At 43.4% G+C, this 55,223-nt stretch overlaps 2 protein-coding genes and 1 pseudogene across 3 annotated transcripts; 2 read left to right on the forward strand and 1 right to left on the reverse strand.

Moving 5' to 3' along the window:
* Positions 1–22,531: 22,531 nt before the first annotated feature.
* On the forward strand, positions 22,532–46,330 carry GCLM (glutamate-cysteine ligase modifier subunit). The gene is made up of 7 exons (XM_079776023.1): positions 22,532–23,050; positions 27,712–27,777; positions 28,926–29,010; positions 31,359–31,418; positions 33,945–34,147; positions 35,416–35,530; positions 41,699–46,330. Exons 1-7 carry the CDS (start codon positions 22,925–22,927, stop codon positions 41,866–41,868), a joined length of 825 nt encoding a protein of 274 aa, XP_079632149.1. The 5' UTR covers positions 22,532–22,924; the 3' UTR covers positions 41,869–46,330.
* On the reverse strand, positions 31,790–33,931 carry LOC307102456 (ubiquitin-conjugating enzyme E2 C-like; annotated as a pseudogene). Its single transcript has one exon. The product of its transcript is annotated as a ubiquitin-conjugating enzyme E2 C-like (transcript).
* Positions 46,331–52,690: 6,360 nt separating the features above from the next.
* Positions 52,691–54,932, forward strand: LOC307103623 (long-chain-fatty-acid--CoA ligase 1-like; the record flags this gene model as incomplete). Its single annotated transcript, XM_079778046.1, has 1 exon — positions 52,691–54,932. The coding sequence occupies one exon, from the start codon at positions 52,691–52,693 to the stop codon at positions 54,785–54,787; it is 2,097 nt and encodes a 698-aa protein (XP_079634172.1). The 3' UTR covers positions 54,788–54,932.
* Between the last annotated feature and the right edge of the window lie 291 nt (positions 54,933–55,223).

The following is a 55,223-nucleotide window of genomic DNA, read 5'->3' on the forward strand; positions in this document are numbered from 1 at the left end:
AGAGGACTTCTGAGTCTTCCCCAGACCTCTCTGACTTTGGGCAAATCCCTTCACCTCTCAGGCCGTCTGTCCCCGGGCCTGTGAAGTCAAGAGCTGGGTCAGGTGCTGGCTAAGATCCTGAGGCGGCAGATAGGAGAGGAGCTGACCAATCTGAAAAGCACTTCTGTTGGGCTCTACCCAACCTTGACCTCAGCCCTGGATACGGCCCAACCCAAGTCCTCCCGCCTAAAGCAAACTCTGCAGCAAACATTCACAGTCTGGGTCACAGGGCAAAAATCTCACCAAGGCCGTTGCAATTGGCGCTTTATACAAACAAGTAAATCTAAACTTTCCTTTGAGAGTCCTCACACCCCATTTCCCACAGAACGAGTTTTGCTCAGACCTTATTTCTGCCAACACCAGGCAGTACCCGCCCCATGGTGCTGGCTGTGTCACCCGCCTAAGCCTCCCTCCCTGAGGCAACTCTGGAGGCACATTCACACCCCTTTTCCAAGGTGTTGGAGTTAGGCGACTATGTTACCTGGAAAAGGGAAGTACTTCTATTCCCACCGATTTCACTGAGCTTGGGGGAAAGCAGAGAATTTGTTGATGTTTTTCCTCTGTTCTACTGAATGCACAGGCTTGGGCATCGATCAGACTTGGGTTCAAGTCTCAATTCTCTGACATTCTAATTATTTGACTCTATGCCAGTTTCCAACCTCTCTGCATCTCAGTTTTGAATCTGTAGAGTGGGGATATGATGCCTCCCTTGAAGGGCTGTTAATGAGGGTTACATGAAACAACACCTGTCAAACACACAGCAAAGTAGTAATGCTTAGCAAATGTTAGCAACAGCCTGGAAATGTCTGGCACAGAGCAATAGGGTTTGTTTTTAAAAGAATTTCTCCATGAATCATGGTCAGGGCCAAATGTTGAACTCACAGCTCAGAATTCAGGTCTCTCCAGGCCACCCACTCACCACCCCATAGTTCCAGCTAATTTGGATTAAACAACTGAGAACTTAGAATTGCAAAAATGAAAAACCCCATGCAGAGACTGGCCTATTCCTGTCCACAGTGGCAGACCCCAAACCCAGGGATCCAGGACGCAGATCTATGGCTTCTCTCTGCCCTGGCAGCACACTGTGAGATCAGGCCTCCCAAATTCAAGTTACCGACTTGGAGCCTGAAGCGCCTCTGCCCCAGTGAGCTTTTGCTTACTCATAGTGAGACCTTCAGAATAGTTATTCTTTAATCCACAAAAAATCCCTGCAGCCGGCTCTGTGGGGGAGTAAGTTCCAGGAAGTTGGAGCCCCGGCAGGATGCGTAGAGGGGTGGGTCCCCAGGTGGCTCTGCCAGCTCTGGGCCGTTAAACCTTTTTGGTCTATTTGGGTTGACTTCAGTATCTTGTCCTATCTAATTAAAGGGTAATGTGCAAATTAACCATCACTCCATCACAAAGATGGCGGCACCCATAGCCACAAGATGGCAGTGCCCGGTCCCCTCAGCCTCGCCAGAGTCCCCCAGTCCTGGGGGGGCTGCCGCTAAGAGCAGGCAGCGTGAGCGGCCTGGTGGAATGCTTGCTTCATCGCCGCGGCAATGGAGGGCCTCTGGGCAGCAAGCACAGAGCGGCTGGGGCGGGACGCTTGCTTCATCGCCACGGTGACACCCCAGCCGGGGAGGGCCTCTAGGGATGGGGGGCTGGCCCGCAGCCTCCATGGCCGAGCGCAGGCCCAGAGAGAAGATGGCAGGCCCACCTCTCACGGAAGCAGTGTGGGTCCCTCCCAGCTCCCATGGAAGCAGCGTGGCTCCCGGTGGTGCACTGCGGTTCCCGCCGGCTCCCGCATGGCCTACTGCACGCAATATTGTGTGATGGGCTACTAGTATGTAAATAAAATCAAAGGATCAAGATGAACCTTGTGGATGATCTATCTAGGCAATCCTATCTAATAAAAGAGTAATATGCAAATTGACTGTCACTCCAACACAAGATGGCTGCCCCCAGGTGGACACAAGATGGCCGCCACAAGATGGCCAGCAGGGGTTGGCAGTTGGGGACAATCAAGCCTGCAGGGGAGGGCAGTTAGGGGTGACCAGGCCAGCAGAGGAGGGAAGTTGGGGGCGACTGGGCCTGCAGGAAAGGGCAGTTGGGGGAGGACCCAGGCCTACAGGGGAGAGCAGTTGGGGGGGACCAGGCCTGCAGGCGAGGGCAGTTGGGGGGGACCAAGCCTGCAGGGGAGGGCAGTTAGGGGTGACCAGGCCTGCAGGGGAGGGCAGTTAGGGGCAATCAGGCTGGCAGGGGAGCAGTTAGGCATCAATCAGGCTGGCAGGGGAGTGGTTAGGGGGTGATCAGGCTGTCAGGCAGAAGCAGTTAGGGGCAATCAGGAAGGCAGGCAGGCGAGCAGTTGGGAGCCAGCAGTCCTGGATTGTGAGAGGGATGTCCAACTGCCCCAAGGGGTCCCAGATTGGAAAGGGTGCAGGCTGGGCTGAGGGACACCCCCCCTCCCCCATGCACGAATTTCATGCACTGGGCCTCTAGTCTTCTATGTATATAAAAGCCTAAGCGACCGTTACAACCAAATGACTGGAACAACCTGTTGACCAGTCACTATGATGTGCACTGACCACCAGGGCACAGACTCTCAATGCAGGAGCTGCTTCCTGGTGGTCAGTTTGCTCCCACAGCCAGCCAACCTTCCCCGATCCCTCTCCACAGCCAGCCAACCTCCCACGGTTCCCCAGCCGGCCAACCTCTGGTAGTCCCTCCCTTCTATTCCTCCCCCTGGCCAGCAGGCCCCGATTGGCCTGGCCCCTATTGGCCCGGTCCCTCAGCCCTGATCGCCCATCAGGCCTAGGGACCCCACCCGTTCACGAATTCGTGCACCAGTCCTCTAGTAGAGTGAATAAGGACTAATGCTCCCAATGATAGTTAGGATCTTCAGCTAAACTCTCCCTGACTTAGTTAACAAATAAGCCAGCAATTAAGCTGCTCTAACATATTCTATTCTGTAGATGAGAAGGGTTTCTTCCCATCACGAGGGACATAGACACTGGATGAGTAGTTTTAGTCCCTGCCCCACTCCCCTGTGTCTGTGTCTACTACATGTGGTGTGTAACAAGACCATCTCCAACCCCAAAGTCACTTCTGGGACACCACCAGAGAGGACTCGAAGACAAAAGGAGGCTCCTGGGGCCCTGTTGTAGGGGATTGGCCTATGAGGATGTGGTCTGTGCTTGGCACTGTGCCAGCCACATTACATGAATCTTCTCAGTTAATCCCCATAATAATTCCATTCACAGGAACTGTTATTATTGTGAAGGCTCAGAGAGGTTAAGTGGCATGCCAAAGAAATTGGCAGGAGCAGGTCTTAAACCCCACAACTTGATGTGGGAGAGAATCGTATTATACTGCCTTTACCATTTTACTACAAATTACAAATGTTGTCGTATTCCCCAAAATGGGGGGATGAGTGAGCAGTGGAGTTCTTTGGAAGGGCTCAGTGGAAAGGGGGAAGGACTTGGAGGGGCCCAGAGGAGCGGAAGGGGCAAGAAACCCACATGCTTCGAAAGAATCTGGCATGTTTGTAGGCAGGGGCAAGACCAAGCACAGCCTTTGTTACCAAAAGATTTTCTCACATTCCTGCTGAAAAGTATCAACTCTGTAAATTAAAGCCTACCTGACCATGCATGAATGAGTGCTGTAAAAACACCTGTTAATTTTCCCAACTCTTGTAAATGCCGCCCCCCTAACTCTCCAAATGAATGAGCTGCAGGGCAGGCAGGATGTGTCCTCCCTCACAACTGTCCTCAGCCCACCTCTGCCCATACCTGGGGCATTGCAAACTGGGCCGGCTCATGACAGCTTCTTCTACACAAGCTCTTTAGCCTCAAAATCCTTTTAAAAAGAAAGTTGCTCTTTCTTTGAGCTTTGGAAATTCTACTGTACAGATGGTTCTGTGCAACTTTAATTTCTTCACTCTTTGGCACTGAAAGAAATTTTTGTTTTCGTTTTCAATAGACTTCTCCAAGCAAACACATAATATTTCTCTTAAAATTAAGGTCATCTGCGTAACTAGTTCAAGATTCACAACAAAACACATTTCAGGTTGTCCTGACACAATCAGAGAGGCAGGTAGTTCTCTGGCTGAGACCCAAGTTCCTGTGGGAGAATGTTGAGCCCACACATCAGCCCCCACCTCCCAGATAGCATGAGTCTCTCCCTGCCCCTCAGGCCCTCAGCCCTGGGTCTGACCTCATATTATAGCTCTGTGACTAGGCCCCAGGCAGGAAATTCCTGGAGGTGAGGATGATGCTTCATCCACTCTTCCAACAAGTATGTCTTAATGCCTTCTAATGGCCAAGCAAGTTGCTGGCCACTGAGTTATACCTGGTAGCAAGACTGTCCTGGTAGTGGAAAGCATCATGCTTAACAGTATAGACTCTGGAGCTAGACTGCCTGGATTAGAATCTCAGCTAGCTAGTATGTGACCCAGGCAACTCACTTGACCTTGTATATCTTAGTTCCCCATGTATACAATGGTAAAGATAACAGTACCTACCTCATAGCATGGAGAAGACTAAGTGCATTCATATATATGTTGTATGTTTATGGTTAGTGCCCAGTAAGTCCTATATATAAGTTATGATGAAACGGACAATAAAACACAAGTGCTCTCTATAGCAAGCATAAGTGCAAGATGTTTTAGGACACAAGATGGGTGCATAACCCAGACTGAGGAGAAATTCCCAAAGGACATCATGCTCTAAACAGAGACTCGGAGTATCAGTTAGTCATAGTAATAAGATGTAAGGACAGGAAGAAGAATGTTCTAGGGTGACGAAACAGCACGTGAAAAGGCATGGAGGCAAAAGTCCATGCTTTCTTTGGCAAGTTTGCTTCATTTTAAAAAACAGTAACTCAGTCACTAAGTAACAGTTATTACAGAATTTGTAGTGTGCCTTCTGTCCATTGAACCATTCATGTCCAAACGGCAAAGAATTCAGAATCAGATCGCAAAGAGCAAGTCTGAACTAAATTCATCTGTAAAGGTTAGACCAACGAAGTCAAAATGGCTCACAAGGACTCCTTTTACTTTCAATAGGAAACAAACATTTATGAATCTCAAATTTTAGGTTAATGGAATCATTCTCGGAAGATTTCTGATCTCTAGAAGCCCTAAGACATAACATGGTGCAGTCTTGGTTTTTACTACCCTACCCCTCCCACCACCACCACCAACCCCCAGCACAGAACCTTGCACGTGGTAGCTACCCAACAAGGGCCTGTGTTGTTTTTTTCCTTTTATATTCAAATACACCGAATTTTAGTTTGCATCTTAATTTTTTTTTTTAACAAATGCTTTTTCAATGGTGAGTGTTAAAATGAAAGCTGCAATGCCCACTGGTTCTCTATCCACTCAGCTTATAGAAAGCAAGTCTGAGCCTGCCTCTGAGCTCTCCGAGTGGCACGCTAATCTCCGGGATGACCTCACTGCGGAGCTGTTTTATAATCAGCCAGCAAACCTCAGCATGAACTAAGAGCAGAAGTTGGAAAGACAATAAAAATACGAGCAAGCCAAGATTGTACAAGTCAGTCCAGAGAACCAGTGAACCTATGATTAGATTTCAATTTTAAAAAGACTAAATGGAGAAATTGCCCCAGGAGTTAAAAAGGGCAAAAAAAAAAAAATCCTTTTCAGAAGACCAGCTAAGCCTATTCTGATTAATAAGATTGTTAATTGTGGTTCCTGAGATAATAAAAGGTACGAGGGATTTTAAAATTCATCTAGTCAGGGATTTTAAAACAGATTTTGACTGAGGAACCTTTGCTCAAATGAAATATTACCAAGGTGTGTAAACAAAACACACCAGGACAGAGCTGCTCTGGCTGAGGCCAGGTCTGGGCCCCAATGACAACTGTTGCACCTCTACCTCTTAGAATTTCTAAAACCACTCATTTTAGTCTAACCCACTGCCGCTGCCATTTTACAAAAGAAAAACCTGAGGTTAAGAAGGAAAAAAAAAATACTTATCTTGTTCAGGACCACACAGCTAGTTGCTAGCAGAGGTAAATGAGTTCCTAGGTCTACTCACTCCAAACTCAGTGACCCTTCCACTAAACCACGCTTACCGACATGGAGAGGGTGGCTGATGAGAAGTAGATGGCACTCAAGAGGAAGAGGATTGTACAGTCAAATTCACAGAGGGACAGGGCAGGACAAAGTCATGCAGTGGCTACTAGCTGCTGGGGAGCTTAAAGATGCCTACTTAAAAGGGAAGATAGCTTATTTCATCTCTCTGGGGATCACCAGCCTGCGATGGTTGATTTGCACAATCAAGTCAACAGACATGAACTGAGCATCTGCTATTAGGTGCTGGGCAGTGTGCTGGGTCCAGCAATACAAAAGTGAGTGAGCCACGGTGCTCGCAGTCCAGTACTGACATCCATGCAGGGTTTCCAGGAATGAAAACAGGAGAGGCAAACAGGAGAGGAGTATCATTTCGTTGGGAGACAGCAGAAACAGAGGCAAAGGCGCTTATTTGCAGTTTAGAAAGACCACCAGGTGGCGCTGTGAAAATCCACAGCAGGAAGAGGCTTCCACAATGGTTGAACAGAGGGGGCTAAAGGTAGCGATGAAAGCAATGGTGGTTTTCATTAGGAAAACCAGTATGGGGAGTGGCAGCAATAAAGGAGGGAGGGCAGCCGGGGGGGCTCTGCTGGCTTCCACGGTTCCTGGGAACTGCTGGAGGTGGTGCCGCCGAGTGAGATAAAGAACATGTGAGGAGGGGAAACAAGGAGCCAGCATTAGCTGTCAAGAGTTCAAGGTGCTGGTGGGTCCTCCAAATGGAGATGTCCAGCAGGGAGATGGGTGTAGGGGTCTGATGGTGTACACAGCACAGGGCTGGGTCAGGCCTCAGCTTACCTAAGGGGAAAGGCACTGCCTGTTTCCCCTGTGGGTACAGAGCTGGAGGGCCTTTAATAAACCGAGTTTACTGAAATTGGGCATTGGATGTTTTCTTTTCCCTAAGTTATCTAACAGAATCCAAACCCTATCAACTTTTACCACAAGTTAGCTGGGGAATGCAGCCACGCCCCGGAGAAACTGGCTTCCTCTCAATTAAGAAGCAAATTTATTTTAAGCGATAATAAAAATATATGACATTGGAAAGTATAGAGCATCTGTTCAATTTAACTTTGTCCCATTCTTTTATGGGATAAAATCATCACCATTCTGCAAGTGAGAAAAGTAAGAGATGAAGAAGTTAAAGGTGCAGTTGCCTAAGCCAGGGAACCCTGAACTTACTCAGAATTGAATTAGGTACACGGGTAGTCATTCAACCAACATGTCTTCACTAGGTAGCCTATGGCACTGAGACACAACACTCAAAGCCATGGGAGATAGTAAAACAGAAGTCTAAGAAATAGCACACCACCTCCAAGAACTGGTCATTCAATTGGCTGGAGAAGCAAATACAAAAAGGAGAATTTAAGGACATTTGTGACCAATGTGAGTAGAAATTAAATGTCACAAAAGTTCAGAGGTAGGAAATAGAAGGTTTAACCAGAGTAATGAGGAAAGGTTCCATGGAGAAGAGGTGCCATCTAAACATAGTGCACAAGGACGAGCTGGGTTTCCACACACAAAGGAGAGGGCAGGTAGGGTGTGGGGAGAGAATGGACTGGAGGTGTGCCTGGGTACCGCCGAGTGCTTCAGACACAGAGAAGAGGAGATTCTGCTTGGAGCAGAGGGTTCACACGTGGGAGTGACCTGAAACAGGACTGAAGGGGTCTGCTGGCCTTAACCCCTGCCGGGGCTCATCATGGAGGTCACGGGCAATCCCAGAAGGCGCTCTGAGCAAAATGGACATAGGGCACTGGAGGGGTGGGAGGGGGAAGTGGGGGGAGAAAACCAGACAAGGCTGCTAACTGGTCATATCCACGGGAGAAAAAAATGGGGGCATGTGAGGAGTGGGGCAGAACCGAGGTGAAGGTGCTTCATGAAGAGAGCATGTGAGGCCTTGAAGAGAGGACTGTTAGGGATGTTGAGGTGGGAGAACAAAAGAAGGCTGGAAGGTTGTTCAGAAAGGAAAGGCACAAAGTTCAGCTGCCCTGAATGCAGGGCTTGTGTACAAAGTCAAAGGCATGAGGCCAAAGGCAGACCGGAGCCAGGGAGCTAGCCTGCAGAGAATTTGGACTTTACCCAACAGACAGTGGGACGCCTTGAAAGTGGATGATAAGTGGACTTACAGAGCAGAAGTGTGTGAAGAATACTTGGCAATGATAGCTCCACTGTTGAGACTTGGTGATCTTCACAGCGTTTCAAACAGGTAGTAAGGATGGTCGAGACAGACCAGAGAAAGCTGCTGAGGCTGGGCAAAGGGGGAAGGAGCAGGCACAGGCTCTGCCCACCTGAATTGGAGGTGGGCATTCAGCAACGCGGCAAGAAGGACCGAGAAGGAAGGGCCTGACCTGGAAGTCTGAATGTCTAATGGAAGAGGAGGTGTGGAGGTTGTGAGCAACCACCCTCAGAGATCTTCCACTTTCATGAACTGTGAACCAGGCCGGTGTAACGTCTATATTGACAGCACGGAACCTTCCCAAGTGTAAGGATCCACCCCTCTGGCTATTTGTAAAATCCTCTTTACAGACTCTGTGTATAGTAAGAACTTCTAAAAACATTCTTAAATTGTGAGAAATTGTCTTTATAGAGAAAGTGAGTAAAACATATTGGTGCTGTTTAAAGAATTATTATAAAGGTGAACCCCTGTGTGACCTCCCTCAGGTCAGGAAATAAAATGTTGGCAGCACCCCAGAAGCCAGCTGTGTGCACCTCAAATTCACAACCCCACCCTCACTCTCAGAAGTGACCACTCTCCTGAATTTTGTGACTACCATTTTCTTCCTTTACTTTCTACTTTTAATACCTGCATATGCATCCTCAAATGGTATAGCATCATTTTATCAATGTAAATAAAATCATACCATGAGATTAAAATAAATGAATAAAACAGCACAATAATGTGCTACTGGATACAAGACAGAACAATGTAAGAGAATTGAAAGACTAGAAACAGCCCCAAGTATGTATACAAATTAGATAACACCTATTTCATATCCTTTATAAAAATAAATTCCAAATGGAGTCATTTTTTGTGTAAAAAAATGGAAATAATAAAAGTACTAAAAGAAATAGAGATACACTATCTTTAAGTGGAAAGGCATTTCTAAGCAAAACACCAAAGGCTGAAGCCATGAGGACAAGTGTCAGATTTATCCATAAAGAAATAAAAAGCTTCTGTAAATCAATAAACACAGTAACCAAAAATAAAACACTAAAAAGGAGAAATTTTATGTGACATAAGACCAACAAGCAGCTCCGTTGGTTGGAGCATTGTCCCATACACCAGAAGGTTTCGGGTTCAGTTCCTGATCAGGGCACATACCTAGGTTGCAGGTTCAATCCCCGGTCTAGGCATGTGTGGGAGGTAACCAATAGATCTCTCTCTCAAAAAAACAAAAAAACACAAACAACAACAAAAAGCATATACCATCGGGTGAAAATTGAAAAAGATAAAAAAGACTAACAAGGCAATTATGTCTTTAGTTCTTACAAATCAGCAAGGAAGAAAAAACACTGAAGTGGAAAAGTGGCTGGGGGTTATATCAGTTTGCTATTTCCACAAATGATTAATAATAAACAGCCCCAGAATTTAATGGCGTAAAGCAACATTCATTCTCACTTACGACATGCAGGTCAACTAAGGAACTAGGTATTTTGGGCATTGGGCTCAGCTGGGCTTGTCAGAAGCTGGAGGTTGGGTCCAGGTCTGCTTCATGTTTCTCATCCTTTAAGCCATCAGGATGCCAGGCATGTATATCTCACAGTGATGGCAGAAAACCAACAGCTCACTCCTCCATCCACTCAATATCTTCTAATGAGAACACATTTCTCATTATATCTTTAAATATTACAATACTGTTCCTTCGTTTATCTCTGAATCTCAATCTTTATAATAAACCTTTGCTTTCTCAGTTGCCAGTTATTCAGAAAAGTCCTCTTTTTTTGACAAATGGGTTAGTCATTGGGAAATAACATCCTCTAATTCAGTTCCTTTACTTCACAAATGAGATTCTGACACGAGAGAAAGTTACCAGCTTTCCTGAGTTCCCTTCATTGCTTATCACTTGAGCCCCTACCCCTGCGCTCAGCAGCGAGGGTGAGGGATTTCCAACCCCTTCTGTTTTTTTAATGGCAATTCTTCATTTAACAGCAAACACGCTATCCTGACTTTAGTCTGTGTTCATCTTGGGATGGGGTCATCATTATCAGGGACAGTTAAGACAAGGTTACCACATTCCACTGTGCACTGAAGTTTAGACTTGGTCCTAAAGTCCACGGGTACCCAAACCACATCTGGAAAGTTCATGAAAACCCAAAGTTGGCTCATCACTAGTCAGATTTAAAACATAACTTGTACGGAATAGCAAGTATTAGCAAGCTCTGAATACATTTCTTTCATCATCAAGTATTTCCTCAGGGATTTTGGATGAATCTCTGAAGAAAGCAGCCAACATACCATAAATTATGTAAAACTAGAGGCCCGGTGCACGAAACTTGTGCACTCGGCGGGGGGAGGAGGGGGTGTCCCTCAGCCCAGCCCGCACCTTCTCGCAGTCCAGGAGCCCTCGGAGGATGTCCGACTGCCATGGAGGTGGGAGAGGCGCTCACCAGCCATGAGCCTGGCTCAGGGCTTCTGGCTGAGCGGTGGTACCCCTGTGGGAGCGCACTGACCACCAGGGGGCAGCTCCTGCATTGAGCGTCTGCCCCCTGGTGGTCAGTGCACATTATAGCGACCAGTCGTTCTCCCATTCGGTCAATTTGCATATTAGCCTTTTATTATATAGGAAAATTTACAGAACTAGCTAAAATTAGAAACCAATAAGTATAGTCTCCTTGCCAGAAAGTTTTAATAGTCCTAAAAGTCTTATGCTTTTAGAGTAAATCATGCAAAATAATTTAATATATCTGTATATATCTGTTCCTATGACAGCTAACATTTATTGAGCTATATGTGTCATATACTATGCTAAGAATTTTACATATGTTATCTTGTTTGCCTAATAACTATATGAGTTGAGTGCTAGGATTACCCTCAATTTATAAGAAAACCCAGGCTTAGAAAGAATAAAAAATTACCCAAAAACATGCTGCTGGCAAGTGTTGGAGCCAGGATTTGAAGTTGTCTGATGCAATGATCTTGCTTTCCCAACAATTCTACTACAATGCTTCTGTCACCTATCATTTATCTATCTATGACTATGATTCTCAAAAATGCATATCAGAATTATGAGTTTCCCCCTATTTTTAATCTTCCTAGAACTTAATATTTTTATATAAAAGTAAGTTTTAAATATGTGTATCATAATTATGGGTACAGCCAAAACCGGTTTGGCTCAGTGGATAGAGCATCGGCCTGCGGACTGAAAGGTCCCAGGTTCGATTCCGGTCAAGGGCATGTACCTTGGTTGCGGGCACATCCCCGGTGGGGGTTGTGCAGGAGGCAGCTGATCGATGTTTCTCTCTCATCGATGTTTCTAACTCTCTATCCCTCTCCCTTCCTCTCTGTAAAAAATCAATAAAATATAAAATAAATAAATAAATAAATAAAAATAATAATTATGGGTACTCTTTTATGTATGTAATTGCAAACTCTAGTTAACACTTTGCCAAAATGTCTGAACACTTGTATCCATATATATATAAAAATTATAGAGTGATTTTGTCAGAGATGAAAAAAAAATTTATTACATTTTCAGTATAGTAGTACCTTTCAAATGTGGTTATAAGAACAGAAATGGCATTAGTCAGGGTTCAATTGCAGGAAACAGCCACCACTCTATTTTAAGCAGAGGGTATTTAATATAGGGAGTTAAGTGCTCACAAAATTGAAGGTTGGAAAAACAAGCTTTGGACTGGGCCTCCAGAAATAACTCCCAGAATGACACTGCTCAACTGTCCTTCCAGGAGAGCTGCTCTTGTGCCACAATAAGAAGGGTGGGCAATCCGGAGGCTGCCATTGAACCTGCTGAGTTTCAGAGCTTATTGCCATCACTGTGATCCAGGGATCAGAAAGTGGCCATAACTGCTCCCTGATGCCTGTGTTACAGAATTTACCAGGCGACTGAAAAATACGCAGGAGTACTGGAGACACAGGAAAACCCCATTTATTTTCAGATGTTCCACATGTACTAGTACAGTGACTCAGGGGAGACTGTTACTCTCCAAATCCTGAGCAAACCAATATGGAGGAAGCTCTCCATTTATACCCTTTGGTTTCTTTGTCCCCCAAATATGGATGGACTTCCGGACCTTTCACTGGCTTTGCAAAAAGCCCTGTGTTTTGGGATGGGGGCCGTGAGACCACACCTAAAGGCGTGGCCTGGCGCCAGCGCTGACAACCCCCTCTGGGGGTTGTGTATTGTTCATGGTTATGGCCTCTGTGAAATGGGAGTTCTTAGGTAAACAGGTCTTGCAAGACAAGATAATTAAGGAAGGGGCAGTGACTAGACTATAGGCCAGTGATGGGCAACCTTTTGAGCTTGGTGTGTCAAACTTCGCCAAAAAACTGAGCATAACTCGGGTAGTGTGTCACTTTGAGGAAAAAACATTATTTCACAAATGTTTCATCCTCAGGAGCAGCAAATGTTTTATCCTCGGCATGCGGCCGCGTGTCATCAGAAATGGCTACGCATGTCAGTGCTGACACGCGTGTCATAGGTTCGCCATCACTGCTATAGGCTAACAGGAATGTGCATTCAGGCTGCTAGCACAGATTCAGATTGCTAGCCCCCCAAAAATGTCTTATTTTCCCCATCACCTGCAAAGCTGGGGATAGGACATTGGAACATGGCTGCAACAAAACTCAACAGCTGAAGACCCAGGAAGATGCTCTTCATTGCATTCCTACCTTTGAAGTCTAAAACTAGTAGCTGGAATTGATATCATCTAATGTGTACTAGAATGAGAGCTGCAAGGGATTGAGAGTTACAGTGTTTACTTCCAGGTTCTGTCAGACAGGAAAGGCACTCTTAGAAGGAATTTGGTGATTGAGTGCCAATTTAAGATTTCCACCACAAAGCACATTATTAAGTAACTAGGAGCCCGTTGCATGAGGTTTCGTGCAATAGACTTTTCCTTCACCTGGCTGCCGGCACCAGTTATCCGCCAGCAGCAGTTTTCCTCTGGCCACCCGCAGATCAGAGCCCCTCCAGCCAGCACGATCGGCCACCCCGAGAGGAACTCCGATCGGGAGGCGCTCCGATCCGGTGGGTGGCCAGAGGAAAACTGCTGCTGGCGGAAAACTGGTGCCAGCAGCCACGCAATCGGCCACCCCGAGTTCCGCCACCAGCGTCTTCCGCAGCGCCGGCCTAAGCAGCGCCGGCCTTTAAGCCGGCGGGAGGAGCGGGGGGCGGGGACTCGCGAGTCCCCGCCCCCCGCTCCTACCGCCAGCCAATCGGCCACCCTGAGTCCCGCCCCCCGCGCCTCCAGCCGGCCCAATCGTGGGCGTAGCGGAGTGATGGTAATTTGCATATTACCATTTTATTAGGTATGATTTAGCATGGAATTCCTATGGCTGTGAGACACTGTGGTCTATGTCCCATTGCAAACCAACACCTCAATTGGACAGCAGTCTCCAGTGCTTCATGCAATATTGTCTAACGTGTGTCATTGAAATTGCTACTGAAACAGTAACCAAGGGAGAAAAAACTTGACTTGTGAATTTTGTAAAATGTGTCAAATTACTTTGATAAGAGCTTGTTTGTCTTCAGGGATTACATACTGTCAATAAATATGTGATAGCTACCCTGATTAAACATGGTGGGTTTTTTTAATATATTTTATTGATTTTTTATAGAGAGGAAGGGAGAGGGATAGAGAGCTAGAAACATCGATGAGAGAGAAACATCGACCAGCTGCCTCCTGCACACCCCCTACCGGGGATGTGCCTGCAACCAATGTACATGCCCTTGACTAGAATCGAACCTGGGACCTTTCAGTACACAGACCGATGCTCTATCCACTGAGCCAAACTGGTTTCGGCCCTGATTAAACATGTTTTAAGGCCCAAAGAATATGACAAGAATTATCAACGTTCTTGTCTGTGTTTATAGAGACTAGAAAATAATGTTGTCTAATAACATGAGAAAATGCATATGTACAATATTAATTTTAAATGGATGTAAAATTATATGAACTCTGATTGCAATATATCATAAAACAATAAATCTTTTTTTTTTTTTTTGCTTTTTATTGGGTTTTTATTGAGAGTAAATTGAACTGTGTGGGCAGGCGAGAGAGGGGTTCCTCTGTGAGGCCCAGCATGCCCCACCGCTGCACCCCAGCAAGGACTCGTGTTACAAGAATTACATCACTAGGATCTGCTTATATTGGCTGACCAGGCCCAACAGACCCCTGAGCGCAGCCAAGCAGGTTAACTCCTTCTTTTTTTTTTTTTTAAATTTCTTTATTGATTAAGGTGTCACATATTTGTCCTCATCCCCCCATTCCCATCCCACACCCCTCCCCATGGATGCCCCAACCCTCTGTTGAACTTAAGCATTGGTTAGGCTCATATGCATGCACACAAGACCTTTGGGTGATCTCTCCCCCCTCCCCCCACCCTCCCCTATCCTCCCTCTGAGGCCCGATAGTCCGATTGATGCCTCCTTGTTTCTGGTTCTGTTCTTGTTCATCAGTCTATGTTGTTCATCATTTCCCCTAGATGAGCGAAATCATGTGTCACTAGAGATATACTTATAAGAATTGAATGTGCGATGAGCAATAATAGTTATGCTGACAGGCAAATGAATCAGTCTGTAGTGAGTTTCTTTCTGGTCCAACAGTTCTTTTGAGACCCAATATCAATGTCCACCAGTTCCTTATGAGTACATGTCGGCACTGACCCCTCAGCTCTGGATGGTGGACAAATGGTGGTAATGCAGGTCCGACTCCCTCTGGTTTGGTCTCGGCCGGATCCAGGGGCACGGCTTCACCCGGATCCAGGGGCCCACGGCCTCACCCGGACCCGGGGGCCAGGCTCACCCGGATCCAGGGGCCCACGGCCTCACCCGGACCCGGGGCCAGGCTCACCCGGATCCAGGGGCCCACGGCCTCACCCGGACCCGGGACCCAGGCTCACCCGGATCCAGGGGCACACGGCCTCGCCCGGACCCGGGACCCAGGCTCACCCGGATCCAGGGGCACACGGCCTCGCCCGGACCCAGGATTCAGCCTCACCCGGACCCAGGGGCACATGGCCTTGCCCGGACCCAGGGGCACGTGGCCTCACCCGGACCCGGGGCCCAGCCTCACCCTGACCCAGTTCCCAGCCTCACCCGGACCCAGGGGCACGCGGCTTCACCCGGATCCGGGACCCAGCGGGGTTTCATCTTCTTGATCCCAATTCCTGTTGGTCAATTCCCTCTCAGCAATTCCTTCGGCCATTTTCTCAGAGTTCCAGGGCAGCCACCGCAGAACTCGTTGGGCGGCGGGCTCGGCGAAGCTCTGGTGTGCCCGGTGCGCGGCGGCAGGCTGGTCCGGGGTGGCTGCGTCGGCCCTTGGGTCTGCAGCGGTGGCCGGTCGCCGAGCGTGCGCACCTGGCCGCTTCCGGGGCGTTGAGATTCTTGAAGGACTCGGAGGTCAGCAAGCGCGTAGTCTCCCACCCCATGTCTCCCAGGGGCTCGTCTGTCCGTGCTCGGCAGCGAGTGAAGCCTTCCCCTCAGCCGGAGACCGCTGGGGGAACTGCGCCAAGCACGATCCAGGCCGCCATTGTGTCGCCTGAGCCGTAGTTTTTAAAGTGTGGTCTTTGGGTCACCGGCATCAGCTTCATCCCGCGTACCCCTCTCTTTTATTCTAGTTGTAGAGCATCTGCTCAGTCAGCCCTCCGGTGGTTCTGGATGGTGTCTGCTCTGCTCTCCTGTCGTAGTCTCAAAATTGTTGTGGTAGGCAGCAATCAGGCTTCTGCCCTATGCCTCCATCTTGGTCCTTGTTTGTATAGTTAAGTCTTGATTGTTGTTGGTGTCACTGGGAGGAATTGTCCTCCAGGCCAATTGGTCGCGCGGACCCTCTGTGTCTATAAAGGAAGAGTTGCTGTGCGGGAGACACGTTTATTTGCCGGGTCTTGGTGCAGCAAGGCTTTGGCGCTCACTGCGTCTGCCTCTTGAATGTGTCCCTTATGGTAGTGGTTGAAATCTGGTGTCATCTCACACCAACCACTAGATGCCTTCGTTTCTGGGTCTCCAATGGAGTGTAGGTCAGCTACTGCCTGTGGCCCCTCAGCATGAATTACAGCATCCCTTATATTCGTGACCTGTTTCGGTGTCTTCCCCTTTTGGCTGCCTCCCTATCGCTCAGCTTCCCCAATCTCCCTAGGTGGTCGCTCTTGATACCCCCTTTTGTGGGCTGAGTGCAAAGTCTTGGTGTTGTTAAGCCTTGATTGCTGTTGGTACACTGGGAGGATGTGACCTCCAGTCCAATTGGCTGTGAGGATCAGCTGTGTCTATGCCGGGAGACAGCCCCATTCAACTAGACTTGCAAAATTGTAAAAGCCTCTGTGTTCAGCTTGGATGGGGCGGAGTTACAGGGCGGAGCCTACCGCCTTGGCTTCCTGTCAGCCCCGCCCTATGAGGTTCCTGTGTCTCAGTGTCCCTCTGTACTCCCAGCAAACACCTCTGAGAGAAAAGCGCCCTGGAGTTTCGCGCGCTGCCAAACAGTCTAGTCTCTCCCCCAATGAATCTGGATTCCCAGATTCTCGCCCGGAACTGGGTTTCCGTGTAGTCAGAATTGGGGCTCACCGCAGTCTGGCGCTTTTGTCTCCTTCCCTCCAGGGCGACTCAGCGGCACAGTCAGCAGCCCATCCTCCGTGCACAATCCCCTGCGCGCCTCCAGTGCTCTGCTCTTCGCCACCTCTCTGCACCTCTGCCTCACAGCCCAGCTTTCCCCAGTATGAGCCTGGCTTCCCCGGGTCTTTCCTGGAACTGGGGTTCAGTGCAGTTGGAACTGGGGGATCAGCACAGTCCGGAGCCCTTGTCTCCCTCCCGCTAGGGCAATCCAGCGGCACAGGCAACAGACCCTCCTCTGCGCACATTCCCGTGCGCGGCTCCGGCGCAACTCCTCCGTGTCTCCGCCCCACAGCCCAGACTCCCCCAGCATGAGCCCGGCTTCCCAGGATTTCGCCCGGAACTGGGGTTCAGTGCAGTCGGAGCTGGGGTTCAGCACAATCTGGCGCTTTTATCTCCTTCCCGCCAGAGAACGCCAGCCAGGCCGTCAGCCGCCCCTTCCTCTCCAGCTCTGTCTTCCCCGCATGCGCACGGGCTCGTGTCTCCGCCCGTGTCTCCATACCTCAGGCTTTTACGGCTTCCCTGATTTTCCTTGTGGTCCTCTCTTTCCTTCTAATTGTGGGCATTTCAGTCAGCCAGCTTTCCTGTGGTTCTAGATGATGTCCGTTTTGATTTTTAGTTGTGTTTTTGAAATTGTTGTGCCCGGCTGTAGGTTAGGTGTTTAACCTATGCCGCCATCTTGGTTTCTCAATAAATCTTATTAATAATCAAGAAATAATGAAATATCACTTACTGCCGCTCAGATTGGCAAAAACTGAAAAGACAGATAATACCTAGTGTTGGTGACTATGGGAGGAAATGCAATTTAGGTTTGAGTGTAAATTGATTCAGTGGTAGCTATTAAAATAGAAAATGTGCACACCAAGACAGATATCTTTAGTTATCTATTCGAAAAATATGTTCCCCCATGTACAAAGAGGTAAGTACTAAGAATATTTATGGCCAATTGTTTATTCTAGCAAAAACCTGAAAAAAACCTACCTGGCCATCAATACAGAGAATAAATAAAGTATATTCATATAATAAAATACTAGGTTTTTTGAAATATGGATGATATAGACATCTATGTACTATATATGGTTATGGGAAAATAATCACATTATTAAATTTTAAAATAAATTGCATGGAATAACAGCATATTCACATTTATGTCAAACATACACACACAAATGCATACATAACACTTGTGGGACATTTGCTATGTCCCAGGCATTGTTCTAAGACAGTGGAGCCGAGCCGCAGTTTGCCGCTCTGTTGACTAATGAGTTTGCCGACCACTGCTAGACTAAATGTTACCATGTAGTTGGAAGCTGTGAGGATTAGGCAATTGTGGCATATTGTGTGCAAAGAGGTAAAAGGTAGTATATGACAGTGGTCGGCAAACTCATTAGTCAACAGAGCGGCAAACCGTGACTCGAGAGCCGCATGTGGCTCGCAAGCCGCAGTTTGCCGACCACTGTTCTAAGAGATTTATGATTTTTAACTCATTTAATTCTCAGCAGTCTGGCTCCCAGGGAAGAGATAGAGCTGGAAATCAAACCAAGTTCTGAATAACTCCAAAGCCCAGAATTTCATTTAATTCTCATTTTCACATAGCATCATGGTTGGAGTGTCTAGCAGATGGTCATTTTACCTGGGTGGTCTGTGGGTACCATGTCCTACTCAGGGTGCAATATTGGAATTTCAGGAGCCTGATGCCCAGAATGTTTGTCAAGTCGTCTGGTGTTATAAGAATGGGTCCGATCTGCTTTGAGAAGGTGAGCCAGGCCTGTCTGAGAACCAGAGGGACTCTCAGAGAAGTGCTGCCTTCTGAAAAAGAACTCCACACAGTCTCGGTAGAAATATGCTCACTTTCCTTGGTAGAAGCAACTCAACCCTACCTCTTCTCTTCCCAGTAAGAGAAAATCTTAACAGTTGAGGCTATTAACAGTGCAACTCAAGTGCACAATGCCTAGGCATAGCAATGAACAGATTATAGGTATTATCAAGGTTGCCACTCTCCCATACATGTCAGCACAATATTCTTGTCTTTCCTTCATAGCCTTAAATAATAATTGAAATAATTTTTAAAAAACATTTTAAAATTAATTTATAGAGAGGGAGGAAGGGAGAGAGAGAGAAACAATGATGTGAGAAAGGTACATCGACCAGTTGCCTTCCACACTAGCCCTGACCAGGGATAGAACCTGAGACCTTCTGGTGCATGGGACAATGCTCCAACCAGAAACCTGATTTCTCTCCTTTCTACTAACAAGGGCAAAATAAAGCACATGCATCCTGTTCTGATGCATCTTCAGAGCCTTCATTCCCCATGGGCCAGGTTCTCACTCATCTACGTGTAGGGCTATCAGAGTCTTCACGCTGGTCTCAGTATTAAGTCATTCCCCACTACAGTTTTACACACCACTTGCAAACATATTACGTTTGTACCCTTTTTTCAACCACAATATAATTTTACATTTACTTGTAATTTATTATCAAAATCAGCTGCCTCCACTCAACTATAAATTACATGAAAACAGGGATAAAGTCTCACTTTGCTCACTGAGAATTTGTGGTGCCTCATCCAGCACCTGACAAGTATTGGACACTAGAGAAATTTCTATTGAATAAAAAAATATTATTTTTAAGTATATATATTTTTTCTTGTGTTTTCCTTGGGGTCACTTTGCTCTAGTCAAGGTCAAGAGGTTTCTTAAATCAAGCCCAAAAGCCTCAGCTAGATGATAATGGTCCTCCAATAATCACACCCTCATTCCCTTCACCTTCAGGGGGTATCCCTGCTCAAGGTAGGCAACTCCCTTTCTTGTCTTCAGAAAACACTGTGGTTATTTCCACTCCTTGGCACTTGTTCATGATATATTCCAAACCAAGTTCTGTTTCTCCAAATCTTATGACAAATACAGTGGCAATTGCACTAGTTCCAAAGAACTTGAGTTTTTAGAAAAATCCTAAAGAAGTTCTTTTAAAAACCCTCATTTCTAGAGTGGCCATGACCCAATTAGTGGTTCCTGAATATGGTCTAACACAAACATAGCAATTACACTAATTTCAGGAAAATTTAAGAATTTGAATCCATTTTACCTTAAGAATAAAATATACCAGGTGGTCCCTTAATAAGGTAAAATGACTATTTATTCTCACATGTTGTTTGTTCTGGTATAAAGTGAAACAATGAATGAAAATGTGATCCCTTCCTGAAACAATTAGACCTTCCGATGACAATTAGCCCATCTAAGACCCTTTCACTGTCTGCTTTAATAGAAACACTTACAGCTCACTAGCCCCTGTTGGGCTTCCAAGAGTACATTATAATTTTTTTAATGTTCTGTGAACAGCTACTTTGAGAAAATTAGTGTAGTGTCTTACAAGCCAAGTGAGGAGAGTGGTTTTAAACGGGAGCATGGAAAATAGAAAATTAAGTTTCCCTCTCCCAAAACTATGGTGCCATGACAGGGGTATAACTAAATAAAATATAGAGGGGGAAAAAAGCTATACAGACATAAAAAGCATACAAATCATGCACACAAACATTCAAGAATTAAAATCACCACAACAAACACACTTTTGTGTCAAAGAGTAAATTGCAATAGGGAAGAGTAAGGAGTTTGAAGATGAATAATCTAGGTTTTGATTGGGGTCCCAACACTTAATAGTGAGATTTTTAACAAAATCTGAATTGCTGTGAAAAGTAAATGATATTACATAAGTAATATTAAAAAAAGATAACACAGTGCTGCTGTAAATTCATGTCATAAATTTATCAATGTTATGAAAACTGGACTGTAAGGGGGAAAGAGCAGGGGCATTAATAATAGGAGTTCTCGCCCAGCTGAGGTGGCTCGCTGGTTGAGTGTCGACCTATGAACCTATAAACCAGGAGGTCACAGTTCAATTCCTGGTCAGGGTACATGCCTGGGTTGCAGGCTCAATCCCTAGTGTGAGGCATGCAGGAGGAGGCTGATCAAAGATTCTCTATCATCATTGATGTTTCTATCTCTCTCTCCCTCTCCTTTCCTCTCTGAAATCAAGAAAAATACTTTTTAAAAATAATAATAATAGGAGTTCTAGTTACTGAGCATTTACAATCAGCCAAGCACTGTACTAAGGGCTTTTCATAAATTCTCTCATTAATTCCTCATACCTACCCAATGTGGTCAAAGCTATATTAGATAAAACCATGGGAATTAGCCATTTCTGTACATCAAAAAATGATCCCTTATTACCAATTTCATATGGTTTAAACTATCATCTGCCCAGGTTGGAGAGTATAAAACACAGAGAGACTAAGTGACCTAAGTTAAAATAGCCTAGTAAAGTCAGGTTTACAAGCCATATAGGTTTATGTCAGTAACTAATATGCTATAAATTCCCAGCAAGATGGCTGGTCTAAGAGTTTAGGAGGGGTAACCTCTAAGCTTTAATCAAGAATGATTTGCATGGTATTAGGGAATATACAAAGTCAAGAAATGATGCCAAAGCAAATTCAGCAAAAGAATTAAATGCTTACATTAATTAAAATACCTCATGTTTATTTCTGCTTCTGGGGTTACCCTTCTCCTCAATGAATTCTTATTCAACTTCAGACGATAAATATTTATTCAAGGTCTGACTCAATTTCAAATGTCCACCTAGACGGAGGAGCTTTTTCCCTCACCTCCCCCCATTCTTACCAACTGGAATTCAACTTTATTTTAAGAATTTTTTTTTATTGATTTCAGAGAGGGAGGAGGGAGAAAGAGAGAGAAACATCAATGATGAGAGAGAATCATTGATCGCCTGCCTCCTGCACGCTCCCTACTGGGGGGTGGAGCCCACAACCCAGGCATGTGCCCTGACCAGAATCGAACCCTGACCTCCTGGTTCATCCGTAGACGCTCAGCCACTGAGCCACGCGGGCTGGGCTCATCTTTCTTTTTAACAGCAGTTTGCCTTTTAATATATCTGATTACTCTCAACAAAAGTAAAAGTTTCTTGAAGAAAGCTCAATAAATGTTCAATTTGAGGTGCATACTAAGTCCACCATAAATGAAATTTGATAGGAATAAATAATCTAAGGAAATGGGTGATAAAATCTCCCCTGGTCTCGCCGGTTTAAGTGTTCTCTTTCACCTGAGCTCATCTGGAAACTGCCTTATGTCATTACTTACTGTTCCATAGGATATGCTAGAGGCCTTGTCTCCGGAACTAATTTAAGCTTCTCATCGGCAAAGATTCTTACTCTTTGACTTCACACACTGCCCGGCCAATGGCTTTACGCCAACAGACCTTGAATTACTGACATGAAAAAGGAGCCGTTTGGAGGAAAGCCCTTGAGGAAGAAGATGAACCAAGAGAGGAGCACAGCGAAGGAGAAGGGGCGCCCGTGCATGAACACCTGTTCCTGAGCGCTAGAGGCTGCCAGCTGCTCAGCCTCGGTAGACCCCGCCGCTGTGTTTTCAGAGGCGCGTGAGGACATCGCCAGCGTGGCCGCCCATTGGCTGCAGGCGAGACCGCCCGAGCCCTCGGCGGCCCGGGGCGGAGGGGCGCTGGCCTGCGAGCCGGCCTCTGACCGACAGGGGGAGCCCTGCGAGCGGCGGCTCCGCCTCGCCCGGCGCACTCCCTCCCCTCCCCGCCCCCTGCCTCCCGGCGCCACGCCCGCCCCCGGCCCAAGGCCAGTGCCTCGCGGGCCGGCGACCCGCAGCGCGCTGGCCGCCCCGCCCCGCCCCGCCCGGCTCCGCGGCGGGACGGGTAACGGTTACGAAGCACTTTCGCGCCGCGATTTCTGCTTAGTCATTGTCTTCCAGGAAACGCTTCCTCAGTTGGGAGTCAACTCTCCCGCGGCGGCCGCAGCGGCAGGAGCCGCAGCACCAGCGCGTCCTTCCCGGGCCGCCGCTCCGCCGCCGCCGCCGCCGGCCTCCCCGGGCCCGAGCGCAGGCCGAGGTCCCGCCGCGCGGGGCAGGCAGCCGCGCGCCCGGCTCTCCGGCCTCGGGCGCTGTGCCTGCGGGGCGGCCTCCTTCCCCGCCTGCGGCCGCAGCGCTCCTGGCCCCCTCCGGCGGCCGCTGCCATGGGCACCGACAGTCGCGCGGCCGGGGCGCTCCTGGCGCGGGCCCGCACCCTGCACCTGCAGACGGGAAACCTGCTGAACTGGGGCCGCCTGCGGAAGAAGTGCCCGTCCACGCACAGCGAGGAGGTGAGGGCGGAGACGCGGGGCTCCCGGGCAGGCCGCGGGCGGGCCGGGCGGCTCCGAGGGTGGGCGGCGCGGTGCGCACCTGGGCTCTGCCCGCGGGAGGAGGCTGAGGCCGCGGTCCCCGCGACTTGGTACCCAAAGCTGCTGCTGGGGGCAACGGGTCTTTAAAAACTTGGCAGGTGCAACTTTACACCGAGCGATGCCTCCATTCGTGCTTATGGCTGATATCCGAACTCTCAGAGGTATCGGATCCCTCTCCCGGCTGAGGGGTCAGAGAAGGCCAGCACGTCGCTCGGCCCCGCTCTCTTCCCACGGCGTGTTCAGGTGAAAAATAGTTTAGAGATTCGTTTTTGGAGAATTCAGATGAAGTAGTAGTAATCCACTTAGCTCGTGTGGGATGTGGACAATAGTTTCTCTGTTGCTGTGAGACAAATGACTAAACACTCAAATTCGGCTTTGAAACAAAGTATATGTTTTTCTTGCCGAAGAGTAATCTTAGTTTCTCTGCCCAAAGACTAATCACTGGTTTGAAGTGGCAGAGGTTAATGTGGAATCATACACTCGTTCCATTTCAGAGCGGACAGTGAATCATTGACTCTGCACGAATAATTGCGGAGGCATGTTGGTGGTATCAGACAATTCTATTAACAAACAAACAAAATAAAACTTCAATTTAGGAGCTCTATAACTTTAAGAAAGTTACTCTCTCTGACTGTAGCTTTAAAGTTGGGTATGTTCTTCAGCAGGCTGTTGTGAGGATGAAAATATATGTGAAAACGCTTACCATACAGGCATTTTATCTCCCTTATTTCCTGGTTCAATCGGAAAGATAAATATTTTTTAAATAATTGTTTATTTTTCTATTACAATTGACATACAATATTATATTAATTCCAGGTGTACCACATAGTGATTAGACATTTATGAAGTCACTTATGAAGTGATCACCCAGATAAGTCTGGTACCCATGTGACACCAATAAAACAAATATTGATTAAAAGAAAAGAAGGCCCTAAACTGTATCAGAATGTGATGTCATCAGCTGTGTTCCTAGGCAGTTTCTGCTCTTTAATATAAGATGTTGGTGATAAACTATACAGCAGCACATGACATCCATCTAAGTATGTGCTGGGCCTGTGCACAGGTCTGGTATTTGGAGTGAGTGTTCGTCCAGAGATGAGAGCACTGGTTGTAACTTTAAAAGGAATCAGAATCCTGTACCATATTGTGTCCAGGTTCCAGCTCAGTTTGCATGTCTTATTTTGTTCAAACCACTCCAGTTGGACTATTTCTCCCAAAGATAAAGTTTCTATATTTAGTTCTAGACCTTTAATTTCCTCCAGTGCTGCTGGTTCAGTATACCATTTCGCATGTATATTGATAATATTAAGTGAAATTTTCTCTTATCTCACTACAACACACTCTAGAGTAGTGGCTTTCTAAGTCTTTTACTGCAAACCCAGTAAGAAATGCATTTATCTTGCAATACAGATATATATATATATATATACACACACACACACACACACACACACACACTAGTATATAGTGTATGTATATATGGATTCATGAAAAGATACCCTTATTCTATACTGTGTATTCTGATTTTTTTCCTATCCTAATTTATTTTTTAAAACTTACTTTCTTAATGCAGTTATGAGTCACAGCCCACAGTTTTAAAAACATCATTCAAAAGATTAATTCTGGTTCGTGTGTTTTATTTTGGGTGCAGCATAAGAGGGGAAAAGTAAAGAAGCTAGAAAATATTTGAGGAACACTTGAGATATGGCAGCATATTGTAGGGAAAATATGCATGTTTTGTTTCTATGTAAAAAAGAACTTCATGATAACTAGGGCTTCAAATTGGGATATACTACTTGAAACAGTTTAACCTCATTGAATAGAGAAACTAAATAAAGCAGTCATGACAGAACATTTACACATTGAATAGAGAGTTTAAAATTTCTAAAAGTTCTCTTCTAGTGTTGATTTGCTTTGTTTTTATTCTGTGATCTCTGCCCAGATGTTTCGTTACACTGGAATTTTATGAAAGCAGATTTTTTGTTGTTGTTAATCCTCACCAGAGGTTATTTTTTCCATTGATTTTTAGAGAGAATGGAAAGGGAGAATGGGGGGGGGGGAGAGAGAGAGAGAGAAAGAGAGAGAGAGAGAGAGAGAGAGAGAGAGAGAGATCAATTGGTAGCCTTCCGAATGTGCCCCACAGGGGTCCGTGTCCTGCCACCCTTCAGTGTGGGCTCTAACCGCTGAGCATGCCAGCCAGGGTGAAATCAGATCTTTATTTATATATTTTTATTGATTTGAGAGAGAGAGAGAAAGATAAATATCAATGAGAGAGAAGCATTAGCCCCCTCCTGCACACCCCCTACTGGGGATTGCGTCCGCAACCCGGGCATGTGTCCTGACCAGGAATCAAGCTGGTGACCTCTTAGTGCACAGGACAAGGCTCAACCAAATGAACCACCCTGGCCGGGCAGATCTTGTATTTTAAATGGGCCATTATAGGACTGTTTTGCCCAATTCTTTGTTGTAAGGGTAGTTGACCAGTTGAATTATATGCTATTTTTTAAACTCTTATACAACTGCAGATTTAATGATACACTACATTATAATGATACTTATCTTCAGTGATACTATATAGGGGTGTGTGTGGGGGGGCGGGGGGGGAGGTAAGAATGAAGAAAGCAAAGAACAAACAGTACCAGGTTAATGTTCAGTTGATACAGATAACATGTAAAAGATTAAAAATCACTAGGTTTGTGATATAGTCAATGAATTTCTCCTATTATTACATTGGACTGTTCTATGGTTTATTCTGACATTTTTCAGAATCCAAGATTTATTAAAGAAATGGTTTCAATGCCTGGCCATTTTGGCTCAGCAGTTGACCGTTCAATTCCAGTCAGAGCAAATGCCCGGGTTGTGGGCTCGGTTCCCAGTAGGGGGCGTGCAGGAGACAGCTAATCGATGTTTCTATCTCCATCCCTCTTCCTTCCTGTCTCTAAAATCAAGAAAATACATTAAAAAAAAAAAAAAGAAAGAAATGGTTTCAAGAAGGGAGCGAATGAATACCCAGAAAATAGATGTACCTTCCTGAATTGGAATTCACTAGGAAAGCCTTAAGTATGCAAATGAGCCATTCTTCCAAAGGAAAATTTCATCAAATTCTCCCCTGATTTGAGCCAAAGCACTCCTGATAGAATTGTTAAATGACAGTCTGTCCTGCTGCCTCAGCTTTTACTAGTTTTTAAAAATAATATTGACTTGCAATTATCTGGAATAATTATCAACTAATTTTTATCTATGGACTTAAATTTGATTGTAAATATACTTTCTATAAAGATATAGACCTTGTAAACTGAATCTATGTGGATTATTGTATTGTTGTGGATTGTAAATCTTAACATAGGTGACTGAGCTCTTCAATTGATAAACCAGTTCATTGTAATTATCTGCACTAAGATATAAGCAATAAAGTGTGTATATCAGTTTCTATCATAAGCAGTCATAGATCAGATAGTCTCTGTTATTGCTATTAGGAAAGTGCTTTTGCAATTCAGGGACTTGCTGCTAGTTACACATTTATTTTTTCATTGATTGTCTATAGACTGCAAAGCACTGCGCCCTTGGATAATTAATTGTAAGGCAGTGATTTCAAACTGCTAGTGTTGCCCATTAGTAGTCATAAATCAATTTAGTGAGTTATGGAGCAGCATATTTTTTTCTAATTAAGAAAAAAAAAAACAGTGCACCTGGCATGCAGTGAACATAAATATTGTTTTGCAAATTTTCTATTATATGTATGTAGGTCCTCCCGAGGTGAATTATGTCTTGCTGTACCACTATCAAATAAGTTTGAAGTATACTGACATAAGAGATAAAAGAATATAAACACTTGAATGAATTTATAACATACTATAATGTTAGTGTAAAAATTTTATTTGCTTATATAAGAAAACATTGAAGACAGGTTGGACAGTGTAGACAAATGTCTAAGTGTTAGGAAATGACGTATGGACTGACATGCACATTGACTTCTGTAAGATATGACTGGTGGTTCTCAGACTTCAGAGGACATACCGATTGCTTGGGATGCTTGTTAAATAAAAGTTCTGCCCTTATGGAGTGGTTAAGCAGGTCTATTAGGAGGCTTAGTAATTTGAATTTTTAATAAACACCACAGGTGAGTCTGATGTAGGAGTTCCTCTGGCCACATTTAGAGAATCGTGTATTTGTCTTTGAGGAATATAGCATAGTAGTTAATATTAGTTCTAGTCAGGCTGCCTGGGCTTGAACCCATGTTTCTCCATTATAAATGTTATTGTTGATGTTTTTTGTTTGTTTCTTTATGTATGTTTTTATGTCTTAACAGTTTACTTAAAATTTTATTGGTACAAAAATACTTTTAAAATAATTAGATTATTGCTTTAGGTCATCAACATTTGAGAATTAAGAGTAGGATAAAATAGATATAAATTTATCTTTGTTGTAGAGAACAAACAACCTTGTAGAACTAAAATTTTGGTTTGTATAGTATTTCCTATTGACATCTTTTTCTACTTATCAAACCAATACATTCTTATTATATAAGTACAGAAAAGTGTATAGAGTTTGATTAACAGTTTCAAAATGCATTCCTTTTGCAGCTTCGAGATTGTATCCAAAAGACCTTGAATGAGTGGAGTTCCCAAATCAGCCCTGATTTGGTCAGGGTGAGTAAAATGTGGGTCAAAGAAATCATGTAGTCCAAAAGGGAAGTGAAGTAAGCAGGAAATTAATTTCCTTAGTTTTAATTGGGAAGTCAAATAGACAATTAGCATAAAACTCCCTGTGGCTAATATGCTGAGATGGCAGTCTGACTCAGTAAGCTTAAGCTTAAACAGAAAATCTAGACTGTGTAGTCAACTCTTCAACTATTTAAGATACTAGGATTCTCTGTACTCAATTCCCACCAGAGTTTTCTCATAATGTATTTTGTTCCAATTTGTATTTGGCCTGATAAAGCAATAACTATTATTAAGTAGTTTTGGTTGGTATATTGCTTTGCTAGAATATCACCCCAATAATATAGTCACTAGAAATAATTTTTTAAATGTCAGTTTCTGCTGAAACAGTAAGGAACTGTGTTTCATTAAATGTCAGTATATGACTATATACAGAACACTTGTCTCTAAACCACTCTTTGGGATCCATATCAGCCAAAGGTATATAACAAATCACATAGACTGCTTTAAAAGAATGGAGGAAGTTGTATGCTGGATATACTTGTTCCCCTGGGCGTACTGCAAGTTTTATGACTTGATAGCTGCTAGACATGCATTGATTAATGTCTGTTATCAGTCTCTGTTTCTCTAAAATTACCATTTACCTTATTTATGCCTGATCAGTAAACACTTACTGGCCAGGCACTATAATATGCTCAAGACTTGTGAGAAAGACCTCACTGTTTACTTTGTTTAAAATGTTTGTGATTAATGTAGAAAGTTTTTAGCATGTCATTATCCAGAATGGATAATAGTATTTTTCATTGGTTTCTTTTCTAAGTAAAATTATTTACGGTATTAGTGGTTCTAACTCCTTACAGGCCTCCTGCCCTCCACCCCCATTTATTTGTGTATGTGTTGTAATCTGAGTACCTGATCAAAATGAGACACTTTTCCCCAGAAAATGAACTCACACACACAGTGTTTTACCTGTATTTCAGGGCTTTCCAAACATTATGAAGCCCATTCAGACCTCAGGTAAAGAACCCTGTTATCTTTTGGGTTCCCTGCTGCTAAAGAGCTTTATGAATAGTAGAAAATATATAGCTAATCTAAAACATTTTATATTTATTGTAAACATCGTGTATTTATTTTAGGAGTTTCCAGATGTCTTGGAATGTACTGTATCTCATGCAGTTGAAAAGATAAGTCCCGATGAAAGAGACGAAATGAAAGTTTCTGGTAAAGTCTAGCCTTTCCAATTCATTATGTCATACAGCAGAAGTGATAGTTTTTATTGGGTATGGCAACAAGCCTTTCTTTGCTTCTGGTAATGAGGGACTTGGTTACTAAGTGTGATACATAGAAATTTTAATGTCAAATTAAAGGGACATTAACTCAGAGGGAATTACAGGAGGTCAGTGTTGGCTACTTCAGTGGAGTCACAATATAACTTTACCTTACTGTTCTTCACAGTCACTTACTAATTTATGTTTTGGACTTCAGAGCAGTGGGACGATTAAGCTGGAGGAAATGGAAAGAATAAAGAGGAGTCTTAAGAGCATTGGTTACCCAAAGCAGGCATAAGCCCTCCCTTCCTGGTGGGACACTGCCAAACAGTGGCTGAGATGGCCTGGGAGTATAGAAAGGAGTCTGGGCAACAAGTTTCATGGAGAGAAATAAAATACATATTATACCCACTCAACAAATGTATCAAGTGACTACTTGCCAGAGACTGTGTGAAGCTCAACAAATGAAAAGGTGCCCAGTTCTTGCACTCAGTATAGTCAGCATAACACAATAATGAAAAGCTTGAACTTGACTAAATTGAAATTTCTGGATGTGCAGGTTACTGACTCATATCATCTTGGGTTAACAAATTATTTAATCTCTCTGGGTCTGTTTCTTCATCTATAAAATTGGGATGCATCTGTTTCACAGGCTTATTTGTAAGTTACATGAAATTACAAAAGCATTTACCACAGTGTTTGGCATAAAGTTAAGTGCTAGGTAGCTATTATTTATTACCATTTGTGTTTGTGTTGTGGTTGTTTTTTCTTGGGGTGGAGGATGGACAGATGAGATGATATTTGTTGAGTCTTACTTTGTACCAGGCATTGTGCTTGTCCTTTTTTATTGTATTTCTTATAATTCTCAAAACAGTTCTATAAGGTAGGTCTATTATCCTCATTGCACAGGTGACATTAAATAACTTGAAAGTTGTCATACAGCCAACCCAGTAAGTGGTTGAACCAGGAATCCATCCAGACTCCAAAACCCATTTCTTTCAATTCGTTTCACATTGCTGTTTGTCTTGAAAAGGAAGTGAAAGCAACATTTTCCCTGTGGTTAATTGCAGTTCATTATGGTTTAGATTCATCTTGGATCTCTTACAACAGGCGTCCTCAAACTACGGCCCGCGGGCCACATGCGGGTGTTTTTGCCGTTTTGTTTTTTTACTTCAAAATAAGATATGTGCAGTGTGCATAGGAATTTGTTCATAGTTTTTTTTAAACTATAGGCCGGCCCTCCAACGGTCTGAGGGACAGTGAACTGGCCCCCTGTTTAAAAAGTTTGAGGACCCCTGTCTTACAAGTTGTCTTCAGTTCCCGGAGAGCTTCAGTACCCAAATTCTCCCCATATGAATAGCTTTCCTCTCTCTACTCATCTAAAAATGTCACTTTGAGAGAGAAAAGAACATTTCAAATGTCATACATTCCTGGTCCGAGGGACTGTGGTGGGGAGGGTTTGCATAGAGTATGATTATGGGAGCTAAGGTTGGACTAAAGTGAAGACTGACTCTCACCTGGCAGAGGAGCTGTGCTGGCTTTTAAATAGAGAACATGAGGAAAGCAGTGTTTTAGGAAGATTATCTAGTAGTGAAAAGGAAAGGAGAAATAAAAGAAATGTATAAGGAAAATTTGTGGTATACTGGTATGTTGAATCCCAGGCATTTTATATAGGGTATTTTATTAGCCAGTTTTCTATCCATTCTCCTTTTGGATTTTCTCTTTCCTTCTCTCCTACTAATCCATTTATCTATTTGAGTGAATTTAGATTTCTTTTGAACAGTGAATTTACATCAAGTAAATATAGACATGTAAAGTTGAGTTGAGCTCATCCAGTGGCTCAGTGGTGTGGTTGAGCATTGAGACCTATGAACCAGGAGGTCACAGGGAGGATTGTTTGTTTTCTGTTTTCTTCTCATTACAGGCAATTTTAGTCTCTCTATATATTATAGTTTATTGGAGAGCATAAATAATATGCTCCATTAATGTTTAATTCATTAAATGTACATTTTGAGTAATAAGTTTCTATTTATCTGACCTACCTTCTAACCAATGGGTAATTAATATTTGCTTTTTTGTTTTGACAAACAGATATTTGTTGGCAACTAGCATACAATTTAAAAAGTACAGTGAAAGTATACTTTTATGTCTTAAAATGAAAACTATAAAATAATGTTACTAGAAAAGAAAAAACAATACGTTCAGGATTATCTGTCATCTTAGTATTGTTAGCAGTGTTAATACTTAATAGTACAATGTTACCCAAATGTAGTAATCAGTTTTATTTCCTTTGTTACCCAGCAAAACTGTTCATGGTAGGATCAAATTCTTCATCATCAACTAAAAATGCAGTTGACATGGGTAAGCAAAATATTAACATTTTATCTTTATAGTGGACTTTAAATTAGTGTAGGTCAATGGACTTTAAAGTGGACTTTAAATTAGTGTAGGTCAATGTATTAGTTACATCTTTTTAAAAATTTATCTTTATTGTTGAAAGTGTGTCCCCTTTGTGTGTTTTTTCCCATTGACCCCCTCCACCCCGTCCCACCCCTCCCAGACCTTCACCACTCTATTGTCTGTGTTGATGGGTTATGCATATGTGCATATAAGATCCCCGGTTAATCACTCCCCTCCCACACCCATACCCCTGCCATGTTCAGACCCACATAAAATAGAAAATGAACTCATTCCAATTTTACTCTTTTTTTTTAAGATTTTTTTTTTAAAAAAAATTGAATTTTAGAGAGAGGGGAAGGGAGAGGGAGAGAGAAACATCAATGTGAAAGTGAAACATAGATCAGCTGCCCCTGCACGCCCCCTCCTGGGGAACCAGTTTATAACCCAGGCATGTGCCCTGACAGGAATCAAATCGGCAACTTTTCAGTGCACAGGATGATGCCCAACCAACTGAGCCATACCAGCCAGGGCAGCTGATTTTACCTTTTAAAGTGCTAACCTAATTTTCTAAAGCTTCTGTAGAATCATATTAAATTATGGAGGGTCATATTTTGATATATAAGAGGAATATAAAAGATGTAACATTCAACTGTTAACTATGTGTTTGGAGATAGAAATTCTCCTTAATCATATTCTTTGCCCTTTTAATACTATAGATGAAATCAAAACAACAACAAACAAACAAAGCATTTTTACCTATTTTCAGTACTTGGTTTAGGTTATTGTGGTATTATTACAGTTATTCAGTATCTCCCCCCTCCCCCAAATGTATTTATTTAATATATTCATCACAGGGGCTCAACCAGACTTAATTTAAAAAACAGACACAAAACAAATACAAGACCACAGCTAAAGACATAGGGTCCTATACAGAAATCAAGGCAAGGACAGACTATCTAAGGAAAAAGTAAAAAGACAGCAAAGAAGAGAGGCTGGACAGCCCAGCTCAGGGCTCTTGGCCGGAGACCTGCTTTGTGTAGGTTTCTTGTAGGCACTTCTTGAAGGCTGTGGGGTTTTCCAGAGCTCTGCAGCATGTGTGTTCAATGGGCTATCAATGTTGGGTTCTCCTAGCAGGCTTGGATGGAGAGCAGGATGGTCCTGATGGAATGTAGAGCAGACCACTTGTCCTTTGGGTGTCCAGGCAGATGTTACGCTGGATATCTATGTGGGGGTGAGGAATTTCACCGTGGGCACATTTTACTGGTAGTCACTGAGGAACTCAAGGGAGAGCTTATGCCTCAAGTCTTCCTATACTGTGCTAGCTGTTCCCACCCATTAGAAAAGGTTGTCTCATTCAGAGAAGGCAGAAGTTCCTTTGTCGCCAGACATCATGAGGGTCATCAGCTCTTGCTCACTGGGCCCAGGCAGGGCAGGACCCGCACTGGGCTCGGCTCCTTTATAAGCTGCAGTGACGCTGGTGGCAGCTGGGTTGCGGTTCTGGGAGGCCATCCGGGCAGCGCTGGCAGAGACATGGGAAGTCTGAGAACACGACTGTAGCTGCTAGTATTTTTTTCTTTTAAAACATTCTTCCAGTATTTACGTATGTTGAATACTTAACCCTTTGCACTCACTTGCTTTTTTCTCGATTCCTTTATTCTAATGCTAACCGTGTCGAGTCACACTCGACATCAGAGTGCAAAAGGTTAAATAATTAGTTCTTTAATATAACTGTGGAGTGCACAATAATCATTAAAAATAAACTCAAATTATTTTTATAGAAATTACTAGTATTTACCTCTATAAATATAGATTAAGACCATACATTCAGTTTTTCAGTCTCAAATTTATTTTTTGCTATGACCACCAGTTGCAGAATATTAGGTTAGCATTCTCATGATCATCTATGTGAGATACTAGTAGAACTAGAGAAGAAAATGTTATGAAGCTAAGGAAGGCACCAAAAAATCCTGGCACCTAGGAAACAAGGAGGTTTGTTCTCCCAGAGAGAGGAGCCTAAAGTAGCTGTGGGTTCCCCAAGAAGAGACAGGTCAAAGAAATCCACTTACCTACTACATAGACCAAGAAGATGAATGAACACTTACACTTTTCCTTTTTAATTCTCACCTGAGGATATGTTTTTATTGATTTTGAGAGAGATAGAAACATCAACCGGTTGCCTCCCATTTGAGTCCCGACGGGGATCAAATCTGCCTCCTAGGTATATTCCCTGTTCCGGAATCGAACTCAAAACTTTTTGGGGTACGGGATAATGCTCCAACCAACTGAGCCACCTGGCCAGGGCTGTACACTTAAACGTTTTTAGAAAATGGAAATATTCTAAGAAACAGATAAATTGTGAAACGGAGCAACCTGTTATATAAAAGACTAATGAATATATGGACAGAATTCAGTGGGATGTTTGAAGCATTCAGGGGGATGTTTTATTATGTTACCAACCTTTATTCTCTGTGTTTTCCTTCACATCAGCCTGTTCAGTCCTTGGAGTTGCACAGCTGGATTCTGTGATCATTGCTTCACCTCCTACTGAAGATGGAGTTAATCTTTCCTTGGAGCATTTGCAGCCTTACTGGGAGGAATTACAAAACTTAGTTCAGAGTAAAAAAATTGTTGCCATAGGTACCTCTGATCTGGACAAAACACAGTTGGAACAGCTGTATCAGTGGGCCAAGGTAAAGGACAGCTAGATCACGAGCACTGGGGGTGGGCGTGGGGGTGGGGGAGTTTCTCTTACAGTCCTTGCTGTATTCTGTTGAGTATCGTGCATATAGTGGACACTCACTGTGGAGTAACTATTCCAAATGTGGAAGTTTTGAGGCTGATTTTATATACAGAATTGGATTTTTTTTCCCCTCAAATATATAGGGTATCTCAAAAAATGTATACACAGTGTTTATTAAAATACATTTCAGTTTCAAAATTGAAATTGAAGTGTGTATACATTTTTGGGACACCCTATATGTCTAATTGAACTTAATATTAGTCTCATTTAAAATGAGTGACAAAAACACTAGAAAATGTGTATTGAAGCATTCATAGCCAAATGAATTAAGTTTTCTTCCGTTTAATTATGTGAAAAAAATATTACATTTTCATTAGCTATTATTAGACCATGGTTCTGATTTCCTAAAAGTAAGGGGCTATTATATATAACAAATATTTTGCTGACTATTATTTAAAGTTACATGAGGCTTAGTTTATACACTTGATAATGGAGTCACAAATTAATCCCCCCGTCCCCCGCCCTCCATTATCTGATCTAATAACCTACAAATTATTAGTGAAGTTGCTTACTGGTATTTTACCTTTACTCTCTGTATCTCTATTCCTTTTACTTCATCCCAGCCTTGTCCTTTTCAGAGCTTTCGGTTTCTTACAGACAAGAAGACCCTAGAGAAAGTGTTGCCCCTTCTTCCTTGGACTTGGTGGTAGCTGGAATGTGACTAAGGCCCTGCTAGAAAGCCTTGGGTGGTCCAGAATGTATCTATAAATTAACCAGAGGAGCTATTAGAAATTATCTAATTCTTCTCTTTTTCAAAATGTCTCTGCTTAATAACCATTTTATACTTTAACATTAAATGTACTTATCATTTGTGTTTGATCCTCTACCTTTAAGAATATTCCCTCTGTAGTTGGAACCATCAAGTCTGTTTCTGAGGCAGATGTATTAGATTGCAGGTTCTAGCAGGAGACATTTTAATATTGTAGTACTATATTGGCTTCCCCCCACCTAGAGCTATTTTTCCTTTCCCTGTTACTGCTAACAAGAGTTAGAAAACATACATTAATAAATACATTGATGTAAAAGTAATTTATAAACTTTTAAGTGCTATAGAATGTGATATTTCATAATTTCCAAACTGAGTCCTTGTATCATCATCTACTTTCAGTAGTACTTAATTTAGTGGAGATATCATGATTTTTTTTTTTTCACTTCTAGATCAAACCAAATAGTAACCAAGTTAATCTTGCCTCCTGCTGTGTGATGCCACCTGATTTGACTGCATTTGCTAAACAATTTGACATACAGCTATTGACTCATAATGACCCAAAAGGTAAGACAAATTTTCATTTATAGACTTTGGTCACGAGCTTTTATCTTACAAGAAACTACTTGTTAAAATTAAATTTCTAATTGTGTACAGTGATAGGTGCACAATGCTATTGCCTAGAACTATTGGTAATGGTTAGTTCAAAACCATATATGCCTTTTATTTTTGTTTCAGAGAGCTTTAGTTTTGTCTTTGTACCAATGGGGAAAAATGTGAAGGGATTGTTTCCTGAATATTGGCCTGTTTAGGTTTATAAGTATTAAGCTACACAGAAAAGATCTTTTAAGTTATTCTAAATAGTATCATATATAATTTTATCTAGTACAGCAAAGATTGTACCAAAGAGGCACTTAATTAAAGAGGATAAATATCTGGAAAAAGAGGCAGATAATTTAATTTGAAACAAGCATTTTAGGATTGGTGATTGAATAGGTATTTTATTAAGACATATATTTGGTTCTAATAGAAATATTATTTGATTAATGAGAATGGCTTGTCTGCCTTCTGTAGAATAATTTTTTTGTCAACTTTTACATGAGAACTAGGAAAGCTGGGAAGAGAATGTTTTACACTTGATACTGTTGTTTATTCTGTTCTATTCTCATTTTTTCACTGTTTTGTAGGGAGAGGAGGAGGCATTTTACTTAGTAAATCTACAGGCTGTATGAAATAGTATTTTTGGTGTAGTTTTGGGGTTTCTTTTTGTTTTTTAATCCTCACCGAGAATATTTTTTTTCCATTGCTTTCTAGAGAGAGTGGAAGTAAGGGAGGAAGAGAGAGAGAAAATAAAAAATCTACTGGTTGGCTCTTGCTACTGGGGTTGGGGAACCTGCAACTGAGGTACATGCCCTTGACTGGGAATTGAATCCACAACCCTTCAGTCTGAGGGCAACGCTCTAACTGTTGAGCAAACCAGCCAGGGCATTTTTTGGTGCAGTTTTAAGTGACAACTGTCTTGTGAATTTTAAATATCCAAATTGGAGGTAATTACATTTTATAGATTATCATTCCTGGAGAAAAAACAATGGGTTTTTATTTCCATGTCTAAAAAGATGGCATTATATTAGTGTTTTGATTCAGTTAATTTTTAGGATGCTTATGGATAACCTCTTAAGACTTTATACTACTTTTGTTAGCCATCTGTCTCATTCTCATTTTTCACATTCTGGAGGAAGCGGAGGAAGAGTTTTTCTTTTGTTTCTTGTTAACCATATTTTTATTGATTTCAGAGAGGAAGTGGGGGGGGCGGGGAGAGAGAGAGAGAGAGAGAGAGAGAGAGAGAGAGAGAGAGAGAGAGAAAGAGAAAGAAACAGAAACATCAATGATGAGAGAGAATCATTGATCGGCTGCCTCCCTCATGCCCCACATTGGGGATGGGGCCCTCAATACAGGCATGTGCCCTGACCGGGAATTGAATCATGATATTCTGGCTCACAGATTGATGCTCAACCACTGAGCCGGGCAAGGAGAAAGAGTTTTAATAGTTTTGTTCCTCAAATGCTGGGCATCCTGCTAAATGCCTCAGAGAGAGTATCTATAATCTTCATAACAACTGAAACTAGGCATTCTATTGATGAGAATGGAAGCCTTGGAGGTTAAGAAACTAGCCAAGGTCACTCCACTGGCACAGGGTCAAGTTTGAACTTGACCTAGGTCCTGGCTGAATTTAGAGCCTTTCCTTACTATGCTATACTGTCTCTCTGATCTGAAACATTTCAAATCAGCCAGTACAGCATAGCGCACAGATTCACTTTTTTTAAAGTCATTTTAGTGAAAACCTAACAAAGAATTGCTATTGCTGATTCATTCTATAATATAAACCACTAAAATTTTAACTTTCCATAGGTTGGTAATATTATATCAACTTACATTTTTACTTTGGGTTGGGGACTCTTTCAACAGTAATTATTACCAATAGCAGTTGTTATCAGCAGCTCATAGATGAGCCTGTACCCTGATCTAGCTCCACTTGGAAAAAACTCTATCCTTTTTCTAGTAGGAAAGGAAATAGGAAAAGACTAAGGTGTCTAGTATTTTGTTTCCATGCTATTTAAATGTTGGCATGTAGATTATGTGCTAATACATAATTGTTATGGCAAAATATAGTGCATATGTATCTCAGAAGAGAAATGTAATCCTTTTTTGTATGTTTTTGTTTTACTGATATAATTTGACAATTGGATGTCTTATTTTTTTTATCTGTACTGTTGAAAGTACTACATATGTCCCTTTTTTCCCCCATTGACCCCTTCTAGCCTGCCCCCACACTGGATGTCTTCTTAATTTTAATTCTAAACCCTTTGATTAGAATATATAGACTGATCCTGCATATGCCATTACGAATCTTTAACACTTTGATCTATGAACGAAGCAATTCTTCTCTTAAAATATTTGTCATGTTTACTGATTCTAAGGAGTTAATGTAGTTGAATCAAACATATGTAGTTAAGCCCTGGCCAAGTGGCTCAGTTGATTGGAGCATTGTCTCAATTTTATCCTTCTTCCCTCAAGATAGTCTCTTCTCCTTTAGACTATCTGATAAACAAATCCATGTTAATGTTACTTTTCCCAATGAGACATTTGCTTTCTGCTTATGAAACTAGCTGTTTATTAGCTGTGTGATCTTGGGCAGGTTATCTAACTTGTCTGCTTTAGTGTCCTCTTGTAAAGGGGGATATTACCTATCTCCTAGGGTTAATGTGTGGATTCAATGAGTTAATACATCTAAAATACTCAGAAAAGTGCCTGGTGAATAATAGTAGATAACATTTACTGGGAGTTTACTATTGGTGCTATTCAAATATCACAGCAGTTCATTGGGGCAAACTGGTCCTCTAGTGCTTCCAAATCATCTATATAATAAAGAGCCAGGGTCGTAATGACTGTTACGACCAAAGGTTTGACCAGACCAGAAGTCAGTGCTGGGTTGCTGTGGCGACCCAGCACTGACTGGCTAGGGGGCTGTAGGATCAGGCCTAGAGAGAGGCCTGCAGAGAGAGAGGCAGGGTCTTATCCGTAGCCTCTGTGGCAGCCGTTGATCAGAACTTGCCTCTCTTTCTCTCCCAGCCTGGCCAACAGCCCCACCTTCATTTCTCTCTAGGCCTCCACCGGGCTACTGATCAGCTCTGCCTTTCTGATCAGGCCCCATTGATAGGCCCAGGGATGCTGACTGGCATAGAAACTGACCAATCAGAACCAAATCTGGGTGACTATAAGGAGCCAATGGCTGCCTAGGAGGCAGAGCTTTTGATGCTAACTGGCACAGAAACTGACCAGTCAGAACCAAATCTGGGTCAACTGTGAGGAGCCAATGGCTGCCTAGGAGGCAGAGCTTTTGACACTGACTGGCATAGAAACTAACCAACCAGAACCAAATCTGGGTCAACTGTGAGGAGCCAATGGCTGCCTAGGAGGTGGAGCTTTTGACACTGACTGGCATAGAAACTGACCAATCAGAACCAAATTGGTCGGCAGAGGAGGGCAGTTGGAGGCAAGATCGGGCTGGCAGGGCAGGGCAGTTAGGGGCGATCAGGTAGGCAGAGGCAGTTAGGGGCAATCAGGCTGGCAGGGGAGGGCCGTTAGGGGTGAGATCAGGCCGGCAGGAGAGGGCAGTTGGGGGCAACCAGACTGGCAGGGGAGGGCAAGTTGGAGATCAGGCCAGCAAGGGAGGGCAGTTAGGGGTGATCAGGCAGGCAGAAGCAGTTGGGGACAAGATCAGGCAGGCAGGCAGAGAGGTTAGGGGCGATCAGGCAGGCAGCAGAGACAGGGGTGATCAGGCAAGCAGGCAAGAGGTTAGGGGCGATCAGGCAGGCAGGCAGAGGGGTTAGGGGCAATCAGGCAGGCAGGCAGGTGAGTGGTTAGGAGCCAGTGGTCCCAGATTGTGAGAGGGGTGTCCAATTGGAGTGGTGCAGGCTTGGCTGAGGGTACCCGCCCCCCGTGCATGAATTTTATGCACCAGGCCTCTATTATTGTATAAATGATACTTAATATTTAACTGTATGGTTGCTTCTGACCCAGTGGAATCTTTTCATATTGATTGATTGATTCAGCAGACACCTACTCTGTTCCAGGCATTGTTTCTAAGTACTAGAGATATACAACCAAGTCAGACAAATTCCAGCTCTCACCGAATTGATTTTCTAATGGGAGGAGACAAACAATAATGTAAATGATAAATGGTGATATATGGTATAGAGAAAAGTTGGCTAAGGGAGAAGTGTGCTCAGCTTAGGGATTATTGGTCAGGGAGGCCTCCTTGCTAATGCAACATTAATCAGAGACCCGCAAGAAGGGAGTCAACCATGTGGGCATCTGGAAAAATAGTGTTCAGGAAAGAGGGGGCATCTGATGCAAAAGCCCCCAAGGTGTGAATGTGCTAGAGCAGTGGTCGGCAAACTGATTAGTCAACAGAGCCAAATATCAACAGTACAATGATTGAAATTGCTTTTCAGAGCCAAATTTTTTAAACTTGAACTTCTTCTAACGCCACTTCTTCAAAATAGACTTGCCCAGGCCGTGGTATTTTGTGGAAGAGCCACACTCAAGGGGCCAAAGAGCTGCATGTGGCTTGCAAGCCGCAGTTTGCCGACCATGGTGCTAGAGGATTCCAGGATATAGCTATGAGGCCAGTATCCCTGGAGAAGAGGAAGTAAGGAGAGGAATGGTACATCAGGGCAGTAGTAGAGGGTTTGGACATGAATGTGGAAGAGAAAATAATGATTTCATCAAAGAGATGCAAATTAAAAGATAACCATTGGCAAAGATACCTTAAATGACTGCTGGTGCTCCTGAGGCTAGGGTAAGATTGGCACTCTAGCATTGTCAGCTGCTGCTGGATGGCCTTTCTGAAAAGCAGTTGGCAATGTGTTATCTATCTAGTCTTCAAAGTGTACTTGGACTTGGAGCTTGTCATTCCATAGCCACGCATGCATTTTAGCATTTTTATTAGCAAAATATTAGAAAAAACTACATTTTTGGCCAACAATAAAGAAATATATAAATTTTGACATCGATATAATGTAATATTGGAAAATTATTTAAAATAATGCTTCTATGGGACATTTAATTATATGGGAAATATTCATTATCACATAAGTGGAAAAATAAGTAAATTAGGCTGTAACTACAGTATGATTTCTAGTTTTTAAAATATTGAGATAGATAGATAGATAGATAGATAGATAGATAGGTAGATAGGTAGATAGGTAGATAGGTAGGTATAGGGAAAACGTTGGGGAAAAAATGCATGGCAATGGAAATGGTCTGTCTCTGGTTGATAGGATAATGGGTAACATTTTTTTCCTACTTTCCTGTATTTTCCTTAGCAATATATTAGAATCACCTGGAGATCTTCAAAAAAGTATCAATATTCAGGCTCCATTCACTAGATGTTATGAATTAAATAGGCTGGGTTACAGGTATAGATACTTTCTGAAGAACTGCCTCGGACCGTCTGACATCCTGGTTCAGTTTCACAGCACCCATTAAGGATAAGCATATTTTATATTCAATTTTGAGGTGTGTCTTGTGTTATATTTAAACTAGAGGCCTGGTGCATGAATTCGTGCATGGGTGGGGTCCCAACTAGTGGGGGCGGGGGGGGGGCTGGGATGTGATCAGCAATTGGCCCTCCCAGCAGGCAGTGGGACACCCTTGCCAGCCCAGCATCCGGATCCATCCTGCTGACGTTAGCACTGGTTGTAAGGACCCACCTGGCGGCTGCTTTTATATCCTTTCTTCTTTGTGGAGCGTCTAGGGAGGGGAAGCAGCCACGGTGCCCGAGGCTGACTTCCAGGAGGCCGGTGGCACTGTCAGGATTGTGCCAGCGGCTTTGGTCCATCGGTGCCTGGCCCGTTCTCCAGAGATTGGACCTGCAGCACTACTGAGGGAGAGAGTGGCTGCCACCAGGCTGGTGGGCCATCGGGAAGGGTCAGTCATCTGAGCGGTGCTCCCACTATGGGAGCGCACTGACCATCACTCCTGCATTGAGCATCTGCCCCCTGGTGGTCAGTGTGCGTCATAGCAACTAGTCGACTGGTCCTTTCAGTCGTTCAGATCGTTCAAGATCGCTTAGGCTTTTATATATATATAGATGCTTACCTACATAGTAAAGTGCTTTTGTTTTCAAATTTAACTCTGGTTTTTTATTTGTTGTTGTTTTTTTGTTTTAAGAACTGCTTTCTGAAGCAAGTTTTCAAGAAGCTCTTCGGGAAAGCATCCCTGAAATTCAAGCACATGAGTGGGTGCCACTGTGGCTACTGCGATATTCAGTCATTGTAAAAAGTAGAGGAATTATCAAATCAAAAGGCTACATCTTACAAGCTAAAAGAAGGGGTCCTTAACTATGACTTAGGATCATAACCTACTGACTTGTATTTTCTTTGACTATAAGATAAAATTGAGATATGTAAAAATCTATTTACTGTGGTGTCATTGAGGCAAATATTCTTTAGTTATATTTGACATGTTACCTGTCAAGTTTTAAATACTTCTCTTGCCTCCTATCAGTAAACTCACATGAACCTCTGTATTGTTTTCATTAAACTATTGTTTTCTAATTGAAATCATCTACAAAGAAAATATTTGCAATATATTTTGCCTTTATTTTTATGACTAATAGAAATCAAGAATGTTTGTTGTTAGATATATTTTGGCCTAGGCATCAGGATAATGTATACTAGTATACATATTTTTTATTTCCAAAAAACTCATTAATTGCTTCTTACTCTATAGTGTAACTAAGCAATTTGGTTACAATTGTTAAAACTGCTGAAATACTGGAAGATATTTTTCCTGTTGATAAGATTATTATATCTCAGAGTAACTGGAGTAGCTGGGATCTAGTAGTAGTGTAAATAAAATTCATGTTTTCAATACATGGATAGAAACAATTTTTTATTAAGTTTACTTAATAACCTTGCTTGTAGTTTACCTATAATGATTTAACCTTGTATTCCTGTGCCATATTTTCTCTTGCTGTTATTTACAAAGACAAACCAAAGTAAATCTAAAAAGGAGACTAGAATCACCCCAATAAATTCAACTTAAAAAAAAAAACAAACAGAAAAAAATAAAAATGAGACTAGAAACTTTGAAATTATTGTTTGGAAGTTTTATAAAAGCTACTTATTACTTTCAGATTCTTTTTAATTCTTGATTTATCCTTAATATTTTGCTATTCATTCAAGAATATCCAATAAATATTGAGCAATTACCATGTGCTGGGCACTGTGGGCTCTGGAAAGAGGAGGGGGCACAGGGATTAAGAGTAAGTTGCTAAATATGATATTTGTTCCCCACTAATAACTGACTGTGAGGGACTAAAAGCAAGGAAAGAGGTATAAAAAGCCTTAACTATTTAAAAGCAAAACTTTAGAGCTAAAAGAGACTTTAGATCATTTAGTATAATTCCTCATTAAAGAGCCAGAAAACAGCAAATAAATAATCTTTGACCTATGATATATACTATAGATCTCCTTAATTCTATACATTTGGGAAGTTCTTTAAAAATCTCTTTTCTCTCAATACTTTTAAACCATGCATTTTAATATCTGATTTATAAATATAAACATATATATAAACTAATACATAAAACTAATTTGCCCAACTTTTTCAATGTAGGGAAAAAAACTATGGTTCCGTATTCAAAGTAAATACACTAGACTCTTTTCCTACCATAAATAAGGTTTTGGGTTTAGTGGTTAGATAACATTATCAGAATTATAATGTTAAATCGACTGATTTACCTGATAAAACTTATTTAGACTTTGAGCTTCCTAAAGCCTTATATAGCCTTTATATTAATTGTGTGTAATGTTATTAAATGTATATAGTTAACTTTTTTATTTGGAAATATACATGTTTCATATAATGTAAGTCTTTAAACAAATGCTCGTTTTAATTTAAGCCTATATACAATGAGTTGGTCAAGATATTTTAAGAGGAAATTATAATATCACATTTATTGTTTTCTTTTAACCCTCGTCTTACAAATAATGGCTTGTTTAAGGGTTATTTTGAAATGGGAAAAGGATGTTGTTAATGTATCCAAGCTTGAGAGGAGCCTTTCTGTGTTCTTTCCCCCGCTCCTGACAAAGAAGATTATAGATTCATTTTGTGAAAGGGATCATGTTTGAAATTTTTAAATGTTTGTTTCATTTCTCTATCTTTAATTAGTTACTGAATAACTTTTTTTAAAAATCTATTTTGATTTCAGAGAGGAAGAAAGAGGGAGAGAGAGAGAGAGAGAAATATCAATGATGAGAGAGAATCATTGATAGGCTGCCTCTTGCACGCGCCCCCTACTGATTGAGCCCAAAACCCGGCATGTGCCCTGACTGTGAATCAAACTGTGACCTCCTGGCTCATAGGTTAATGCTCAACCACTGAGCCACACCGGCCAGGCTGAATAAACTTTTTAAAGAAAAAAAACTGATTTTTTAAGACTATAATTTTTCTAGCTGATGTTCACATCTTTTTTTGTGTGTGAACTATCAGAAAATAGTGAATACTTTTCAAATATTTAAGAACTTAATGTTTAAAAAGCCATAAAATAAAGAAGTGGTACTACCAAATAATTGCTTAAAGCTGAAAGCTAAGTTATCAATAGTGTCTATAACAGATATATTTTCTGGGGAGATGAGTATCCAGGGACCAAGACAGAAAGAATTCATCTAATTTTTTTTCCAGTAAACATGAAAACACACACAACACTGCAGCTTATTATTACATTTCCAAAATACACTGGAGCCTTACTTTAGCACAATATACTGTAACTTGGGAGTTTGTTTTGTGATAAGTCTATCTTGAATTTCCATCCAAGAAACTGTAGTCACCAGAAGGACCAAGGTGTCTTATAAAATATGTCCACAGAGTGTAAATTCTGAAGACCACTTGTGCCAGTACACTAGTAGAGTATTCACTTAGGGATAACCCATGCTAGAACTTGAATCATAAATAACAGCTAATAATTTTTCCATTCTCAAAGATTAGACAGCTGTGTGTGAAATGGAAAATAAAGTCATTCTATTTTGAATGAATAGTTCAGACTTTTCTCTACCAGAGCCAATTAGTAACTGAAATAGAATCTCCATTTTCAGTGATAAAAGATCTAAGTTTCATTTAATTATATCTCTTTTCAGACAAGATTTCCGTTCTAATATTTCCAGCCATCATTTTCAATATTTGGGAATGTAAGCGACTGATATATTTATTGTATATTGGCTGACAGTTCATTTTTCTGCCAATTGTACATTTAGAGAAATTTGAAGTTGTTTTAATGAGAACTTATTTGTTTTTTTATCCTCACCCAAGGATATGTTTGGTATTTTTTCATTGATTCTAGAAAGAGAGGAAGGAAAAGGGAGAAAGAGAAAGAAACATAGATGTAAGAGAGAAACATCAATTGGCTGCCTCCTACACATGCTTCTACTGAGGATCAAACCTGAAACCTGGGTATGAGCCCTGACTGGGAGTACCAATACCCTTCAGTGCATGGGACAATGCTCTAACCATTGAGAACACCAGCCAGTGCTGAACCTGTTTTTTTAAACTTAACTTCCTAATATATGAGAACTTAAACCTGTTGTTTTCCCACAATGTTAGTGGGATGTCAGTTTTATTTTTAAAAATATGTAACATAACTTTTCCCTACCAGATAATTCTACTGTTATGTGTCTATAGTGATGTACTATAAAATACAGACAAAATAGAAAGCATTGTTTTTTTTTAATCCTCACTTGAGGATATGTTTTCATTGATGAGAGAGAGACAGAGAGAGAGACATCTATCGATTGCCTCCTGTATACACCCTGACCAGGAATCAAACCCACAACTTTTTGGTATACGGGACGACCCTCCAACCAACTGAGCCACTTGGCCAGGGCAAAAATATAATGCACCATCAGCACGTGGGAACAGCAGGGCTGCTGGCAGACTGGGGACTGGAGCCACAGCACGAGGGGCTGGGCAGGGGCGCGGAGGATGGGCCGAGACCCGCTCCTGTGCCCACTGCAGCCTTGCCGCCCACAGTTCCTTTCAAGGTGCACGAATTCATGCACTGGGCCCCTAGTTAATATTTATAATAGTTTTTAATTTTACTTATGAATTGAAAGTGTGAGTATATTTTAATTGTTTTAACAGTTAAAAACATCTTGAAACATACTGATTTTGAACTCAAACTGAGTATATGAAAATAAATTATGAATAATTTTTAAATATCCAAGCCATAAAGCTATTCATGCATTCATTCAACAGCTATATAAAATGCTTAATATGTAACACACTGTGCAAAGTATTTGGCAGGTAAACACTGAAATATAGAGATCTGTACATGAACCAGACCAATAAAAACCTGCATCTATTAATGATAGCTGTGGTGAAAAGGGATTGGGGGATACATGGAAGGAAATGGGGTTTGGAAGTACTATTTTTAGAAGACTCTTCTGAAGAAATTAGCTTTAGGACAGGATCAGAGGAGGAGGTATGGGCAGGCATTCTACCCAGAGGCCCTTTTTGCCCGGTTTATAGATGTGCTTTTATTGAATGACAGTTTATAATGTAAACTTTAGAAATTTAGTGGAAACACTTTAAGATCTTGTGCTTACCAAAGAGAAGGGAATGACTTCTGATGAGATAAGAGTAGGTAAGGTTGGGAAAGTCATGTTATATAAAAGAGAGACTGAAACTTGCTCAAATCCCCTGAACATATCAGGATATACTCTTATGTAGTTTCACTACCAGAAAAGTCAAAAACTTAGTATGTATCCCTCAGTAATGAATAAATGTATAAAATGTTATATAAGATTTTTGTGTGTTGGTCCATTATTTTAAGAAGATTCATATTTTACAATATGCATTACTTATTTTGACTGAGCACTATTTTCCTTGTTTCTTTACTCACTGTTGATTCTTGCATCCTACTCCATTTATGTTCCCTTTTTTCTTGGTTAAGTGTGTCCTTAGTAATTAGCAAAGGTCTTTGGGCAATAAATTTTTGGGCCCTGTTTGTCTGAAAATGTCTTTATTTTGTTCTCAATCTTAATGGTCATTCGACACTAGAGAATTCTAATTTTCCAAATACTTTCCCTCAGCAACTTAAATATTCCACTGACAGTATATATACTCTTGCTAATGAAAATCTGGATTTCCTTCCCTAGAAATAATTTCTTTTTCTCTAGTTGCTTTTTTTATTTTTAGTTGAGAATTTCAACTTATTTTGATATGTATAGAATTAAAATAAAGCAAAATAATTAAAACTGGCTGCAAAGGTTTTTTTTATAACAAAAAAGCGTAATCATAAAAGAAAACTGATTAGATTTCATCAAAAGTTGAATCTTCTGTTCTTCAAAAGACACTGTTAAAAAAATGGAAATGTGCCCTGGCTGGTGTGGTTCGGTAGTTGGAGTGTCTGCCCAAGCACCAAAGGATCTTGGGTTCAACTACCAGTCAATGGCATGTCGATCCTGGGTTGCAGGTTCAATCCTGGCCTCTAGTCAGGGAGTGTCCAGGAGGCAACATCCTCCCTCCCTCCCTTCAACTTTCTCTAAAAATCAATGAAAAAACATATCCTCAGATGAGGATTAACACCCCCCCCCCAAAAAAAAAAGACAATGAAAATTGAAGCCATTAACTGGGGGAATGTTTCCAATACATATTTCTGATGAAAAATAAATTGGACATAATCAAATTTTTTTTAATTGTATTTCAAATGACACCATCATGAAAGTGAAAAGACTTACCACAGAATGGGAGAAAATATTTACAAATCATATATCAGATAAGGATCTTGTATCCAGAATGTGTAATACAACCCAATTAAAAATAGCAGAAGATGCCCAGCCAGTGTGGCTCAGTGGCTGAGCGTCAACCCATGAACCAAGAGGTCACTGGTTTGAATCCTGGTCAGGGCACATGGCCAGGTTCTGTGCTCAATCTCCAGTAAGGGGTGTGCAGGAAGCAGCCAATTGATGTTTCTATCTCTCTATCCTCTCTCTCTAAAGTCAATAAAAACATTTTTTAAAATAAAAATATCAAAAGATTAAAACATTTTTCTCCAAAGATAACATGAATAGCTATTAAGAACATTAAAAGATGCTCAACATCTTAGTTGTCAGGAATAATTACTTTAAAACTACAATAAAATACCAATAAAACTTTAAAAGACCGAGAATACCAAGTGTTGGTGAGAATATGGAGCAAACAGGACTCTCATATTGCTGATAAGAATGTAAAATGTCATCACTCTGGAAAATTTTATATTTCTTACAAAACTAATGTACACTTACCCTATGACCAGCAATTCTAGATATTCACTCAAGAGAAATAAAAACGTGTCCCAAAATATATAAATGTTTACAGTACTTTATTCATAATATCTGAAAACTGGAAACCCAAATGCTATCAACAGTTGAATGGATGAGTTGTATTATCAAACAATGGAATACTACTCAGCAATTAAAAAGAATGTAGTACACACTACACAGTAACATAGATGAATCTTAGAAACATGCTAAGTGAAAGAAGCTAGACGTGAAAAAGTACATATTGTGTTAATTTCTTTACATAAAATGTTAGAACACAAAAAAATATGTCTCAAACGGTTGCAAAGTGTCAGCTGAAATTAATCTCGCCTGTATACTTGCTTGAGGTTGGTCTGCTTCTAACCTTGCTCAGTTTCTCGATAGGTATAGGCCCTCTCCATAGGGTAGCTCATAATATGAAGCTAGCTTCCCTCAGAATGAACAAGTGAGAGAGTACAAGATAGAAGTAAGCCAGCCATTTTTTGTAACCTAATCTTTTTTTTTAATGACTTTCAAACTTTTTAAATGCTAACCCACAATAAAATACAGATTGTATGATGCAATCCAGACTGACATATATATACATATATAATCTGAATAAATGCATACAAATTAAATAACAAGTTTCATAAAACAATACTTTTATGTTACATGTAATGCTCTGTGTGTTCTATCTAGTTTTATTTTTTTGTTTTTTTGTTGTTTTTGTTAATCCTCATCCAAAGAAATTTTTCCATTGATTTTTAGAGAGATTGGAAGGGAGAGGGAGAGACAGAGCGAAAAATCTGTGTGAGAGAGACACATCAATTGGTTGCCCTTGACCAGAATCAACCTGGGACTCTTCAGTCCTCAGGCCAATGCTCTATCCACTGAGCCAAACCAGCTAGGGCTTTTGTTTTTTAAAATGCCAGTTATGACCCATTAAATTGTGTTGACCACTAATGATCACATCCTATTTGAACGTGACCTCGGAAGTGCTTTTGCAACATTTCTAATGTTTAATATCACCTAGAAACACAAAAGAAGTACTATCATCATAAAGAAATTCAGCTAGAAATTAAGCATACACTGACTGAAATAAAAAATACTATACAGAGACCTAAAAGCAGACTAGAGGATTGCAAGAACCAAGTCAAAGATTTGGAATACAAAGAAGCAAAAAACACTCAACCGGAAAAGCAAAAAGAATCCAAAAAGTTGAAGATAGTGTAAGAAGCCTCTGGGACAACTTCAAGCGTACCAACATCAGAATTATGGGGGTCCCAGAAGAAGAGAGAGAGCAAGATACTGAAAACCTATTTGGAGAAATAGTGACTGTAAACTTCCCCCACCTGGTGAAAGAAATAGACTTACAAGTCCAGGAAGCGCACAGAACCCCAAACAAAAGGAATCCAAAGAGGACCCCACCAAAACACATCATAATTAAAATGCCAAGAGCAAAAGACAAAGAGAATATTAAAAGCAGCAAGAGAAAAACAGTTAGTTACCTACAAGGGAGCACCCATACGATTGTCAGCTGATTTCTCAACAGAAACTATGCAGGCCAGACGGGAATGGCAAGAAGTATTCAAAGTGATGAATAGCAAGAATCTACAACCAAGATTACTCTACCCAGCAAAGCTATCATTCAGAATTGAAGGTCAGATAAAGAGCTTCACAGATAAGAAAAAGCTAAAGGAGTTCATCACCACCAAACCAGAATTATATGAAATGCTGAAAGGTATTCTTTAAGAAGAGGAAGAAGAAGAAAAAGATAAAAATTATGAACAACAAATACGTATCTATCAACAAGTGAATCTAAAAACCAAGGGAATAAAAAATCTGATGAACAGTATTAACTGGTGAATATAATAGAACCAGGGGCATAGAAAGGGAGTGGACTGAATTCTTGGGAGAAAAGGGGAGTAGGGGGTGTGGGAAGAGACTGGACAAAAAGCGTACACCTATGGATGAGGACAGTGGCGGGGAGGTAAGGGCAGAGGGTGGGGTAGGAACCTGGTGGAAGGGAGCTATGTTGGGAAAAAAAGGAACAATTGTAATAATCTGAACAATAAAGATTTATTAAATTTTTTTAAAAAATGACAGCTCAGTGCACCCTGACTCTGTGGACTTTGAAAACCTACCTCTTCAAACAGAGAGAGGAACTCAGGATATTAAGATTAGGGATTTCCAAAGTGTTGACAAATGCAGTTATTGAGGACAGCTTAAGCAAGGATTTTGCAGAAATACAGTGTTTGCTCTGACACTCGGATCTGGGGATTTACAATTGGCAACTTCCTTCCTGGGGAATATCTCACACCTTCTCTCCCTCCGCCCCCCAACTGGTTGCTTCCTTTCCTCTTGACTATTAGCCCCTAAGGGTGCATCCCATAATAATTTTCACAGCTAATAGAACCCAAGCTGGAGACTTCCTGTCCTGTTAACAAAGCATTTCTGTGTCTTCTGGACACTCTTTCCACAAAACACTAAGAAAATATTTTGTGGCCTCCCCAGAGATTCACAGAGCATGTTTGCCTATGAAAGACTGAAAGGTCCTGCAGTAGAAAAACCTGTTACCTTTTTTTTTTTTTTTAATCTTAGGATTTTACAAATTGATTTGTCCGCAGACACTTCCTCCTTGTTTTTTCCCCTACCCTGCCCTAAAGTTCCTTTACACCTAAGGCCACCCCTGGGGATAATTGTGGAGTAAATGAAATGGGTCTTTGTTTGAACCACCTCATAACACATCTCAGACTCCAGGAGCCACCACCATCCCCCTTCTCTCCTGTCTGGTCCATCTCCCTGGACCCTAGTGTCTTCAGGCCCCGGGAGAGGAGGATTGCGATAGAAAACAAAAGGTCTGGGTCCATGGGTTGCCCCATGAGGAGAATTGGCACAGTTCTCAATACCTAGCCAAGAACTGATTCTAATTCAGGCATTGCAGTGAGTCCATGGTGGGAGGGGGAGTGAGGAGGGATGGAGGTGGAGCCCTGAGACTCTAGGAATTCCCAGCCTTCTTATCAGAGGGCCATCATGTCCATTCTTCTTTCTTTTCCAGCTGATGCCCATGTGACAAGAACAGAAATTCATACCTCACCTCCACCCCCATCCCCACCCCCACCCCCAAAACATTTCCCAGGGTTGTCCTCTTCCTAGCACCATCTCTGGAGGCAAAATGTTCCTTCCACCTTCCACTGGAATTTTCACCACCTGCTCCCATCCTGTTCCCCTCTCCCGCGACCACAAACACTTTCAGCCCCAATTAAGTAAAATTTCCCAGCTGGCCAAGGCAGTTTGGGCACCCAGTGTGGCAGGGTCACGGGACAAACACCAGGTGCTGGGCCACGCTGAACCGGAGACTAGAGCCAAGGAGAAACGGTGTTGTTGCCCGAGGCTCCCACTCCACCTAGGGAAGGCTGTGGAGGTAATGACTGGCCTCGAGGTGGTGGTGGCCGCCTCCTCCACCAGGGCCTCGGGCCAGCAGCTTGGAGAAGAGGCGGCTGAACCCGTTCGCAGTGGTGACCGCTGGCTCTGGGCACAGGCCTGGCTGGCTGGGTCAGAGCCCAAAGGCCACCTGACTGATGTCCAGGCTTGCCACGGAGTCCAGGGAGCCACATGGGCGACAAGCTCAGAGCTCTCCATCCAGTGCCCCAGCCACTCCAGGCAGCAGTCTCAGCGCCGCGCTTGGGATGAGAAAGAGGGGGCCCGGAAGAAGCTCTGGGGCCTGCAAGGCGGCCCAGGTGAGCACAGGGAGGCGGTTGCCATTGAGGTGCAGAAGGAGGAGGCCCAAGAGGTTCTGGAAGGCGCCCTCCTCCACGAAGGCGATACTGTTACAATCCAGGTAGAGCAGCAAACCAGATAGGCGCCACAAGTTGCCACCCAGGTTGAGCCTGGGGAGGTTGTGCGGCCGCTGAAGTCACCTGGGGCAGCTCGGGCCAGCCCAGCGGGTTGTCCTTAAGCAGGAGGAGCTCCCTGGCACCGCAGTTGGCGGGGGGAGGGGAGTGTTTGCAGGAGGCTGGAGGCCACCGCGCGTGGGTCAGGTAACGCATCCCTTTTGTCCTTCTTTTCTTTATACTAATAAGTAAGTCGCTAGGTCCAGCCCACACTCCAGGGTTTGAAACCAGGAGATGGGAACTTCTACAAGTCAAACTTAACTTGAAAGTAATGTTTTCTGTGTAATAATACAGAATGACCATGTAGAACGTCTATTATTAGAAGACGTTCCCGCTGCGGCGCCCGTGGGCTCCGCGGAGGAGCCGGGCTCAGGCTGCCCCGCCGCCCGAGCTCCAGCGCCGGCGGCCGAGGCGCGTGAGCAGCCGCTCGGTTCGTGGGGGACGTTCCGCTTTCCCGGCCTCTGCCCGGGGGCTGCCCTGCCCGGGGGCTGCCCTGCCCGGGGGCTGCCCTGCCCGCGGCTGCGGAGGCCTCGGTGCCGCCCCTCCTGTGCCCGAGGCGGGGGTGCCGCACGGGCAGGGCGCTGGGTCACCGTGGGGTCCGGTGACGCGCGCCGCGGGGCCGGCTCCTCGTTTGTGCGGTGGTGGGGACGGCCGCCCGGCCCGGACGAGCCTGAGCTTCAGACGCACGGAGCGGATCCCGAGAGAAGTTCTGGGGGGTGGGGGAGCCGGCACAGAATTCCGGTTGGCGTAAGCTTTGTGGAGTCTGGAGGGGAGAAGTACGATGGAGCTTTCCCTGTGATGTGGCTGGCAAGGAGGGAGGGATGGCGCGGCCTCGGGACGGAGACTCGGGTGGAGTGAGGACTCGGCTCCCCGGGCCGCCCGCCTCCAAGAAGACCTTCGGCCGCAGGCACCCGGCTTAGCTCCAGCGTCTAAGATCTCAAAGCCCGTGGCTCAGTCCGTCAGTCAGCAGAGGGCGCCACCTGCACGGGACAATGCAATCCCACCAGCTGCTCCGGTATTTCCGGATTCCAGAGCTGGCCGACTTCCGACAGTACGTCCGCGGGCTTCCCACCAGCGCGCCCATGGGCTTCGGCGCCTTCTCCGCGCTCACCGCCTTGTGGAACGCCATGAGGCCCAGGGTCCCCAGGCCGCCCGGGGACCTCTCGCTGCAGTCGGTGGAGGTGGCGGGCAGTGGCGGCGCTCGCAGATCCACGCTCCTTGACAGTGACGAGCTCATGGTGCGCTTGTATGACGACGTCAGGACCGTCTACGAGAGTTTCCAGAGGGGCATCCGCGTGTCCAACAACGGCCCTTGCTTAGGCTCTCGGAAGCCAGACCAGCCCTACGAATGGCTTTCCTACCAGCAGGTTGCCGACCTGTCCGAGTGCGTGGGCTCGGCCCTGGTCCACAAGGGCTTCAAGGCCGCCCCCGACCAGTACATCGGCATCTTTGCCCAGAACAGACCTGAGTGGGTGGTCATTGAGTACGGATGCTTCGCTTACTCGATGGTGGCCGTTCCCCTCTATGACACCCTGGGAACCGAAGCCGTCACTTACATAGTCAACAATGCTGAGCTCGCCCTGGTTTTTGTGGACAAGCCAGAGAAGGCCAACCTGTTACTGGAAGGTGTCGAAAACAAGGCGACCCCAGGCCTTAAAATCGTAGTCCTCATGGACTCCTATGAAAGCGATCTGTTGGAACGCGGCGAGAAGTGCGGGGTGGAGATCATCAGCATGAAGGCCATGGAGGACCTGGGAAGAGCCAACAGAAAGCAGCCCCAGCCTCCCGCCCCTGAGGACCTGGCAGTAATTTGTTTCACAAGCGGAACCACAGGCCGCCCCAAGGGGGCAATGATCACTCATGGCAACATAGTGAGCGACTTCTCGGCGTTTGTGAAAGTGACAGAGAAGGTAATTGGCCTGAATGTCAGTGACACACACATTTCCTTTTTACCACTTGCACACATGTATGAGCAGCTCTTGCAGTGTGCGATCCTCTGCCACGGGGCGAAAATAGGATTTTTCCAAGGCGATCTCAAGCTGCTTATGGATGACCTCAAAGTGCTTCAACCCACCATCTTTCCCGTGGTCCCGAGGCTGCTGAACCGGATGTTCGACAGAATTTTGGGGCAGGCAGACACCACACTGAAGCGGTTGGTACTGGACTTCGCCTCCAAGAGGAAAGAAGCAGAGCTCCGCAGTGGCATCATTAGAAACAACAGCCTGTGGGATAAACTGATCTTCCGCAAAATACAGTCAAACCTGGGAGGGAAGGTCCGGCTGATGATCACGGGGGCTGCGCCCGTGTCAGACACGGTGCTGATGTTTATGCGAGCGGCGCTCGGCTGTCATTTCTATGAAGGCTATGGACAGACTGAGTGCACAGCCTGCTGCTCGCTGACCGTTCCCGGAGAATGGACTGCAGGCCACGTCGGTGCCCCGGTGCCTTGCAATCTGATAAAACTCGTCGACGTGAAAGAGATGAACTATCTGGCGGCCAACGGCGAGGGCGAGGTGTGTGTGAAAGGACCAAATGTATTTCAAGGCTACCTGAAGGACCCGGTGAAAACAAAAGAAGCTCTGGACAGACACGGCTGGTTGCACACAGGGGACATCGGGAAGTGGTTACCGAATGGGGCCTTGAAGATCATCGACAGGAAGAAGCATATATTTAAACTGGCACAAGGAGAATACATAGCACCCGAAAAGATCGAGAATATCTACGTACGGAGCGAACCCGTCGCGCAGGTGTTCGTCCACGGAGACAGCTTGCAGGCATTTCTCATAGCCTTCGTGGTCCCCGACGTGGAGACGCTGGGCCGCTGGGCGGGGAAGCGAGGCCTGGTGGGATCCTTCGAGGAGCTGTGCCGCAGCAAGGAAGTCCAGGCAGCCATCCTAGAGGACTTGGTGAGGCTGGGGAAGGAGTCTGGCCTGAAGTCATTCGAGCAGGTCAAACGCATCACGCTCCACCCTGAACTGTTCTCTGTCGAAAACGGCCTTCTGACCCCGACAATGAAGGCAAAAAGGCCAGAACTTCGGAATTATTTCAGGTCACAGATAGACGAACTTTATTCCACCATCAAAGCTTAAGGGAGGAGGAACGGTCAGAAGAAACCACACACCTCCACGATCTTCTTCTCCAGGTGGCTTTCACGTTGGCGATTTGACTACACGCGCATAGGGAATAGGGAAGGGCCCGCCTTGTTTGACTTGTGCATTGGATTCTTGTCAGGAATATTAGAGGAAGCGGGACTCTGCCTTGCAGTCACCTCGCATGGCAGAGCATGTACCCATATGGTGAGACACCATTTCCAAAATGAGCCTTAACAATAGCCAAGGGGAACTATACATGTGCTAAGTTATTTGTGACTTCCTTAGTTCAGAAGGTGGATGTGGAACTTCTGTCTCCCTGTTTTTCTAACCAAGGGACTAGGACTTACTATTTCTGAATGTCTGCTGCTTGCTGCAAACTCTGCAGTCGTTGGCTGCTTGGAAGAATACGTGCACTGGAAGGAAACTGTCCCTT

Source organism: Cnephaeus nilssonii (genome assembly GCF_951640355.1).
Source record: "Cnephaeus nilssonii genome assembly, chromosome: 7".
NCBI lineage: Eukaryota > Metazoa > Chordata > Mammalia > Chiroptera > Vespertilionidae > Cnephaeus > Cnephaeus nilssonii.

What these genes read in the sequence shown, in the direction of transcription:
- GCLM (XM_079776023.1), top strand. Translation starts at nt 22,925, where the DNA reads ATGGGCACCGACAGTCGCGCGGCCGGGGCGCTCCTGGCGCGGGCCCGC. An exon ending in CGTCCACGCACAGCGAGGAG is followed by an intron (nt 23,051 to 27,711) that starts GTGAGGGCGGAG and finishes TTCCTTTTGCAG; the next exon opens with CTTCGAGATTGTATCCAAAA. An exon ending in GACTCATAATGACCCAAAAG is followed by an intron (nt 35,531 to 41,698) that starts GTAAGACAAATT and finishes TTTTGTTTTAAG; the next exon opens with AACTGCTTTCTGAAGCAAGT.